Source organism: Nicotiana attenuata, chromosome 6, assembly GCF_001879085.1.
Source record: "Nicotiana attenuata strain UT chromosome 6, NIATTr2, whole genome shotgun sequence".
NCBI classification, from domain to species: Eukaryota; Viridiplantae; Streptophyta; class Magnoliopsida; order Solanales; family Solanaceae; genus Nicotiana; species Nicotiana attenuata.
Window position 1 is genome coordinate 8198191 of NC_031994.1, and position 72089 is coordinate 8270279.

At 37.7% G+C, this 72089-nt stretch overlaps 6 protein-coding genes and 1 pseudogene across 6 annotated transcripts; 4 read left to right on the forward strand and 3 right to left on the reverse strand.

Annotated features, from left to right (window-relative positions):
• LOC109227620 lies at positions 4594-15159 on the forward strand (annotated as a pseudogene).
• On the forward strand, positions 22123-31003 carry LOC109226580. The gene is made up of 13 exons (XM_019391383.1): positions 22123-22813; positions 23937-24089; positions 24179-24391; positions 24477-24566; positions 24711-24830; positions 25376-25645; positions 26321-26483; positions 27112-27189; positions 28066-28166; positions 28354-28524; positions 29295-29369; positions 29501-29605; positions 30358-31003. Exons 1-13 carry the CDS (start codon positions 22418-22420, stop codon positions 30694-30696), a joined length of 2274 nt encoding a protein of 757 aa, XP_019246928.1. The 5' UTR covers positions 22123-22417; the 3' UTR covers positions 30697-31003.
• Positions 35063-37579, forward strand: LOC109228167 (sm-like protein LSM1B). Its single transcript, XM_019393343.1, has 5 exons — positions 35063-35338; positions 35949-36017; positions 36130-36245; positions 36845-36907; positions 37241-37579. Exons 1-5 carry the CDS (start codon positions 35275-35277, stop codon positions 37316-37318), a joined length of 390 nt encoding a protein of 129 aa, XP_019248888.1. The 5' UTR covers positions 35063-35274; the 3' UTR covers positions 37319-37579.
• On the reverse strand, positions 41740-48851 carry LOC109226581. The gene is made up of 3 exons (XM_019391384.1): positions 48628-48851; positions 46751-46872; positions 41740-42250 (listed from the first exon to the last, which is right to left on the reverse strand). The coding sequence occupies exons 1-3, from the start codon at positions 48764-48766 to the stop codon at positions 41927-41929; spliced, it is 585 nt and encodes a 194-aa protein (XP_019246929.1). The 5' UTR covers positions 48767-48851; the 3' UTR covers positions 41740-41926.
• Positions 50198-53348, reverse strand: LOC109226582 (pollen receptor-like kinase 3). Its single transcript, XM_019391385.1, is given in 3 exon segments — positions 50198-51454; positions 51919-53205; positions 53208-53348. Coding segments are annotated over 3 exon segments (1902 nt in total). The 5' UTR covers positions 53251-53348; the 3' UTR covers positions 50198-50882.
• LOC109226583 (photosystem I chlorophyll a/b-binding protein 6, chloroplastic) lies at positions 54236-56972 on the reverse strand. The gene is made up of 5 exons (XM_019391386.1): positions 56833-56972; positions 55995-56159; positions 55835-55872; positions 54713-55227; positions 54236-54423 (listed from the first exon to the last, which is right to left on the reverse strand). The coding sequence occupies exons 1-5, from the start codon at positions 56877-56879 to the stop codon at positions 54406-54408; spliced, it is 783 nt and encodes a 260-aa protein (XP_019246931.1). The 5' UTR covers positions 56880-56972; the 3' UTR covers positions 54236-54405.
• LOC109226584 (probable polygalacturonase) lies at positions 63515-70613 on the forward strand. Its single transcript, XM_019391387.1, has 5 exons — positions 63515-64261; positions 67721-67841; positions 68555-68803; positions 69091-69244; positions 69849-70613. The coding sequence occupies exons 1-5, from the start codon at positions 63833-63835 to the stop codon at positions 70372-70374; spliced, it is 1479 nt and encodes a 492-aa protein (XP_019246932.1). The 5' UTR covers positions 63515-63832; the 3' UTR covers positions 70375-70613.

Sequence of the window (72089 nt, forward strand, 5' to 3'; positions counted from 1 at the left end):
GAGATCTATATCCGGGAGATTGTTCGTTCGCATGGTGTCCCGATTTCCATCATTTCATATATAGGCACTCAGTTTACTTCACAGTTTTGGGGGTCTGTACAGCGAGAGTTGGGTACTCAGGTTGAGCTGAGCACAGCTTTTCACCCTCAGATGGAAGGGCAGTCCGAGCGCACTATTCAAATATTGGAGGACATGTTGTGCGCTTGTGTCATTGATTTTGGGGGGTCATGGGATCAATTTCTACCGCTCGTAGAGTTTGCTTATAATAATAGTTACCAGTCGAGTATTCAGATGGCTCCGTATGAGGCTTTTTATGGGAGGCGGCGTAGATCTCCAGTTGGTTGGTTTGAGCCGGGTGAGGCTAGACTATTGGGTACCGACTTGGTGCAGGATGCTTTAGATAAGGTGAAGATGATTCAGGAGAGGCTTCGTACAGCGCAGTCGAGACAAAAGAGTTATGCTGACAGGGGGATGTGTCCTAAATGGTTGGTGAGAAGGTTCTGTTGAAGGTTTCACCCATGAAGGGTGTTATGAGATTTGGGAAGAAAGGTAAATTGAGTCCTCGGTTCATTGGGCCTTTTGAGGTGCTTCGGAGGATTGGCGAGGTGGCTTATGAGCTTGCACTGCCAACCAGTCTATCGAGTGTGCATCCGGTATTTCATGCTTCTATGCTCCGGAAGTATATTGGGGATCCGTCTCATGTCTTGGACTTCAGCACGGTTCAATTAGATGATGATTTGACTTATGATGTGGAGCCAGTAGCTATTTTGGAGCGGCAGGTTCGAAGTTTGAGGTTAAAGGGTATAGCTTTGGTGAAAGTGCAATGGAAAGGTCAGCCCATGGAGGAGGCTACCTGGGAGACCGAGCGGGAGATGCGGAGCAGATATCCTCACCTATTCAAGGCTTCAGGTATGTTTCTTGACTCGTTCGAGGACGAACGTTTGTTTAAGAGGGGGAGGATGTAACGACCTGGCCGGTCGTTTCATGAGTTACCGCTCCGTTTTCTCCATTTCTGCTTCTTATTGTCTTGTTTAGCTGTATTATGTATTATCGGGTTGGTTGGCTCGGGTTCGGAGAGGTTTTGGTAAGGTTTGAGACACTTAGTCTCTTTTAAGAAAGCTTAAGTTGGAAAAGTCAACCGGATGTTGCCTTATGTGAAATAGGGCTCGCATGTAAATTCCGATGATTTGGATAGCTTCGGGAGGTGATTTAGGACTTAGGAGCGTGATCGGAATGTGTTTTGGAGGTCCGGAGTAGATTTAGGCTTGAATTGGCGAAATTGGAACTTTGGCGTTTTCCGGTTGATAGGTGAGATTTTTATACAGGGGTCGGAATGGAATTCCGGGAGTTGCAGTAGGTCCTTTGTGTCATTTGGGATGTGTGTGCAAAATTTCAGGTCATTCGGACGTGGTTAGATAGACTTTTTGATCGAAAGCGGAATTTGGAAGTTTTTAGAATTCTTAGGCTTGAATCCGATGCAAATTTGGTGTTTTAATGTTGTTTTGAACGTTCCGAAGGTTGTAACAAGTTTGAATGATGTTATGGGATATGTTGGCATGTTTGGTTGAGGTCTCGAGGGCCTCGGATGAGTTTCGGGTGGTTAAACGGATTATTTCAAGTTGAGAAAAATTGTAGAAAATCTGCTGTGAGTGTTGCAGACTTTTGGCCTTCGCGTTTGCGAGAGGGCCCTCGCGTTCGGGAAGGGTTAGGATGTGAGGTTGGAAGATTGGCCTTCGCGTTCACGAAGGAGGTCCCGCGTTCGCGAAGGGCTGGGGTCATTGAGCTACGCGTTCGCGAGAGGGAAGCCGCGTTCGCGAAGAAGGAAAATTGGTCAACTCAAATTCGTGCTTCGCGAACGTGAGGCGTTGACCGCGTTCGCGATGAAGGATTTTTAAGTGCTGGGCAGAATGTTTAAAAGACCCATTTCCGCGATTTTGAACCTAAGTTCCTCCATTTTTGGGCGATTTTGAAGCTTTTGAAGGGGATTGAAGAGGGAATCAAGGGGAACACTTGGAGGTAAGATTTATGGACTTAATACTCAATCCTAATATGATTTTTACCTAATTAATCATGGAATTTGTAGAATTTAAGCCTAAATATTGAAGAACTAGGGCTTGTAATTGGAGACCTAGAATTTGGGGTTTGAGGGCTCATTTGTGGTTGGATTTTGGTGCTTTTGATATGCATGAACTCGTGGGGAGATAAGGAGTCTGTTGATGTAAATTTTATCAAATTCCGAGACGTGGGCCCGGGGGGTCGGGATGGACCAATTTCGGGATTTTTGGTATAATTTGATTATTTTTGCATGGGCTTCGTTCGCTTAGCTTATTCTAATGTTATGATTCTGATTCTGGGTAGATTCGACGCGAGTTGAGGCCGAGGCGAGAGGCAAAGGCGTCACGGAGTAGTATTTCATCCGGTTTGAGGTAAGTAACCATTGTAAATCTGGAACTGAGGGTATAAAACCCCGGTATTTCGTATTGATTTGATAAATAAGGTGACGCACATGCTAGGTGACGAGCATGTGGGTGTGCACTGGTAGGGATTGCGACTCGGTCCGTTCCGTAGCGACTATTAAGCCGCGTACTTGATTTGAAATCTTATGATATCACGTATTTTAGAGATTGATACTATATTATGGGCTATATGCCATGTTTGTAGCCTTGTGCCGACCTGTTGAGACCCTTAGGGGCATTTTAATGTTTTCCTCACTCTATTTGTTTGAAAGCATATCCTCAGCCATGTTTTACTTGTTTATTTTTTAAACCTGGTTTTTATCACTCTGCTTTTTAAAATATGAAAACTGTTTGGGCTGAGTTCCCTTGATTTTCGCTGTTATGCCCGAGTGGCTGTGAGGTTAATGACTGAAAGAGGTTGAGGACCTAATCGTGAGGATTATATATATAATTATGGATCTGGCTGCATGTCGCAGCAATATTATATGTATATATTATGGGTCGGGTTGCACGCCGCAGCGATACTTATATGGATCGGGCTGCACGCTGCAGCGATATATATATTGGATCGGGCTGCACGCTTCAGCGATATGACGCTTGGGCTGTAGGAGCCCCTCCGGAGTTTGTACACCCCCAATGAGCGTAGTCGACTACAAACTATGGATCGGGCTGCACGCCGCAGCGATTATTATTACTATTACTATTATGAGATATTATTGAGCCTGAGTGCTGAGTGTGAGTACTGTGTGACGAGAGCTGAGTCACGAGTGCCCGAGAGGCTTTACTCTTGAGTGATACCTTGCCCGAGGGGCCCATTTATGACACTCTTGCTGATTTCACTCTTCCTTTTATAATGAGCCTCTGTTGAAAAATGCTAAGTAAATAATTTCAAAGTATTTCAATTTAACTTGAAGTTTTACGAAGTAACTGGTAAATTGTTGAGTTTGACATGATATTCTGTTGCATGCTCTTATATATGATTATTAACTGCTCGTCACTACACTCAGACCTTATTTACTTTAGTTACTTACTGAGTTGGCGTACTCACGTTACTCCCTGCACCTTGTGTGCAGATTCAGGTGCCCGAGCGGCAGAGTGAGGGTTCCCAGCATTTTCGGAGCTTATCGGAGACTGCAAGGTAGCTACACGGCGTCCGCAGCCCTGCTTTCCTCCTTCCTATCCTTGTTTTTCCGCATTTTAGACTTATCATGTATTAGACAGTCGGACTGGTTGTATATTTAGAGGCTCTAGACTTGTGACACCAGATGGTTGGGTTGTGTTTGGTTTGTTGATATATTGTCTTTCCGCATATTTCAGTGAATTACATATCACTCTTGCAAATTTGAAGCTTAATTAGTATTAGCAAAATGGCTTATTAAAAAGAACTTTTATGTGGTTAATTGTTTGGGTTGGCTTGCCTAGTATTGTGATAGGCGCCATCACGACCGGGGTTGTGGGGTCGTGACAATGAACTTATACATTACCTGCTTTATCTTCAACGTACTTCCTCTTATTATAAATTAGTTATACTTTCAAGCTGATGTAGTGACTCAAGATTCATTAATCCCTTATTTTTCCTTACATTAACTAAACACTCTTTATTTTCTCTAGAAATTAACTCCTTAAAGAGTTCCATTAACAGGGGTAGGCTAGTAAAGTATTTGCTTTAGGCCCCCTAAGTTTTGGGGCCCCAAAAATATTTTTAATTATGAATTTTCTATCTTATTTTTGCTTAGACAATATTGAAGTTTATACAAACTCTTTATAAAAGTAGAAATAAGGACTGTCTATTTTTTAACAATAGAAATATTTTAGAATTTTGAATTAAGATGCTAAAAGCTTCATATTGGTAAATAATATTTTTTATAATAAGATCCATGGTAACACATTGTAAATACATGGCTAACATCTTAGCAACTTGAATTTTCTTACCAATATAAATACTAGTGCTACGTATTATATTTTGTAAGATAATTAAATTACAGAAAAAAAAAAGAATGGAAAAAACCAAAGTAAATATTAGTATTACATTTTGTAAGGTAACTACAATATAAACAAAACAAAAAAGAAAATAAAAGGCCCCTTATTAAAATTTGGCTTTAGGCCCCGAATTTTATTGAGACGTCCTTGTCCATTAATGGCTTCTTCAGAGCTTCCATTTGATATGGCTTTTGAGATATTAACTCGAACATCCTTGGAAACATTAGATGCTTGCAAAGTAGTTAACAAGACATGGAAAAACTTGACATATAAATTAGGTTTTATGTAAGTATATTTTCACAGAACAAATAATATTTTAGGTTACTTCATTCAAGGTTTAAAAAACAACGAGTACGTTACAAAGTTTGTTTCTATGGGCGATTGCATTGGAAAAGATCCATTGAATCTACCAGTTGAAACCTTGAATAAAGCTGAATATAAAATTTTCAACCATTTTCACAACACAAAGATCGAGGCATCTTCAAAACAAGGGATTTTGTGTTGCGTGATAAGAATAAAGAATCGTATCCGTATGTACTATATTTGTAAACCTAGTACTCGACAATGGAAAGTGTTGCCTAATCCAAAATCGAGGTATCGGACATTCAAGATTGCTCTAGTGGTACTCAAGTCAAGTCCTTTACATTTCAAGATTATTCGTTTGTCACAAGACTCATCACCACCTCGCCGTATGTCACGACCCCAAAACGGAACCGGTCGTGATGGCGCCTCTCATGAAACAAGGCCAGCCGACACAAACCCCCAATACCAATTAACAGTTATAATAATTCATAATCAAGTCATTAATAAGTGATAAAAACCAAAATAGAGTGAAGTAGAACAAATGCGGAAGCAAACACAGCCCGACATCGGGGTGTCACCAGTCATGAGCATCTAAAATCCGTCTAAGAGTATGGAAAGACAACATAGTCTAATACAAAACTAGAACAAATGAAATAAAGGTAGGAAGGAGAAGCACTGGGCTGCGAACGCCGAGCAGCTACCTAATCAAACTCCAAACAAGCCTGCTGGAAGCAAATCAGCCCTCGCTAGCGTGAAACCGAGACTCCTGAATCTGCACACAGGGGTGCAGGGAGTAATGTGAGTATGCCAACTCAGTAAGTAATAAAAGTAAAGGCAGCTGAGCGATAAGAAAACTCGAAAATACACAGCAAAATGCTACAACGAGGTAGTGTAAAACCAGCACAATACAGTAAAGCAGCAAAAGCTCATGAAAACTTCTTAGTTCAGAAAAAAAATCACTTTAAAACATCTTTCAGCAATTCAAACAAGTGAATGAAAACAAGTAGAAAAGATAGAACCACAACTCAGCCCCTCGGGCAAAATACCAATAGAACCAGCCCCTCGGGCTATCTCACAATCACTCATACCAGCCCCTCGGGCAATAACATGGAACAACATCAGCCCCTAGGGCTATATCACATCACAAACTGGGTACCCGCGCTCACTGGGGGTGTACAGACTCCAGGAGGGGCCCCTTACGGCCCAAGCGCAATAACAAGCCATCTCGTGGAATAATCAACAGGTTCTTGCCCTTATATCAATCACAAGCCACCTCGTGGCATAATAAATCTGGCCCTCGGCCTCTCATATATCACAATCAGAACCACATGTTGCGGCGCACTGCCCGACCCCATAGTATCCTCACAACACAGGCCCTCGGCCTTACTCGGTCAGAATCTCACAAGCCACACGGGCAACAGTAAAATATGATGCTCAGCCCAAAATATAATTTGAAATATCAAAAAAGAGTAAAGATGGCTGAGTTATTAAAAATATTAGGATATAGCATGACTGAATACAAATACTAAGGCAAAATAGTGAGGAATAGTAGTAAAAATCCTGGCACGAGGCCCAAATATGGCGTTCATCCCAAAACATGATGATAGCAAATAGTTTTCAATCAAATACGCAGATAAACAGTCATGCGGGACGGACTAAGTCACAATCCCCAATGGTGCACGGCCCCACGCTCGTCATCTAGCGTGTACGTTACCTCAAAATAGCACAACGATGTGAAATCCGGCGTTTCATACCCTCAGGACAACATTTACAATCATTACTTACCTCAATCCGGTCCAATCTCTAGCCCGCGATTCCTTCGCCTCACGTCTCGGCCTCAACTCGCGTCGAATCTAACCAAAAATCAGAATCATGGCGTCAAAATATTCTAAGGGAATGAATCCCATGCAAAGATAATCAAAAATTATGACACGAATCCCGAAATTAACCAAACCCGACCCCCGGGCCCACATCTCGGAATCTGACAAAATTAACATCAATGGAATCCTTATCTTCCCACGAGTTCATGCATATCAAATTTACCAAAATCCAACCACAAATGACCCCTCAAATCCCAAATTCTAGGTCTCCAATATAAAGCCCTAGGTCCTTCAATTTTACCCACAATTTTCCATGAATTTCAAGCCCAAATCAATGAAATAACACCATATGAACGAGTTTTATGATCAAAATTCTTACCTCAACGAAGTTCCCTCTGATTCTCCCTTCAAAATCCCCCAAAAGCTCCAAAAATGAATTTGAAATGGTGAAGAAAAGGCTGAAAATCATGAAGGAGGGTTTATATACTTTCAGGCCCAGTGTTTTCGCACCTGCGGCCTAAATTCCGCTTCTGCGCCACCGCTTCTGCGGTCAGGAGCACCGCATCTGCGGTTTTCACTTAACGCCTCAATTCCGAACCTGCGATCGAACAGGCGCACCTGCAATACCGCAGGTGCGCTCAAACTGCCGCTTCTGCGGTTCCAGCCCCACATGGCCAATTCCGCATCTGCGACCATCTGGGCACTTTTGCGGGCCCGCACCTGCGGTCCGCTAGCCGCAGGTGCGTTTATGACAGCAATGGGACATCTTCAGCTGCCAAAACCAAACTCAAATCTTCCGTCAACCATTCAAAATCACCCTGAGGCCCCCAGGACCTCACCCAAACGCACAAAGAAGTCATATACCACTATTCATACTTATTCCAATCTTCAAAACACCTCAAACAACATCGAATCAACCAAAACGCATCGGATTCAAGCCTAAGGTTCCAAAAATCTTCCGAATTACGCTTTTGATCAAAAAGTCTATCAAACTACGTCTGAATGACCTGAAATTTTGCACACACATCCCAAATGACACAATAAACCTTCTGCAACTTCTGGTATTCCATTCCGACCCCTATATCAAAATCTCACCTATCAACCAAAAAATACCAAAATTCCAATTTCGCCAATTCAAGCCTAAATCTACTACGGACCTCCAAAACACGTTCCGATAACACTCCTAAGTCCCAAATCATTTCCCGAAGCTATCTGAACCATCGGAATTCACATCCGAGCCCTTTTTCACATAAGTCAACACCCGGTTGACTTTCCCAACTTAAGCTTATTCAAAAGAGACTAAGTGTCTCAAACCTTACCAAAACCATTCTGGATTCGAACCGACTAACCCGATACCACATAATACGGATAAACAAGGCATAATAAAGCAGAAATGGGAAAACGGAGCGGTAACACATGAAACAACCGGCCGGGTCGTTACATCCTCCACCTCTTAAACAAATGTTCGTCCTCAAAAGGGTCAAGAAACGTACTTGAAGCCTCAAATAGGTGAGGATATCTGCTCCGCATCTCCCGCTCAGTCTCCCGGGTAGCCTCCTCTACGGGACGACCTCTCCACTGCACTTTCACTGAAGTTATATCCTTTGACCTCAACTTTTGAACCTGACGCTCCAAAATAGCCACTGGCTCCACATCATAAGTCAAATCTCCCTCTAGCTGAACCGAGCTGAAATCCAGTACATGAGACGGATCGCCAATATACTTCCAAAGCATAGAAACATGAAATACCGGATGCACACTCGACAAGCTGGGTGGCAAGGCAAGCTCATAAGCCACCTCCCCAATCCTCCGAAGTACCTCAAAAGGCCCAATGAACCGAGGACTCAATTTACCTTTCTTCCCAAACCTCATAACACCCTTCATGGGTGAAACCTTCAACAGAACCTTCGCACCAACCATGTAGGACATATCCCGAACCTTCCTATCAGCATAACTCTTTTGTCTCGACTGCGCTGTACGAAGCCTCTCCTGAATCACCTTCACCTTGTCTAAAGCATCCTGCACTAAGTTTGTACCCAATTGCCTAGCCTCGCCCGGCTCAAACCAACCAACCGGAGATCTACACCGTCTCCCATACAAAGCCTCATATGGAGCCATCTGAATACTCGACTGGGAACTGTTCTTATAAGCAAATTCCGCAAGCGGCAAAAACTGATCCCATGACCCTCCAAAGTCAATGACACACGCATGCAACATTTCCTCCAATATCTGAATAGTGTGCTCGGACTGCCCGTCCGTCTGAGGGTGAAAAGCTATGCTCAACTCAACCTGAGTACCCAACTCTCACAGTACCGACCTCCAAAACTGTTAAGTAAACTGAGTACCTCTATCAGAAATGATGGAAAGTGGGACACCATGCAAATGAACAATCTCCCGGATATATATCTCTACCAACCGCTCTGAAAAGTAGGTAGTACTCACAGGAATGAAGTGCACGGACTTGGTCAGCCGATCCACAATCACCCAAATAGCATCGAACTTCTTCAGAGTCTGTGGGAGCCCAACTACGAAGTCCATGGTGATCTGCTCCCACTTCCACTCTGGAATATCCATCCGCTGAAGCAAGCCACCCGGTCTCTGATGCTCGTATTTCACCTGCTGACAATTGAGACACCGAGCTACAAATCCTACAATGTCCTTCTTCATTCTCCTCCACCAATAATGTTGTCTCAGATCCTCATACATCTTCGCGGCACCCGGATGAATAGAATACCGCGAGCTATGAGCCTCATCTAGAATCAACTCTCGAAGACCATCCACATTGGGCACGCATTCCGGCCCTGCATCCTCAATACCCCATCATCACCCATGGTCACATCTCTGGCATCGTCGTGCTGAACCCTGTCCTTAAGGACAAGCCAATGAGGATCCTCATACTATCGCTCTCTGATGCGATCAAATAAGGAAGATAGAGAAATCACACAAGCCAATACCCGACTAGGCTCCGAAATATCCAACCTCACGAACCGATTGGCCAAGGCCTGAACATCAACTGCAAGAGGTCTCTCCCCAACAGGAATATATGCCAAACTCCCCATAGTCACAACACACGACCGGTACACATGGTCTACCACAACAGTATCGCCCACCGTATTAGAGACATGAACAGAAGAAACGAGAGACTCGCAGGGCGTATCCAAATAATGGGAAAAATAAGATGACACATAAAAGAATGTAGAGCCAGGATCAAATAACACAGAGGCATCTCTACGGCAGACTGAGATAATACCTGTAATCACCGCATCTGAAGCAACAGCATCAGGTCTAGCTGGAGGTGCATAGAAACGGGCCTGACCACCACCGGATCAACCTCCCCCTCTTGGGCGACCCCTAGATGACTGTCCTCCACCCCTAGCTGGCTAGGTGGATGGTGAAGTAACTAGTGCCGAAGTCGAGGGCTGACCCCTCTGCTGCGATGAACCCCCAAGTCGACGAGGACACTGCCTCCACATATGTCCCAACTCTCTGCACTCATAAAAACTCCCTGGTGCCGGAGACGGGGACTGAAAAGGACCCCTAGCACCAGAATGACTAGCAGACGCACCTGGCGTAGAAGAGTCCTGAACTGATGGAGCACGGGACGAACCCTGGGCTGGAAGGGCACTGAGTGAGGAATGACCCTGCTGAGAACCGTGAGAACCATGGCCCGATGGTGCCCCACGATAACCTGGGCGAGCTGACTGAGCATGCCTGAATGGGCGGCCTCTACCGTGCTGAAACTGACCCCTCGAAGGAGCACCCCCAAAACTACCAGATCCTCGAGGCCTCTTGGCCTCCCTCTCTTCTCGCTCCTGGCGACGAACCGACTCAATCTCACGAGCGATATCAACAACCTCCTCAAATGTAGCACCTGACACCCTCTCCCTGGTCATGAGAATCCGAAGCTGATATGTGAGGCCATCAATGAACCTCCTGATCCCCTCTCCCCCCATAGCAACCAACCAAATAGCATGACGAGCTAACTCGGAGAACCTCATCTCGTACTGTGTCACAGTCATATCCCCCTATCGCAACTGCTCGAACTGCCTATGTAGCTCCTCCCTGCGGGACTATGGCACATACTTCTCCAAAAAGAGAGCGGAGAACTGCTGCCAAGTAAGAAGCACTGCACCAGCAGGCCTACGCCCCTCATATGCCTCTCACCAAGTGAAGGCAGCTCCCGTAAACTGAAAAGTCATGAATGCGACCCCGCTGGTCTCTAGAATACCCGCGGTGCGAAGACTCCTCTGACATCTATCCAAGAAAACATAGGCATCCTCGCCCTCTACACCACTGAAAGTTGGAGGCTGGAGTCTGCCAAACCTCTCCATTCTGCGCTGCTCGTCCTCTGGCATAACTGGAGCTACATAACCCTGAGCAACTGCCACCGGTTGGGCTAATGATGCCTCCGGTGTCTGCAATCCCTGAACAACCTGATCGGGTGTGCGGGCGGCGGGAGTCTGAGTGCCTCCCCCAGCTTGAGAAGTGGCTGCGGCAGTAGAAACTGCGACCGCCTGAGCAAGACTCGTACACACGGTCAAGATCTAGGCCAAGGTCTCCTGAAGACCTGGAATCACAATGGGCATAGCTCGTGCCTGAGCTGGTGCTGCTGGAGCGTCCACAACTGGGACCTGATCCTGTATTGGGGCGTCTGGTGGATCTGTAGGTGCTGCCCTAGCTGCTGTGCGGGCTACACCTCTGCCCCTACCACGGCCTCGACCGCATCCTCAGCCTCTAGTGGCCCCAGCTGGTGGTACTGGTGGTCGTCCATCCTGACTGGTCGCTCGTGTCCTCACCATTTGTGAGAGAATAGAATAACAGAAGTTTAGTACTCGGATCAACAGATTCGCACGACAAGAATTTCAAGAATATGAAGTTTCCTAAAGGTTCTACAGCCTCCCGAGGATAAATACAGACGTCTTCGTATCGATCCGCGAGACTCTACTAAACCTACTCATGACTCGTGAGACCTATGTAACCTAGGCTTTGATACCAACTTGTCACGACCCCAAACCGGAACTGGTCGTGATGGCGCCACTCGTGAAACAAGGCCAGCCGACACAAACCCCCAATACCAATTAACAGTTATAATAATTCATAATCAAGTCAATAATAAATGATAAAACCCAAAATAGACTGAAGTAGAACAAATGCGGAAGCAAACACAGCCCGACATCGGGGTGTCACCAGTCATGAGCATCTAAAATTCGTCTAAGAATATGGAAAGACAACATAGTCTAATACAAAACTAGAAAAAACAAAATAAAGGTAGGAAGGAGAAGCACTGGGTTGCGAACGCCGAGCAGCAACCTAGTTAACTCCAAACAAGCCTGCTGGAACCAAATCAGTCCTCGCTAGCGTGACCCGAGACTCCTGAATCTGCACACAGGGGTGCAGGGAGTAATGTGAGTACGCCAACTCAGTAAGTAATAAAAGTAAAGGCAGCTGAGCGATAAAAAAACACGTAAATACACAGCAAAATGCTACAACGAGGCAGTGTAAAACCAGCACAATACAGTAAAATAGTAAAAGCTCATGAAAACTTCTTAGTTTAGAAAAAAAAAATTGCTTTAAAACATCTTTCAGCAGTTCAAACGAGTGAATGAAAACAAGTAGAAAAGATAGAACCACAACTCAGCCCCTCGGGCAAAATACCAACAGAACCAGCCCCCCGGACTATCTCACAATCACTCGTACCAGCCCCTCGGGCAATAACATGGAACAACATCAGCCCCTAGGGCTATATCACATCACAAACTGGGTACCCGCGCTCACTGGGGGTGTACAGACTCCGGGAGGGGCCCCTTACGGCCCAAGCGCAATAACAAGCCATCTCGTGGCATAATCAACAGGTTCTTTGCCTCATATCAATCACAAGCCACCTCGTGGCATAATAAATCTGGCCCTCGGCCTCTCATATATCACAATCAGTACCACATGCTGCGGCGCACAGCCCGACCCCATAGTATCCTCACAACACAGTCCCTCGGCCTTACTCAGTCAGAATCTCACAAGCCACACGGGCAACAGTAAAATATGATGCTCAACCCAAAATATCATTTCAAATATAAAAAACGAGTAAAGATGGCTGAGTTATGAAAAACAGTAGGATATAGCATGACTGAATACAAATACTAAGGCAAAACAATGAGGAATGGTAGTAAAAATCCTGGCACAAGGCCCAAATATGGCGTTCAGCCCAAAACATGATGATGGCAAACAGTTTTCAATCAAATACGCAGATAAATAGTCATGCGGGACGGACTAAGTCACAATCCCCAATGGTGCACGGCCCCACGCTTGTCATCTAGCGTGTACATCACCTCAAAATAGCACAACGATGTGAAATCTGGGGTTTCATACCCTCCGGACAACATTTACAATCATTACTTACCTCTATCCTGTCCAATCTCTAGCCCGCGATGCCTTTGCCTCTCGTCTCGGCCTCAACTCCGTCGAGTCTAACCAAAAATCAGAATCATGGCATCAAAATATGCTAAGGGAACGAAGCCCATGCGAAGATAATCAAATTACGACACGAATCCCGAAATTAACCAAACCCGACCCCCGGGCCCACGTCTCGGAATCCGGCAAAATTAACATCAATGGAATCCTTATCTTCCCACGAGTTCATGCATATCAAATTTACCAAAATCCAACCACAAATAGCCCCTCAAATCCTTAATTCTAGGTCTCCAATTTCAAGCCCTAGTTCCTTCAATTTTACCCACAATTTTCCGTGAATTTCAAGCCCGAATCAATGAAATAACACCATAGGAACGAGTTTTATGATCAAAATTCTTACCTCAACGAAGTTCCCTCTGATTCTCCCTTCAAAATCCCCCAAAAGCTCCAAAAATCGATTTGAAATGGTGAAGAAAAGGCTGAAAATCGCGAAGGAGGGTTTATATACTTTTTTGCCCAGGGTTTTTGCACCTGCGGCCCAAATTCCGCTTCTGCGCCACCACTTCTGCGGTCAGGAGCACCGCATCTGCGGTTTTCACTTAACGCCTCAATTTCGCACCTGCGATCGAACAGCCGCACCTGTGATACCGCAGGTGCGCTCAAACTGCCGCTTCTGCGGTTCCAGACCCACATGGCCAATTCCGCATCTACGACCATCTGGGCACTCCTACGGGCCCGCACTTGCGTTCCCCTAGCCGCAGGTGCGGCTATGACAGCAATGGGACATCTTCAGCTGCCAAAACCAAACTCAAATCTTCCGTCAACCATCCGAAATCACCCCGAGGCCCCCGGGACCTCCCCCAAAAGCACAAACAAGTCATATACCACTATTCAAACTTATTCAAATCTTCAAAACACCTCAAATAACATCGAATCAACCAAAACACATCGGATTCAAGCCTAAGGTTCCAAAAATCTTCCGAATTACGCTTTCAATCAAAAAGTCTATCAAACCACGTCCGAATGACCTGAAATTTTGCACAAACATCCCAAATGACACAACAGACCTACTGCAACTTCCGGAATTCCATTCCGACCCCAATATCAAAATCTCACCTATCAACCGGAAAACGCCAAAATTCCAATTTCGCCAATTCAAGCCTAAATCTACTACGGACCTCCGAAACACGTTCCGATCACACTCCTAAGTCCCAAATCATCTCCCGAAGCTATCCGAACCATCGGAATTCACATCCGAGCCCTTTTTCACATAAGTCAACATCTGGTTGACTTTCCCAACTTAAGCTTATTCAAAAGAGACTAAGTGTCTCAAACCTTACCAAAACCATTTCGGATTCGAACCGACTAACCTGATACCAAATAATACGGATAAACAAGGCATAATAAAGCAAAAATGGAGAAAACGGAGCAGTAACACATAAAACGACCGGTCGGATCGTTACACCGTAGGTATGTAAAATTTGCATCTTAATTTTCTTATGTTCCAAATCATATATCTATTGTTCATTGATTGGTTTTTGCTTTTGCTCAAATTAGGTTTTGATATATGTATTTCCTTCTTTTGAATCTTTTTTTGCAGGCGATTGGGACTTGGCAATTATTGTTGCGAAATCTTCGACTCAGAGACTTTTGCCTGGAGACGAACAAATATAATCTCACTTCCTTACGACGTGTTTTTCGAACCCTTTTGTCTCCCCGTTAATGTAAGTGGTTTAGTCTATTTTCTCACAGATGATGGTCACGTATTAGTCTTAAACTATAATGGCAAAGAAGCTCGTCCAAGATTCTTACTTCCAGAGCCAGTAATCGAAAACAAAGATTATACAGACAAGAAACTGGTGGAGTACGAAGGGAAGTTGGAATTTATTTGCCTATCGCCGAATAAAATGTTAAAGCTTTGGTGTATTGACAATACAAGAAACCATATGTGGAATAAGGAGAAAGAAGTGGGCATTGAAACCGTTAAAAGTATGATAAAATATCCAAGTCCAGTTCATTTCTACGATAGTGATATTGCTCTAATGATGGGTTTGGATAAATTAATGTTTTACAACCAACAAAATTCAAGTTTTGATGTGTTAAAATTGGACAGGTCAAATTATAGTGAAATATTTCCTTTTCGTTCGGATAGAGAACCAATTGGTTTGAAAGCTATAGGTAAAATTAGTGGCTAAAAAGTGTTATAAGAATGTAACGACCCAAAGGGTCATCACCTGTTTTCTCGTTCATTCCGTGCTTCCGAGGCCTCGAAAACCTCATTCAGGATTGCCTCGATTTACGTGCGTAGTGCCGGAAAGCTTAAATATGAATTCTGTGTGAAAAATGCTAAATTTTGATATTAATATGAATATATTTGTCTTCGGTCAACATTTTGGGTAAACGGACCCGGACCCGTGATTTGACGGTCCCGGAGGGTCCGTAGGAAAATATGGGACTTGGGCGTATGCCCGGAATCGAATTCCGAGGTCCCAAGCGCGAGAAATGAATTTTTGTGTGAAATTGTTTTCTGGGATTGATTAAGGAAAATAAAAATGAAATTTGATTAAAAGATCGTGGTATCGGGCCCGTATTTTGGTTCCGATGCCCGGTACAAGTCTTATATATGGTTTAAGCGCTTTCTGTAAAGTTTGGTTGAAATCGGACGTCGTTTGACGTGTTTCGGACTTAAAATGGAAAAATTGATGTTTTATGAAAATTTGGAAGAAATCATGAGTTTTGAGGCTTGATCCGTTGTTTTTGATGTTATTTTGGCGATTTGATCGCATGAGTAAGTCCGTAGGATGTTTTTGACGTTGTGTGTATATTTGGTTTGGAGCCCCGAGGGCTCGAGTGAGTTTTGGATAGGCCACGCATTGAATTTTTGAACTGGTAAAGATCTGGTATTTTGGTTTCTGTGATTTTCGCAAATGCGAAGAGGAGACTCGCAATTGCGAGCTCGCAAATGCGAGCTTTGAGTCGCAATTGCGAAGTCTGGGGACTGGGCATAGGATCGCAAATGCGATTCATTTGCTCGCAAATGCGAACATGGGAATTCCGGGCACTGGTCGCAAATGCGATCATGGTGCTCGCAAATGCGGAGGGTGTTTGATCGCAAATGCGATCATCTTTTCGCAAATGCGAAGTCCGGCATTGTGCACAGTGTTCGCAAATGCGAACTTGACTTTGCAATTCCCAAGTTAGCAGGTCGGGGTTCGCAATTGCGAACCCCAGTTCGCAATTCCCATATCCGAGGCCCAGCAAATTTTATACTTAGTCGAATTTTCATCACTTTTCACCATTCTTTCAAAACCCAAACACCATAGGCGATTTTTCAAGAACAAACTTCATCCCGAATCGTTTGTAAGTCGATTTTTACTCAATTCATTCAATCTTTAACATTATTTAACATGTTTTCCACTTAAAATCAAGGATTTTCATGGGTGAAATTGGGGTTTTTGGGTAGAACCTAGGTTTTCTAAAAATTGGGGATTTGGACCTCGATTTGAGGTCCGATTTCAAGACAAATTACATATTTGAGTTCGTGGGGGAATGGGTAACCGGGTTTTGGTTCGAACCTCGGGTTTTGACCACGTGGGCCCGGAGGTGATTTTGAAATTTTTGGGAAAAACTTGGGAAATTCATTTTTATACATTCAAATTGATTCATTTAGTGTTTATTAAAGTAATTGAGCAATTTTTGACTAGATTCGAGCAAATTGGAGGTAGAATCGCGGGGTAAAGCGATTGTTGAGGATTGAGTGGAATTCAAGGCTTTGAGGTAAGTGTTTCGTTTAACCCTAGCTTGAGGGAATAGGAGTTAAGTTTTATTTGTAACTTGCTAATTGTCGAGTACGATGTATAGGCATGGTGACGAGTATCTATACATTGGTGTCAAGCATGACCGTGAGTCCTTATTTGCGAATAGTTTGGTTGTTGTTATGCCTTCCATGCTTAAATGACGACTTCTATATGTTGTAAAGACCTTGTAAAAGAAATTGTGATCTTGAAACTTAGTGGAGTATTGGCTCGGGTTGAAATACAAATTGTGAAGGTATATGAGATAAGTAACTCTTTAGAGCATTGGCTCAAGTGATAATGTGAATTATGAGATGAAAGTGAAAGAAAGAAAAGAGTTAATGATTCATTCCCTTGCCGGGACATTGTTGGTTATTGATAGTGTACCCTTGCCGGGTTTTTAATTGTTGTTTGTGTTCCCTTGCCGGGATTTTCATTATTGTTTATTTATTTCCCTTGCCCTTGTTTGTGATTGTTGATTGTGTGAGGAAGAGTGTTAAAGCACGAAGGGTGATGTCGTGCACTGTTTGTTTATGGTTAGGAAAGAGTGTAAAGCACGAAGGGTGATGCCGTGCATTGTTGCTTATTATGAGAAAGAGTGTTAAAGCACGAAGGGTGATGCCATGCCGCACGATGTACTATTCCGTACCGATTCTATTGATATATGTGAGGAATGAAAGTAAAAGCACGAAGGGTGATGCCGTGCACATGTTATTGCTTGGTGAGGACGAGAGTAAAAGCACGAAGGGTGATGCCGTGCACTGGTTGAATTCTGTTTCATTACGTACTATTGAGTTGTGTTGTACTCCTTTATTACTGGACGACTCTTATTTGGAATTTATTATACTCCCCACAGCATGTTCCCCTCCCATATTGTTTATCTGTTTTGTATTTCGATGTATATATATATATATATATATATATATATATATATATATGAAATTGCACAGGTTTATGTGGTAGTCTGGTCTAGCCTCGTCACTACTTCGCCGGGGTTAGGCTAGACACTTACCAGCACATGGGGTCGGTTGTGCTGATGCTACACTCTGTGCATTTTTTCGCACAGGCCCAGGTTTCGAGCAGCAGCAGCAGCATTAGCACGGGAGCAGGCTTTCAGTATCGTGAGACCCGAGGAAGCCTTGCAGGCGTCCGCAGGCCCGGCGTCTCTCTCTTATTCTCCCTTTTAGACTGTTGCCTCTTTGTATTCGAGACAAACAGCTTATGTGTTCTTTCAAACCCTTGTATTTAGAAATTCTTAGCAGTTCGTGAGTATTGTGACACTAGTCTTGGGTAGAGGCTTATATTGACTACTCCGTGTTTTATTCAGTTTCTATAATTAAGACTTCCGCTATTAATTAGTTTTGTTGTTTTATATTGTTGTCATAAATTGTTAAAAAGAATTGTTTATTAATGGAAAAGTAATCAAAATGGCTTGCCTAGCTACTACGAGTTGGCGCCATCACGACCCCCGAGGGTGGAGAATCCGGATCGTGAGAAAGAAAGAATTAGTTGTAAGTCGATGTTCTTTTTTTCTACCTTTGTCTTTCTCTTTTGTGTTGCTTTTTATTATTGTATTGTCTGATTATTGAGATTTTAATTGTTTAACAGCTTGTTTGGATGGTTATTACGTATCGTTTCATAATGTATCGTATCGTATTGTATTGTATCGAACTGTATCGTTTGGTAAATACAATATTTGGATAGATTGTTTCGTTTGTCATCGTTTCATGATAGCACGCACCAGCAATATGAAGAATAAACTTGCAATATTATAAAGAAAAATTATGATACAGGGTAAAATTATTATATAAAAAGGTAGGGAAAATGATAAAATAAAATTATTTAATAATAATGAAGGGTGAGATTGAGAGAAAAAAGACAAGGTAACGACGCGACCACACCAAATCGGTCGTTACATAAAGTGACACATTTCGTCGTTATGTAACGACGGATTTAACGATGCGATACAATAAAATTTAAGTAACAATCAAAACAAATATCATATTTAAAGTAACAATACGATACAATACAATGAGTAACAACCATCCAAACAAGCTGTAAAGGAAATTTCACTCAGATTTCTATCATAGGAACGTGCATATTTACCACTAGTTACGTATTTTAGGTAGAAGTTAAATATCAATGCAATTTTAGTTTTCAAGTCATCTTGATCTCCCACCTTTTTGATTTTCCACTCATTCTTTTGATGTGATACATTATACAAACGATTATTTTGCATTAATATCTATCAAGTAGTAATAACTAGATGGAAGTTTTTACAATGTGTACAAGCATAAAATTATGATTTTGAGTACAAAGTTTTTAGTAATTCACATGAGACACACATGCAATATTAGATCTTGGCATTAATTCTATTGAAGGTTAAAGTAGTTAATTTACAACAATATTACAACAAGTTAAAAAGAGGAGGTAATTTGCATATATATTATGGCAGAATGTGTAGAGTGATTTTGTAGGTGAAATAATAAGAATAAAGTGATTTTTCTGTTACAAAATAATAAAATTGAATTTTCTTACACAATTATCATTAGTTAAGTAACCGTCTTATTCTGAGCAATTAGCTTTGTCTACCATATTATACAATTATCATTAGTTAAGTAACCGTCTGAGCAATCAGCTCTATGTAATAAGGATCTTCATACTGTAGAGTAAGTACGCGTCGTGCCATTTAGGAATGGCAGGCGGGGCGGGGCGGGGCGGGGGCGGGGCGGGTTCTGTCTGAACCCGCAAAATTTAAATCCGCCCCGCACCGCACCGTATAGAATTTAAACCCGCATTCACCCGCCCCGCACTCCATCCGCGTTCACCCGCCCCGCCCCGCACCCGCAATTTTTTTTTATTTATAAAAATTCTTTCTTTTTTAGAAAGCTAGACTTAAATCTAATTTTTTTTAACAAAACAATTAATTACATCCAAAATGTTCTTAAATTCCCATATTTTGCCTCTAAATCTAGTGATTTTGCCTTTAATTTGCTTTAAAAAATAGCACCATTAAAAATAATAAAGTTACTAAAATGCATTTTTGTAAATGCATAATTTTATGAACGAAAAATTCTATTACATGAACTACATATAATTCAAATAGAAGAAAAGACTTTATAAAGATCTCTCTATTAGTTTAAAATATTAAATTCCCACCCGCACCCGCACCCGCACCCGCACCGCATTTTTTTTAAATTTAAAAATTGAACCCGCCCCGCNCGCACCCGCCCCGCATTTTTTTAAATTTAAAAATTGAACCCGCCCCGCAACCGCAAAATCTCAAACCCGCCCCGCCCCGCCCCCGCACCGCCTATTGCCATCCCTACGTGCCAAGATTATTTTATTAAGTATTATGAGAGTAGGAGTAATACATTCTAACATGATAAATAGTGTTGAATAAGTATTTCTTTAACAAAAAGTTGTCATATCACCTATATTTATTGAGAAAAAGAATCTTCGAATAATGATTGGACAGGATGCAAATATAATCAGGTATTCAAATTAAATTGTTTACACAAAAAGTATTAGGGGTGTGCATTCGATTTATCGGTTCGACTTTGACCCTTATCGATAATTACTTATCGATTATCGATTTGTACATATGCTTATCGTTATCGTTTCAATAAGGTTTCGATTTTTTCGATTTCGATTTATCGATTTTGGGGGCTTATCGATTCGGTTATCGATTACACCAATAAGAAAATTTGCGGGATTCCATGGAAAGTATATCGCTATAAACGCGCCTAACTAATATGGACAAAAAGAAGCTAAAATAAGACGAACACCATTTATAATATAAAAATTGTGTCAACAAGCACATGCAACAAAACTAAAGTAAGGTATCAAATGTATGCCACCAACGCTCCAAGGGTATAAAAAAAACAAAACAAAACAAAACACATCATCACGGCTAATTCTGTTTTCCATTAATTTGAACTTCATTCCCTTGATCTTTAAATATGATCATTCCTTAAATGTGGTAGAGGAAATAATAGGGTAAGGGACTTAGGGTAAATGAAAGGGTATAGATTAGGGAAAATAATATTGTATAGCCGCTTTCAAAATAGTAACGGATTATATATACATTCAGTATGTTATATTAATCTACATAAATAGGTAATTACTCATTTAACAAGTGTCTACAGTCTAGGGGTGTGCATTCGACTTATCGATAATTACTTATCGATTATCGATTTGTATATATGCTTATCGTTATCGTTTCAATAAGGTTTCGATTTTTTCGATTTCGATAACAAATAATCGATTCGATTTATCGATAAACCGATTCGAATGTACGCCCCTAGAAATAAATAAACACATTTCTACTTATAATTGAACAACACTAAAAACAGTGTCGTAGGATTAGGATAAGTAATAAGATCAAAATATCAGAAAACAAAAATACGAGTCTGTTTCATCAATACGCCAAAAGTTTATTCTGAGACGAGCAAATGGTAACCTAGTGGAGTAGAAATTATACCCTCTTCTTGTTTGGATGGTTGTACCTGTTGTATCGTATTGTTATTTTAAATATAATATTTATTTTGATTGTTACTTAAATTTTATTATATTGTATCGTTAAATCCGTCGCTATGTAATAACAAAAAATCCACTTTATGGAACGGCCGATTTGGTGCAGTCGCTTCGTCACTTTATTTTTTCTGTCATCTTGCCTTTCGTTATTATTAAATAATCATATTTTATCCTTTACCCTATTTTTTCAGTAGAATGATAGAGACTTCATTTAACTTAGGTTGATCTAGGCAAGAGACAGACCTACGTCAAGATAACCCCACCTTTGAAACACTTTGGTAATGCTCTCAAATAATGAATCAGAGCACTCTTTTTATACAATAGTTCTACTTCGCGCCATATTTTTTTAATAATATTGCAAGTTTATTCTTCATCTTGTTGAAGCATGACATCACGAAATGACGGTAAATAATACTCCCTCCCTTTCAAATTAGACGGGGTACTTTTCTGTTTAGTCTGTTCCAAAATAAATGACACACTTTTAAATTTGAAAATAATTCAACTTTAAGCTCTTCATTTTACTCTTAATGAGAAGCTTTTATAACCACAAAAATATCATGGTCCCACAAAACTTTTACCACTTAAGCTTTTAAGAATACAAGTTTCAAAAGCCTTTTTTTTTCTTAAACTCCGTGCTGGATCAAACTAACTCATCTAAATTGAAATTGAAACGGAGGGCATTACGTACAATTTATCCAAACATATTATATTTCAGAACGATATTAATACAATAAAATATGATATGATTCTTTATATAACAATCTTCCAAACAAGCTGTAATTTTTGAGTCCGAGTGTCAAACCAAATTACAAGTGAGAAACTATACCTGATTTTTTTTAATGAAAAAAAAAAAGAAAAAAAGAATGGGTGGCAGCCATTGGAACCGTGGCAAGAACGTGTTCGCTTCCGACACTTCCTCCGTGACACAGTTTATATGCAAAATATTACACCATAAACGTCGGTCGGCGTCGGGAAGTTAGCTTGATCCAGAGAAGAAGAGGCACATTTTCCAAATCCTCTTCTTCTCCATTATCTTTACCATAGTTTTTCTATATACTTATTACCTCTTTCTCCTCCTTCTAAGAAATTAGGCGACCAATTTTATTGAGCCGCGAATTATAACATGGCGGATCAAGAGGAATTTGTGAAATGCGTAGAAGACGGAATAAGGCTATCAAAACGAATATATTTCGGCAAAGACCGTGCGGTTGCGCCGCCTAAGCCAATGACGGCAATGGATAAGGCGACGCAATCGTATTTGCCGACGTCACCTATGATGTATGCTGTGGTTGAGAATCCTGCCATTGTTGATAACCCGGATATTCCGAGTTATCAACCTCACGTGCATGGCAGGTGCGATCCACCTGCTTTGATTCCGCTTCAGATGAACGGCGTTTCGGTTGCGGCTGATTGTTATTTTGATACGGCGGTTATTACCGTTACGGGTTCGTGGCGTCTGCATTGCGTCATGACTAGCCGTAGCTGTGACTGTCGTATTGCTGTTCCTATGGGCGAACAGGTAATTACGGAAATTTATTATTATCTCCTTTATTGTAAGAGTTTAAAGTTGTATGCAGTGACAACTCAATTAAAATGTAATTATAGATAAATCCCTATGATTAACATTAATCCTTAACAATGGTAGCTAATTTGCACAATAGTATAGAATTTGCTCCTTTTAGTGATACAATAGACCCTTGTGATCCAGCCCTTCCCCGGACATAGCGCGAGCTTAGAGCACCAGACTATCCTTCTACCTGTTTGAACGCTTGAAACAAAACAACAACAACAACAACAAACCCAGTATATACCCACAAGTGGGGTCTGGAGAGGGTAGTGCGTATGCAGATCTTACCCCTACCTAGTGAAAGTAGAGAGGGTTTGAACGCTTGAAACAAAACAACAACAACAACAACAAACCCAGTATATACCCACAAGTGGGGTCTGGAGAGGGTAGTGCGTATGCAGATCTTACCCCTACCTAGTGAAAGTAGAGAGGGTTTGAACGCTTGAAACAAAACAACAACAACAACAACAAACCCAGTATATACCCACAAGTGGGGTCTGGAGAGGGTAGTGCGTATGCAGATCTTACCCCTACCTAGTGAAAGTAGAGAGGCTGTTTGAGGCTTGAAACGACTCTTATTATATTATGAATGTATTTTAACATGTTATCACATATAAGTACTATTTAGGTTACCAATTAATGCTAATTATAAAGCGTTAGCTGCAAATTTCTTAACATGACTTGATTGTGTAAATATCTTTTAGCTGTTACTGCAAAAAAATATAAAAACTTGCTAAAAATGCATGGAAGTGGCTTTTAATACACTGGGTTTCATAGGTTTCATTGATTTTGGTTAAGTTCTTGCACAAATTTGCCTACAAGTCAAAAGCTTTTGGAAGTTAAAGGAATATATAACTTGAAAGCAATGAGCTTGGTATTCTTTTTTGGTTTAAGCCTTAATAGTTAATGTAGAACTTCTCTGAATGGAGAAATTCTCTGTTTCAACTCGCGTAGATTTTGGGAAATGCTTGTTGAATTCTTACTAATTTTGTGAATCCTTACCATTCTCTTGTTTCACAGAAGTGAAACATTGCTGATTGTTTGTTCCTCAAGTGATGCATTATTTGGCTAACAGGGTTCAATTCTAGGTGTCGACGTTGAGTTACCAAGGAAATCTTACAGCACTAAACTAGTCGCCGAAGATGATGAAAGGGAAAATGTAAAGTTAGCCAAAGTTGAAGATGGATGCTTTCTCAAGCCCCATATATTTACCCTTACAATACCAGAGGTGAACTTCTAATTGTATCCGATCCTATATAATTTGCTTCCTTGTTTCATATATGATTGTTCATTTTACTAATGGAATTACCTTTCCAGATTGATGGTGGAACCTGTATCTCAGTCACAATTAGATGGTCTCAAAAGTTATTGTATCGCGATGGCCAATTTAACTTGAACATACCCTATAGTTTCCCGGAATACGTGACTCCAGTTGGAAAGAAGATGTCTAAGAAAGAAAAGATACAGTTAAATGTTAATTGTGGTCCGGGGACTAATGTTTCGTGTAAGACTATCAGTCACCCTCTTAAGGTGAAGCTTTTCTTGCATTCTACTGATTTATAATTTGTGATAGATGAAACAACTTTGACAGTGCTGTCAATATTGGTTTTTTTAGGAGCAAGAACACAAAGCTGGAAAGTTGCGCTTGTTCTATGAAACTGATGTCCTTAACTGGTCAAGTAGCGACGTTGTGTTTACTTACAAGGTATGCCCTAGATTAATATGTTGCAATAGTTTATTTATCAAATATGTTGAAATCTCTTGTAGCAACATTAAAGCGATATTATTAAGCTTTTCCAAAGATTTGGGTTGTGTGGAACTCTCTCATTAGTCGTCACTGTTTTTTCAGATTTGTTCAACTCCTACTTACCATGGCAATGTACTTCTGCAATCGCCGCCACAACATGATACTGACCAGAGAGAGATGTTCTGCTGCTATCTCTTTCCAGGTGTCCAGGAGGGTAGAACGGTATGATAACTCTTCTTTTCCATTGCCTACTTTTGCATTTATGATTGCTCCAGAAGTTTAATTCTTAACAGAGTTGTAGTTATTCTTCTAAAGTTGGCATCTATTGAATCCAGAAATTGTCTTTCGGTTATAGAAATGATTTTATGTACTATTTTTTTGTTACTTGCTCTTTCAGGGCAAAAGATGAGGTTAACTTGCTAAAACATGTTTAACTGCAAGCTACAAAATATTTGCAGATTTTGATCATCCTTGTCGATGCATAACTCACTAATACATCAAGAAGATGATTTGACGCGCATTTATGTTATCTAAGTTATAAAAAGTAAAACAATTATTTTCCTTTGTTTGTTCAATTTTAAAATGTGCTTTTGGAACGAGAAAGATTCTCATATATTTGATTAATATGACGACTTGCTTTCCTTCTTGGTTCTTAAGGTTCCTCTTTTTCTTTTCTTTTAATTGGTTGGCAATGAGAATGTTATTGCTCTCTTTAGGAAAAAAATGAAACTTTATATATTTTTCATTTCCTTCGAATTTTGTGATAGGTCTTCAGAAAGGAAGTGATATTTGTTGTTGATATAAGTGGGAGCATGAAAGGAAAACCAATCGACGATACCAAACAAGCTCTCTCTGCAGCGTTATCAAAACTTGATCCCCAAGATTTGTTTAATATAATCGCTTTCAACAGTGAAGAGTACCTATTTTCATCATCACTAGAGGTTGCAACCAAAGAGGCTATTGACAATGCAACTCAGTGGATTGACATGAACTTTATTGCTGGTGGCGGTACAAATATCTTGAATCCATTGAAACAGGTTATCTTATCTTCTCATTGACTTTTCAGTTGTATGCTACCATTTATCAGTGTTCCTATTCTTAGTTTCAAGTTGGAGCAGATGAAACCTGGGATAATATCAATCTTTTACTTAAAGATAATGAAAAGAAAAGTGATAGTGTTCCGCCTTGTGTTGATGAAGCTGCTGAACTCGTAAATCTGACGATTAGTTTATGTTTATGAACAGCAGCTCTGAGGAAATGCATTTATTACATTTATCATTAATTGTAAACAACTATGTAAATTAGTACGGTTCTTTGCTTTTAAATTTTACATGAACTAAGATGCTGGTCTAGTGGTCTGTCATGATATAACACCTATTCCTGTATTATCTCAGATAAATGCATTTATTACATTTACATAATCTCTGTTAACAACTTCGTTAACCCTTGATCTCGCAAGAAAAGGCGAGAGTTCGAGAACTTGCGGCTTTAGAGAATCCTAATTTTCCTTAAAAGACAAATCATTTAGCATTGGATTGGAATGGACTTAAATAGAGCTGAATGGATATGAGCATTTGTATCGCTAATCCAACTAGTTTGGGATTGAGGTGTAGTTGATTGATCGAGATCTCGAACTTTTACTTAAATCAAAAAAGTAGATATCTATCCTTTTCTGTGACAAATCTGACAGCAGTGCCTTGTTCCTTTATCAGGCTATAGGGATGTTATCTAAATCTAATGCTGGAGAGTCCATGCCTATCATTTTCCTCATCACGGACGGAGCTGTTGAAGATGAAAGACAGATCTGTGAATTCATGAAGAGTCATCTAACACAGAACAGAACAATGCGCCCACGACTTTACACGTTTGGCATAGGTATGCATTATGTGCAGCATCATCAGCCCCATGATCTCCTCTATGCTTTGTTTTAAAACCAAGTGACATCAGGGAGAGACGGATCCAGGATTTAAATTCTATGGATTCAACTTTTAAGGTTTTTAGCATTGAACCCATTATATTTTTGAAGTTATGGGTTCATATCTATTATTTTTGTAACAATAAGAATTTTTACACAAATTTTTACTCCGTGTCGAAAGTTATGGGTTCAATTGAACCCGTCACTAACACACTACATCCGCCCCTGAGTGACATTGTCTCAAAACTTCCCAGTCCATGTTCGAATAGCTTGCAATTGTCATCATTTTAAAGCCACGTAACGTTATCTCAAAACTCTTCTCAATCCATGTAACATTAGTTTTGCATTTGTTATTGCTCTACTATATATTTACAAACTTAGTAAGCAGTTGGTCTTCAGGTTTGTTTTTAGGCTGTTACTAGCTCATTGCCATATCATTGCTGCTCATTGTAGACACCTAAATCTGAATGGTCGCATGCTGCTTCGTAACTTTGTGCCTTGATTCTCTTTCTGCAATAAGTAATTTTTCCTTAGTGCAGTAGATATATGCTCTTTCAACATCTGATTCTAATTTGAGATATTTTTCAGGATTGTTCTGCAACCACTATTTTCTGCGCACACTAGCATTGATGAGTCGGGGACATTATGATGCTGCTTTAGACGTTGGTGAGTTTTTTACTTGTACAAAGTTTTTCTTTTGAGAACTGTTGCCCAAATGCTATTGTCACATGATTGAATCTCTTGATTTCATTAAATTGATTTGCTATAAGGTTATTACCTTTTGATTTCTGCATAATTAATTGCACATTTACTATCAAGTACAAGATCTTACTAGTAGATTCCTACATATACTCCAATTAATGTCCGCCAAATTGTATCGATAATGCTCCAAAATTAAACAAAGATTTTCTATTGTTGTGATGGAGGTTAATATTGTCCTATCGTGAGCACATGGATGTCATTATATTGTTGTCTAGAAATTTTACATATCTGGCCCCTCAATATCTGGTAGCTGAAAAATAGCACAATTTACTTTGGGTAATCATGAGGAAAATATATGACGGTCGTGCTCGTCTTGGACTTGGCCGTGCCCTTTGGGCCAGCCATGCTCATGCAACGCCGACGTCAGTGAGGCCATATTACATTGTTGTTACTATTGTTTGTTGCTTGGTTGCTTTATTTTCACTGTTCCTCGAGCCGAGGGTCTATCAGAAACAACCTCTCTATCTTTATAAGGTAGGGTAGGTAAGGTAGGGTAGGTATGTGTACATACTACCCTTCCCAGACCCCACCTATGGGATTACACTGGATTTGTTGTTGTTGTTGTTGTTGTAATCACGAGGAAAATGCTTTTTTATCATGTAGATGTAGTTTCCAAGTGTCTCCCAAAAATATTGTTTCTAAGGCTGGTGTTTTGAAGCAGTGCGTTTGGTCCTATTTTGCTAGAGATACTTAGACATAGCTTGCCTGCTTTTGTTATGCAAATTCATAGCAGTTGTGACCTGAAACTGAATGCCATTTCTCGTGTTGGTGATTGTTCAGAATCACTCGAAGATCGTTTGGAGAGGCTGTTCTCCAGGGCATCATCCGTCATCCTTGCGAATATTGCCTTTGAGAACGTTGATGGTCTTGAAGAATTTGAGGTGCGCATATGAATATATATTTTCTTACAAACATTTCTTGGATTGTTTAAACATAGTATAATAGTAATATTTTATTACGAGTTTTATCTGTTGTTTCAACAGACAGACGCAATTACAAATAGCTCAAGAATGGAATGGAAGCTCTAATTTCATATTTTTAATAATGACATTTAAATTTTCATGACAGGTATTTCCCTCTCAAATTCCAGACCTGTCTTCTGAGGAACCAATAGTCTTATCGGGCAGATACCGAGGAGTATTTCCTGAGATGATCAAAGCTAAAGGAATCCTAGCAGACATGAGTAATTTCTCTGTGGAGTTAAAAGAGATTGAGTCCAAAGACATACCTCTTGACAAGGTAAGGAAGCAAACTCAGTTATATATGCATTATCAACAGAAATGACATGTTTTATAGCTTTTTAATTCTGCATATTTCGTCCCAAGAGTAAAAACGAAATCACAAGAAATGCATGATCTAGCGACATCCCAGTATTCATATTGTCCCTATTTGCCTGATGGCCATTCATATACATGCGAACCATAGAATTGTTCCATGGTTAGAGACTGTTTCGTATGCATCTTATTGAAGGTTTTCCTGCACTCCGTTTCACTGTGCAAAGTTATATGCTCGCATTTTTAGGCTGGAATTGATAAGTGGAAGTCATGAAAAAGGGGATCCTTCTTTTCGCACTTTAGATCAAGAGGAAGGGTTGCCCTTCCAATATGGACTATATATACATATTTATAGCAATAATAGTTAGTATGTTCAATCTTATTGCTATGCTATTGGTAAGACAAAAAAGGAAAGGTTCACTTTCCTTAACAGGCTCTTCTTATGTCAACTGAAAATTTCCGGTGTTAGTACTATCAGCAAAGGGTCGGTTAAACTTTTAAGTATGAGTCAGGTACAGAACTACATGGATACCATATTAAGGTAAACTTGAATGTTTGTTCCTTAACTTTTAAGTGAACAGTTTATCTGTCCGGATTCTTGATTGAACTGATGAGAACATTTTATGGCTTTCGGCTGAAATACATATTACTCTATTGATTTCCAGTTTCCAAATTAGTGCACTTGGTTTAAGATGCTCATGTTTTATATTTATTTATGTTATATTGAATATGCAGATAATGGTAAAGCAGCAGGTTGAAATACTCACGGCTCAGGCCTGGTTTACGGAAAATAAGGATCTCGCACAGAAGGTTATTGAACTCTACTTTTTATGTTTGAATATATGAATCGTTTATCCTGATCCTATTATTTCACCCTTTATATTCTTGGCTTAGTTCTCATGCAGTTTTCACATTACTGAGCCCTTCTCCTTTGTTGACAGATAGCAAAAATGAGTGCACAAAATGCAGTAGTCTCTGAATATGCACGCATGGCATTGGTATCGACAGAAAGAGTAAGAGTCGTTAAGCCAACCACGAAGAGGAAGGTACGCATGGAATTTGTTGAGCTTCAATTTCAGTACATTCTGACATATTTAGATCAACAATTCTGAGTAGACAATTTGGTAACCTCAGGTTCCACAAATGACTAAACTTTTTCATTTAGTCTATTCTATTGTAACTCATTCTAAGTTGTTGTCATGTGACTAGGAGGTCACGGGTTCAAGCCGTGGAAATACAACCTCTTGCAAAAATGCAGGGTAAGGCTGCGTACAATAGACCCTTGTGGTCCGGCCCTTCCGTACCGCGCATAGCGGGAGCTTAGTGCACAAGGCTGCCCTTTATTGTAGCTCATTCATTTACATGGTACATGAGTAGTCGCCATCTCTAGAAGCTCACTTTCGCGTCACTCTTGACAATCTTCATAAAGAGTCAAGCAACCATAGTCTAGTATTTACTTCATTGTCAGGGTACTTTTAAATATTTATGGCATTGAAACTGTAGCGGAGTCAGAATTTTCACTAAGGGGTGTCAAAATAAAAAGAAGTAGACACACGAAAAAGTCAAGGGGAGTATATATATATATATACATAGTGTAAGTTTTTGGACCTTGGGATAAGGTGGCTCTGCCACTGCATTGAAATCCAACAAGGGAAACCTCATACCAGACTAATAAGAAAACAAGTCTGAGTTTGTCAAGAAACATGTGTTCTCGTAATGGAGTAATAGACACAAGACTCAGAATTAACTATCATTTGCTAAAATAGTTCATTTCATTATTATACTCGTTGTCTTTCAGGTTCATTCTGATGCTGAGAAGATAGGGGAGCGTATAGTAGAGAAGACGATACTGCTACACTACCTCGGCATTGGTTTTGGTAACCTCACAGCGACGATTGAGAATATTCCTCCTGGAGCCATCGAGTCAGAGGACGAAGCAGCAGAGATTATCGCAAAAGCAACGTCTAATTGTTGCGTAAAATTGTGTGGTATATGCTGCTGTTGCGGTTGCTGTATTAGGACATGTTCTAAGATGAATCATCAGTGTGCAATTGCACTCTCACAATTGCTAGGTGCATTGGGATGTTTAGGTTGCTTTGCTTGCTGTCAATACTGCTGCTGTGGAAATGATAAGTGAGAACAAATTATAAGCCTTAAATTCCACAAGATTTTGTTGTATGTTGTGTCAAAAATGAGAGAGTATACAATTAGATGATAGTGAACATTTTTCATGAGTTTTTTTTTCTCCCCGTGTTTGGTATCAATTGTATTACAACATTTTGTCAATAGGTACATATTTTATTCTACTAAGCAATTGTCAAGAATGTTGCCAATTGCTACCAACTTATTGTAAATAACCTTTTGAATTGGTTTTGGATATTTGTAATCGGGGAGAAGAAAATACCAAGTCAAGACAGATTACAGCTTTCGGCTTATTTTGGCTATTCATTACATATTCATAATTCATGCGTTTTTACTCAAACGTTACAAGTGATATGCATGTGCATGGATCTTGTATATCATTCTCTTTGTTCCACGTTCCCTTTATTTTACTGTGAAATATTGATCGTTATTTTTCTACTTTAAGGGAAACCATATTCATTTGAATTTTGAATTCCGTTTTATATAGGTGTTAAAACTTTACTCATCTATTCTTTCACAAATCAATTTTTCCAAAAATTTAACTCCTCAATTACCCTTTAACTAATTAAGATCAAATGCTAGTTTATTTGCATATTCTGGCTAAACTCCATAAAAAGATACTAAAGATATGATAGACCCCTTCAATAGGTACAGTTTCGAGAACTCGTTGCTAAAGGTAAGAATTTCGTTAAGGATATTTAACATAAATATATATAGGGTAATATCTGACTTATATAGACAATATAATTATTCGGCGAATGGTGTTCAATTGACCACCTTGATCATACGAGGCATCACCACACTCTGGAACCGATGAATTCATCAATCATTAATATCCATCTTATATATATATATATATATATATATATATATATATATATATTGGCCAAAGCATTTGGGATATTTAGATTCTTTGGTTTCTTGATTTGTTCTAGCACAACCCTTCTTTTTCTTTATTTAATTTTTTAGTTATACATAGGGTAGGGGTAGGGATTACAAGGTGGTCGGAAATCGAGCCATCACTAACGAGATGAAAGTTCAGGTAGTNCTTAAACAAGATTCAACCCTTGAAGCTAAGCGTTACACTCTAGTGTCTACTGTGTTCAGGTGTAAAAACGCTAAGGGTTCTTAGCTCGTAGCCCATTAATCCTAATCTAAAACTAAAAAGAACAAAAACAAAACTACCTATACCCGGTTCAAGTCAAACCCTTGGAAAAGAACCGTGGCCCAAAGAGAAACCAAGGGGGAGTTGCTACACTACCTACAAATAAAAAAAATGAAAAAAATCTTTTTGGTCTTTTCTCTAGACTAACTTCCCTCAAGAAAATTGTCTAAAGGATCCGTCATCAGGAAGAGTCTCCATATTCTATACATAGGGTAGGGGTAGGGATTACAAGGTGGTCGGAAATCGAGCCATCACTAACGAGATGAAAGTTCAGGTAGTCAACCAAATAACGTAATGCTCAATCTGCTAGCTCAAAATACAAGAAATGTAGATAATTAAAGCTGAAGGAAAGTTGATCTACCATACAATAATATGGAGAATCAAATTATCGACAATCGAAAGAGTTGTGGGACAAACCAAACGTCACTTTTGCTGGGCGGTATTTTATGAGATGTCCTTTTTATCAACTTAATCATAATCATTAAAGCAACGCACGTTGATTAAATCAAAGATAACTTAGATTTTGAAAGCATAAACGTACACGCTTTGGGGCCTGATTAATCCAAATTCATGTTAGTAAATCTCATTTTGAAAATGCTCGCTAATAAAGGCGCCTTCAATTTTCACCTCCCTAGTTTTTTTTTTGTTAATTTCATGATCGACAAAGGGTGATGCTTTTGTCTAATTATTTCATGATAGATATAAAAATCAGCTGTGATGCAAGTAAGACATGTAAAGTTGCTATTTGGTGAGCATAGAAGTAGAGAGCTTAACTTTTCATGAGCAAAAGTGAAGCAAGTTAAAAGAATATAAGTTATAATGTTATATATGTAGTCACAGTGAATTTTTTTTTTTTTTTTTTACACATCAGTTTGGCTTAACCTATTATAACGTAAGTATCATTTTTATCATGTTTTCAATTAATGTATATCAAAAAAATTTACCTATTATGTAACTTATAAATATTCTTACACTACCAACACATACAACTTAAAACTCGTTATACAGTATGAAATAAATAAATATTTTGTGTTTGACCAAAAAGTGTTAAGCTCTTTGTTAAACTAATTAATGAGGAAATAATGGATAAATCTTAGCCACGGATAATTAACTCTAGATCAATGCATGCTAAAGACGAGAACAGAATATAATCATGCTTATAACTCTTTTAAAGGTCAATAAGATATCAAACATAAACAACAAGCTTACATTCTTGATGCATTGTTCCGTAATGTAAGAGCAAAGAAGAAAAAGAGAGAATGCTATTGATGGCTAAGGGATCTATCTTTATTGATTCAGCCATGCTGATTACCAAGATTTGCAACCAAGATCTAGACTTTCACTTTGTTGTTGTCAGAGGTTCTCTCCTGTTCTTCTATTTCTCTCTCTTGAAGGAGAGAGAGCCCCCTTTCTTGTCTTCTTACCTCCTATATATATTATCAGTATTCCCTTTTGTCTATCGGTCCTTAATCAGAATGCCCTCATCCCTTGACTGTCCTTCACGTCGCCTCCCTCAAATATCACGATATTTACTTCACCATGCAGGCTTTTGGATGGCTCGATCTCGACAGTGGCCGAGGTCTTCGTTGTTATTATACCCTGTGGGTACGACCACGGCTTACTATTCCTATTAGCGCTAATCCACGCGTGGTCTGATTTTGACCCACACATTTTGTCCATGCCACTGGCTGCATTAATACTGAGAGCGATTAGCACTAATTCTTAGATGAGCCGATAAATTAATTAATGGAAAAATTGTATTTTGTGGATAAAAATGATGTATTTGGTTGTGGATAATTGAAGAAGTTTCTCGTACTTTCAATTTGTTCAACCACCAAAATAATATTTCAATACTGAAATAAATCATATATATATATCTTATCCCTTTCTTTCTCATTCTCTCTATCTGCACATTGTGAAAGTGTCTTGAACCTTCAATATAATATACAGTGCTAACAATTATTGGAAGAAGAAAGTCAACTAAACTAAATTGACTAAAATCTATGTCTTGATTTTACTTTGTCTATAAGTAAAGTGTCATTTTTTGTGCAGTAATAGTGTATAACTTTTTTACAACCTCAGTTATAATTAACCTACAATAATAAATAACTCATCATATCAAGCATGATATGGTTAACTTATAAAATATAGGATTAAATATGTTACATCAATAAAATACACTGGTGATATAAAAAATTATTTACACGGTTAATATATATATATATATATATATATATATATATATATATATATAATATATATATATATATATATATATATATATATATATATATATATATATATAACTCAAATTCATAAGTAAAATACTAGTGCTCTATGTAATGTAGCATCCTACAAGGATTTAGGGTGTGTTTGGTATAACGGAAAATGTTTTTCGTGGAAAATATTTTCCAAGAAAATATTTTTTTGGAAAATAAGTAGTAATCTTATTCATTTTTCGATGTTTGGTATGCAAATTAAGGAAAATGACTTCTCAAGAGTATTCATAAATAATTTAGATATAATAAACATGAAGCCATAAACTTTCAAACCAACAACCTTCCGAATCCACAAATTTCATAAACTTTCGAACCGCTAAACTTTCGAAATCGGGAAATTTCGAACCCGTAAACTTCCAAACACATAAACCTCCGAACTCATAACTTTGGTACTTGTAAAATTTTGAACCTTTAAACCGATAAAAAATAACTAAAACTGAAAAATATTTTTTTTTTTTTGGGGGGGGGGGGGGGGAGGGTAAGGAGTGTGGGTGGTAACAGAAAAACTGAAATTTTAAAAAAGTCTTTTTTGGAGAGGGGGGTGGGTTGGTGAGGGTTGGGAATGTTGAGAAGGAGTTTTGGAAAATGTTTTCCCTTCTCTTGATAAGAAAAATATTTTCCTCCAATAAAAAAAAAATGAGTTGATAAGGAAAATATTTTCCAAAACATTTAAGCCAACCAAACATAGCACACCCTTAGTGTTAGGAAAATGTCAAGGAGAGAATCATGGAAAATTGGGAATGAGGAGAAAAAGATGGTATCCCTTTTTCTGCAAAGCCACCGTCCAAAAAGGTTCACCAAACACTTACACCACTTGAAAAAAAAACCCAACTATATCTTATCTTAAAGTAAATGACTTTTTTCTCTAATAAATATATAGTATATATATAGTTTATAATAATGTCATTTCCAGGTACTCCACACTACTCCTTATCTTACATTCCTGATGCCATTTTTTCATCTTATAAACATCTTGTCTTAATTCTATATTGATCGTCGTGGCATGAACTAATTTTTTTATTTTGCGCTGCAAAAAAAAACAGCGCTAACAAGCAAGGAAACACTTAGTTTGAATGGTTTTTAAGGTTGAAGTGAAGATTGCTTCAGACAATATATAAACTGAGTATCCATGTCTTCGTCAGACTCATCAGAATACAACTTATTCTCTTCTAGCCTTGCAAGTTATCTTGATAGTATGAAACCTTTTCTTTCTCCCTCTCATCCTTTTCTCCTTAATTTCTGTAATTTATCATGTGTCTGTTAATACTGTTCGATTATTGATGAATTAATTTCAACAAATGAAATAATGCAGCATAATTCATCCTGGTTTGCCATGCACAGTGGGCGGAGCCAAGAATTTTTAACAAGGGAATTCAAAGAAAGACAAAAGTACTCCATCTAGAAGTTTTCTTTTATGTTGACGACTTAAAGGATTACAATCAAACCACTTTAATTATCACAGCCTCGTCTGTTTCGATATTTTTTGGTTGTTATAGTGAAGTACATATTTCCTAACATAACATGAAAAATGGTTGGCAGTTATAGTGAAATGTTGTTATAGAGAGATCTGACTGTTTATATATCTAAAAAAGTTATTTTTACCCTTATGTTACTGGGTTGATATGTCGTTCAACTGAATTTATTGCTTTCGGAATATGTATATGTATGCAAAAAGATTTGCATACATATATACAATATATAGCATTCTTGTGAACCGACTGACTCTAGATTTTAAATTCGTCTCTGGTCATGCATACTGATTTTCCATGGTCTTTATACGACTGAATGACGTGTTTTTTATAGGAAAGATTCTAATATTACTGCGAGATGGCAGAAAACTCTTGGGAATGTTCCATTCTTTCGATCAATATGGTAAATTCTATTTTATTAAGCTTCAGTATTTCTAGCTATTTCTTTCTATTGTATTTATCTTTTTACATGCTTAGTCTTTTTGATGTTTTCCTCTTTACTGTTTTTTGAATAGCAAATATAGTATTGGAAGGTACCTCTGAACGAGTAATGGTTGGAAATCTCTATTGCGACATACCTTTGGGTCTCTACGTTATTCGTGGGGAGAATGTTGTGCTCATCGGAGAACGGGTAATAGTTTATACACTGACAGTGTCAAGAATTTTTACGCGACTCATCATGTAAAAACCATCATATACTAAATATGATTCGCTAATTTGTAAATTATGTGTGGTCTTTTACACCATCAATATATATAATTAGTGTTGTTGTGTCTTGAGACGGAATACTCTCTTCATGCAGCCTCTTATATTGAGTTAGGGTCGGAGACTGAACCCAGTAGCTTTTGTTCAAACAGTATATTTGCGTTCAAATATTAAATTTAGAACCCAATTATTAATTAGCACTTGAAGTTAGTCATTCTAAAGTTCAGAATACATAAGGTTAAAGTCATGACTTCACCTCTGTATCGAGCACCATAACAAAGGTAGATTAACACAACGAGTGCAATCATACCTACTAGTTTTTGACTTGATATATATTGATTTTTAAAGAAAAAACATACATCTATATTAAATCTGCTCTAACTGGAGAAAGTAGTAGTGAGTGCAGTGACACTCATGCATGCATTCACTAATTATTTAATACCCTAAATCTTCGTTTGAGCTATATAATAATATCTCATACTACATGTTTTTACATCTTGTTAATGGTTAAGAGTGATGGTGTAGGAGTCTACCGAGGAGGAGCTTTTGCCACACATGACTTGTGTGTCCGTTGCAGAAATCAAAAGGGTAATGACGTATTTTAACACATAGATAAACTATAACAAGCAGCATGCATGTATTTTTGCTTGCATGCCTAGTTGCCTAATCAGGTGATTTTTATGTGTTACTCCCTTCTTTTGCGGCCATAAAAGTAATATGTCATTAAAGGTAAACCTGAAAGTTTCAGTTCAATTATTTCTATATATAGAGCGGTTAATTATAATATTCTTTTTGAAATAGATTTAAAACAGAAAAGAGTGCCAAATAAATTAGAATATATATTGGCTCCTCTTATGAACTTAATTTCATAGCAATTTGTAGTCTTTACCTTCTATTAAAAAAAAAATTTGTCACATGCAGGCTCAAAAGGCAGACAAGGATGCAGCAGAACTTAAGGGTTCCATGAGAAAGAGAATGGAATTTGTTGACTTTGACTAGTACGTATTGTACAGTCCGGAATCAATTTTTATGTTATGTTATAATATATGTTCTATATAACAACACTCTAACATCCAAAAATATTCGGAACAAACGAGACTGTTATAAAGAGGTTTGACTATATTATTAATGGTTGTTTCCCTCTCATCTTAGCCTTTGATGAAGATGAACTGATATACTGGCGTTCTCTTCCAACTGTGTATTCTAACTCCGGGAAAACTATCTCTAGATGGCAACGTGAAAAGTAGGATATATTGATATGCACATCACTACTCCCTTGGTATATAATTTGATGCTTGTCGTGGAAAGTTCGCCCACGGTGGCAGCTTATAAATAATTGGTTTTATTTATCAATTTAGACATTAAAATTTTTCGGAGTATTTGTTATTAACGCATTGTCATTTGTCAATAGTCAGATGAATTTGATTATGAGAAATTCGATTCCGGTATATACATTTTGCTTGGGGGGTATTGGATATATGTAGTTATATAAGGATATGAATCCAATAATTTTGGCTCGGATCCTATATATATATATATATATATATAAATACAGTATATCAAATGAATTGTAGTAGTCCAAATCAAACTCATAATATTTAAATCCTGAAACAATCTCTTGATTTTGCAAGAGCAGACCTCTAAAGTTTAATGAGGATGCAACGTACGTTGGAGAGGAGAATAGGCGTGCCTAAAGGCTAAAGAGGACAGAAAAAAGAGGCAGATAGATCTAGTGGAGCAAAAATAGGTGGAGTGGGACTAGGGGGGATGTAGAGTTGTGGATTGGGTTCATATGAACTCATAATATAATTCTCGACGCGAAGCATAAATTTATGTGTAAAATTTATTAAAAGCGCAACAAATGATAGATCTGAATTTATAAATTTAAAAATATAATATATTCAATGCTAAGATGATTAAAGATTGAAACCATAAATTTTAAATCATGGATCCGCCTCTTAGTGAGACTTATTGGTTGGTCGAGAACATAGGGGAGGATTCAAAATTTTAAATTAATGTATATTGTATCATTGCACCAACTATTCTTTTTATGAGGGTAAATTTCGTATAAATAGATACATTTTTATAAAAATATTAATTTCAACATATACAATTTGGTTGCTTAATAGAGTTTAACCTATATATAAATTCTAAGGTAAATGTTTCCGATTTTCTGTCACTGATTAACAGTAAACTAGCAGAGAGTAAAATGACATAGCTGGTATATTAGCTTAAGAGTACTTCCATCTTAAAAATGTCGTTTAATTAAGACAACTAGTGGGGGAAGTGTACGGTTAGCCACTAATAATACATGTATTTACTTTTAAGCCACTGTTTAAAATGTCTTTAGTCTTTACCCACTGCTTTAATAAACTTTAACTGCCCGGACGAAAATACCCTTCTGCTCATGTCCTTAACTTTTGAACTTAACTTCAGGACTACGGGTGTGCTTGGTATGAAGGAAAATGTTTTCCATGAAATCATGAAAAATGAGTGGTTTTATCACTTATTTTTCCTTGTTTGGCTGGTGAGCGGAAAACATTTTCCGGAAAATATTTTTTATTGTTTGGTTAGAGCGTAGAAAATATTTTTTTTAGGAAAATATTTTTTATGCAACTCTCCTCAACCCTCCCCCTCCCCCCACCCCTTCCCCAAGTCTCTAAAAATTGACACAACCCGAAGGAACTAATGTGCTACTTTACTTTTTTATGCAAAAATCGTGAACTTTCGACCCCGTAAACTTTCAAGCACATAAACCTCCGAACTCATAACTTTGTAACTTGTAAAATTTCGAACCTGTAAACCGAAAGATGAAAAAACTAAAACTTTTTCGGGGGAGAGGGGGGGTGCAGAAAAAAGAAATTTAAAATTACAAAAAAACAAAGTAAAAAAAAATTTGGGGGGGAGGGGGGAGGGTTTGGGGTGTAGAAAAACGAAAAAACAGAAATTTAAAATTACAAAAAAAAAAGTAAAAAAGAATTTTTGTGGGGAGGGGGTGTGGGGGGGTGGGAGGGCGCAGAAAAACGAAAAAATAGAAAATTTGAAAATTACAAAAAAAAAAAAAAAAAACTTTTTTTAGTTGGGGGACTGGGAGTGGGGTGGTGGGGGTGGGGGTGCAGGAAAAACAAAAAAAAATAGAAAATTTTTGAAATTACAAAAAAAGTTTAAAAAAATTTTTCGGGGGGGGGGGGGTGGGGGAGGGGAGGGATAGCAGGGTGGGTGGTCAAAAAAAAACTGAAATTTGAAAAAGAAAATCCGTTTTGGAGAGAGGGGGTGAGGTGGGGTTGGGTGGGTGGGTGTGGGTTGGGGGAATAGGGTGGGGAAGATTGAGAAGGAGTTTTGGAAAATGTTTTCCCTTCTCTTAATAAGGAAAACATTTTCCTCCAATTGGAGGAAAATGAGTTGATAAGGAAAATATTTTTCAAAACATTTAAGCCAACCAAACATGGAAAAATTGGAAAATATTTTCCGGAAAATGTTTTCCTTCATACCAAACACACCCTACATGTCCTTAACTTTTGAACTTAACTTCAGGACTTCAAGACTACATGTCCTTAACTTTTGAACTTAACTTCAGGACTTCAGGAGTACATGTCCTTAACTTTTTAACTTGTAACTGTAAGTTCAGGACCAAGTGTCCTTAACTTTTGAGCTTGTTAGTCTAAGTTCAGGACCTATTGTCCTTAACTTTTGAGCTTCTTAGCCTAAGTTCAGGACCTATTGTCCTTAACTTTTGAACTTGTAACTGTAAGTTCAGAACCTATTGTCCTTAACTTTTGAGCTTGTTAGTCTAAGTTTAGGACTTCAGGACCTATTATCCTTAACTTTGAGCTTGCTAGTCTAAGTTCAGGACATATTGTCCTTAGCTTTTGGGCTTCTTAGCCTAAGTTTAGGACGTATTGTCCTTAACTTTTGAACTTGTAACTGTAAGTTCAGGACCTATTGTCCTTAACTTTTGAGCTTGTTAGTCTAAGTTAAGGACCAAGTGCCCTTAACTTTTGAACTTGTAATTCTAAGTTCGTGTCCTTAACCTTTGAACTTGGAACTCGAAGTTCAGGACCAAGTGTCCTTAACTTTTGAACTTGTAACTGTAAGTTCAGGATTCATAACGTAGCAGAAAACCAAACGTTATTTGTATCTTTTCACAAAAAAAAAAAATAATAATAATAATTGCAATTTACATATAAGATTGATGTCAAATTACACAACAGAAAGCTAATAACAAAAAGAATCAACTAAAAAGATAAAAGACTACAGAACCTTCATTTTCTCTTTCATGAAATATCTTCTAAAAGGCATTCGTGGTGTTTTTTCGAGACACAAACACATGAATTAAAAGACACTTTATACAGAAGGAACTAATAAGTTATAATGCATTTAAGGATGTAAACTTAGAATAACTTGGCTGAAGGGCGAGTTTAAGATCAGAGACATAGCCATGTGTTACTGAGAGAAAAAATGCACAGAAGAGATTGAGAGAGAAGCACACATAGCCAGCCACTTCTGTACAGAGAGAAGCGAGGGTTTGGGAAGAAAAGAAATGGAAGAAAGGGTAAAATTATCTTTTCAAAATAATTTTAATAGAGTAGTTGCTATTTTTGCTCAGCGTTAGAATTGGTGGATAAAAAATAAACACCACCTTATTTAGTGGCTACCACACGCCATTTTTTTACACAACTAATTGGTTAGATGCATGTCGAATTAGTTCTAGTATTTAAAATTTACTCTTTGCTTCTCTTCGTTAATAAATACAATACAAAGGAGAATCTAGTGGTTGATTAAAGGCAAAAGGTTGAATTTCCACTCTCTGATCTTAGCTACTAGCTACTAACAATTTGTTTAAAGAGATTAACAAAACTATTTCGGAACTTGAATAGGAAACCCTTTATAAATTCGATAATATAATGTTTCTCAAAATAGTGATAATCCTCAAGGCAACGCGCGTGGAACTAATAGAAAACCATGTTTAGGGCAACGTCAAAATTTCACTGGATATTTATTAAAATAGGAATAAAAAAAAATATATGGGATTTAGAAACAGTTCTTGAGTTCTGAAAAATATCAAGGATAAAGTCTGAAAAAAATAATTGGGTGTCAATTAATTTCGATTTTTATCATGACATGAATTAAAATATGGAAAGGGCCCAAAGTTTGTTCGAAATGGTCTTAGATATGCTATCCGTTAATAGTTGGGGTTCAAGTATGTTTTGCTTGCCCGTATTGATAAATGGAGCATTAATTGGAGCATCTCAACATTTTGATTAGCACCTGGAACTGCCACATGTCTCAACTATTAAATAGAGGACATATATAAACCCTTTCGTTAAGTTTAGTGACAAATTTAGACTTTATTTATCGCTGATTGTCAAAATATGCCTTGCTTCTTCCTACTATTGTGGGGGTGTGCTGAAAAAAGGAAATTATTCAACTAAATAGCTCACTGATCACCTTTTATTGACACTCAGATCAAATTACACACCAATACTTGAATACTAAAGTTAGACAGGAAATGAGCAACTGTTCAGGTTGCCCAAATATGACGGAATTGAAGACAATATTAAGTTTTACAGATCTTTTAAAGAAACAAAAGACTAAGCATGTTCACTCTCACTCGGGGAAGGTGAGCAAAGAGACAAGGGATTCATGAGCAGGAAAACGCGAAACAAGCTCAGAACGTTTCGCCAGTTCAAAATCTTCAAACTGGAATGCTGGAGCACAGGTGCATCCAACTAAAGAGAAGTGCTTCTCACCATCCCTTGCAGGCGCTTTCGTTACTTTCATATCGGCAGAAATGTTGAAGTCCCTTGTAGGAAATGCGCCAAACCATACGTTTGGAGGTACCGTGTACTGCACCAGTTGATCATCTGCAAGCGGGTCGGGTCCGATGCAAGTTAACTTCACCTTGCCATCAGTCTCATTTAGTTCCATTACCTGTAAACACAGAAAATGTCATCATTGTGTAATATTAGTGAATAAGCAATGCATACTCTTAACAGGGAATAAAAAATGCTTCCATTATGAAGATCCAAAATAAGAAACAAGAGTACCGGACCAGATGATAACTAGATGTGGAGGCGGATCCAACCTTTAAACTTGATGGGTTCAACCTTTAAAAATTAAACTCATTGTATCTTTTCACACACACACACATATATATACGTATATGATATATATCCTCTGGGGGCAGGCAGTGGATTCTCCTCCTGTTGGAAGTGCTGATTTTGAAGTCTTAGAGAGCATGTTTAACTGTCACAGCTGATAGATCAAACTTGCATCCGACAGTGGTCAATAGGGACCTAGACATCCTTAAACGTGATCCTACTTTGAGAAGAATTTCAACTTAAAACAAACAGAACAAGAAAACAATTTCATTTTCAATGATATTTATTCTCTCTTGGCTTCGTATAGTATTCACACGCTTTCAACAAAGTGTTTTTCTCATAACAAAATGCAACAAAGGCCAACACTCCTTGCCTTAAAGCCAAAAAGGACAAATATTTAATGATACTAATCCCGGTATAAAATATGAGTTTGTATTTATATGGATAACAAATTTTATACCAAAATAGTGGGAGGAACTATCTCATAGAAGATGGGATAGCTAATCCCTTGTGATATCTTTATTTATCCACATGGTAACCAAACGATATTACTAACACTGTGTTTAATTTTATAGAATAAATTATAAAAGTTACTGTAGCTGGTAAATTCTGCTGAAGCTGCCCAAACGATAAATTAGAAAAAGTGGTTTTCACAATTTTCATGAAAAATCAAAAATTTTACTAAGTGGAATCTGAAAAAAAAGTGATTATAATTGTACCAAGTTGGGTACAGTGATTTCCCTCTTCTGTTTTCATTTCACTTTTCTTGGCTTCTGCAAAGAGAGATCGACATCAATCACTCAATAAATAGACGGAATGATTTTTCGGATGAAAGCTTCGACATCCCCAAAATTAAAAGAAATTAATGAACCAGTCGTTTGGAAATTCTTTTATACATTTCCCATGAAAACATTTTACTCTTTCCAGAATGAATCAGATATTTTTCTCGAAAAACTATTAAAATGAGAGGAAAAAATTTAAGTAATTTATTTATCTAGCCAATTAAGGAGAGTACGAGTTTTATTTCTATACACTGACGTGGTCGTTTAGAAGTGACCACCTGAATAAATCATAAATAGTGGAACTAAATACCTGAAAAATAACAGCTTAAATTACTACACATGTAACCACAATATTAATTTACGAATTGCTATGGTTACTTATTACTACTGCAATTGACGATCTAGGTCATGTTCAATTCAATAAACAATAACTTATGTTCAAGTTTTGAGCTAATAAAATTGTTTCGATTTTGTGTCGAATAATGGTAACTACAACATTAGTTTACGATATAATAGCAGCCTTCAGTAACATATTATTAAAATGGCAAATACTGCAATAAATTTTATAGTGGAGTAACAAAATATCCCCACACGAAAAACTTTTACTCTTCCCATGATAAAATTTTATAGTGGTGCACCAAATTTTACATTTCCTCATCACAAACTTTTACTCTTCCCAGAATGAAAGCAAAAGGGTTGATTTGACACATTTTTCCATGGTAAAATATCTTTTTAGACCACTGTAAATTGTAATGTCTCTTTAAGGCGCCCATAATCTCGGCAGGCAAAGCTACAAGGTAACTGAATTTTCAAATTTTCTCGCACGACCTTAATTACGAATGCTTTGATTGCTGTAATAATCTTAACATTACTCAGAACCACAAATTAGGTAACGCCACCAAAGATTTGAAACTCAGCCATTAGGGTTTACAAAGGCGGTAAAAAAGGTATGGAGCAGCATATTATACTCTTTCCTTTAGATGAAACATCGTTTATTTCATTCAATCCAAGATCCTAGTAATATCTTATGATTACTTACCCCTGTATCTTTTTGAAACTGTCCCTGTGCTCTTCTTGAATGGCCACATTGTTTGCAGCTGGCACAAACTTCTTCTTGGACTTAAAATCTCAAGGATAACAAATTATGTAGTAGCAATTCTCTCTAGTATGACCTTATGTGACGATGATAACATTGCAGTATAGGTCCTCTTTTTAGGTTTCAAATTGCTTCCTTTGGCAGTGTATATTGCCATTGGCAACTCTTAGACTTTGATGTCCTTATTGCGAGTAAGATCTATCTTCCGAGGGCATGGTTGTATGAGTCATTAAGTCCCACGAGGAATTGAAATGGCCTCTGAGACTGAAAATGCTTAAAAAGCCGTGTAGATTTCACCGTTTTCCAAAAAAAAGTGTGTTATGTTAGTCCAGAAAGATGCTATGGACAAGCAATGTTCGGAAAATGGGGCGCATATGTTTAGGCTGGTGTTATCGGTTAAACAAGCGTTGATTTAAAGATATTAGGACGCTTTAAAAGTAGTTGATCCCTAACCTCTCTGATTTTCATGGTATCAACTGTTAAACAAACGTTGATTTAAAGGCATCAGGACGTGTTTAAAGTAGTCGACTCGATCCCCAAACTTTCTGGTTTTGTAGATACCGTGGCTTCATCATCAAACAAACCAGCTAAGACACAGCAAGCTAGAGAAAACATTCCCCTTCCGGCCAGGCAAGTGCCTTCAGAGTGGGAAATGATTATCGAAGAGTTAAAGCATTGGGATAAAGTCGAGGCTGCCTATCGCTCGACTATCAACAACTTAACTGCCCAACGTGATGATGCAAAGACTGCACTGATAGAGAGCATGATGAAAGGAAACTGCGCTATCTACTCTAAAATTCAGGTTTGTCTGCAGCTCGACGAGGCTTTGAAGTGTCAAATGCTAGCTGTAGATCTAGCCTTCCGCCGAGGACATGGCTTGAATAGTGCGGTCCCTATCCACCAAACGTTGTCCTCGACGGTAGGCTAAATCTACGGCCAGCATTTGATACTTCAAAGCCTCGTCGAGCTACAGACGTTCCTGAATTTTAGATTAGATACCACAGTTTCATTTCATTATGCTCTCTATCACTGCAGTCTTTGTATCATCACATTCGGCAGTTAAGTTGTTGATAGTCAAGCGATAGGTAGCCTCGACTTTATCCCAACGCTTTAACTCTTCGATTATCATTTCCTACTTTGAAGGCCCTTGCCTAGCCGGAAGGGGAATATTATCTCTAGCTTGACGTGCCCTAACTGGTTTGTTTGATGATGAAGCCATGGTATCTGCAAAGCAGTTTCATTGATTGGTAAATCGGGCGCTAACTTTCAGTGTTCTTATCTAATTAAGAATATCACAAATATTAGAACAGAAAACAACCAAAAAGGAAGAAAATACTTATCTTCAAATAACTTTACTAATTATCTAACTGAAACCCTGCAAGCAGAATTTTCATAGCAATTATTATGAGAAAAACACTTTGTTGAAAGCGTGTGAGTACTACACCAAGCCAAGAGAGAAAAAATATCATTAACAAGGAAATTGTTTTCTTGCTCCGTTTATTTTAAGTTGAAATTGTTCTCAAAAAATTTCATCACAATATTCTTAATCCAATATGTTTTGAGTCTGCCATCCTCAAGAATTATTAGAAATTACTTGACTCATCAGAAGTGAGACTATTTTTTGCTCAAAACTCAGTTTTAATTAAACTAATTACTATAAAATTCAATCACATTTGCTCAATTAATAGCAGGATAAACCAATCCATGAAAGTAGGACCATGTTTAAGGATGTCTACGGCTCTATTGACCACTGTTGAATGCAAGTTTGATATACTAGCTGTGATGGTTAACATGCTTTGTAAGACTTCAAGATCAAGACTTACAACATGAGAATCCACTGCCTGCCCCCGGAGGATACACACACACACACACACACACACATATATATATATATGTGTGTGTGTGTGTGTGTGTGTGTGTGTGTATATATATATATATATATATATATATATATATATATATATATATATATATTTCATCCATGTTAGGAATATGGGTGCACATGAACCCATAGCCCAAAGGGTATATCAAATCCACCATTGCTGAGATGTGGCCAACTGGTGTTCAATCAAGGTGAGATGATGAGGAATGGAAAGAATAAGCTATGTTTGAATTGCAATGAACTAACTGCAATTAGAATTTGTTTCATGTCATATGGTCCCTTGCTAGCCAGTCATAAATCGAGTGTGTCATTTAATATTCAGAGCAGACAAATGGTAGAAACTACCCGGATAGGAAATATGATGACCCTAACAGTTCTTTAAAGTTTGCTTAACACTTGTGTTTGAGTCATTCCAGCCAAACCATTTCCAGTTCACACATTAACACAAAGCAGGACACTAAATATACAGAACGATGCAGAAAACAGGTCAGATACGCAAAGATAATATGGTGCATAATAATCCATGCGGACCACAGGAAAGATCATTCACTATAGTGTATGAATAGTTACCGTAAGTGGCTCTCCGATATAAAAATGCCATGTTTCTGCACATGGTATCCGGTGAAGGTGAGACGAACTTCCAGAAGGCACCAAGAAGTAAATGCATGTACTGATAGGTCGATCAACCTTATCTGCAAAGGCATAATCAGAAAGATCAGGGAAAAACAAACCAATTTGAGAATGATAATTTCAACCAGTATTCTCTGCTATGAGGTAAATGATACTCATATTACACTTGAGAAACCAGTCAGAACTTAAGAACAGAAAACAGAATTGCATCATCTTGACGAAATATTTTAAGTGCTCAAGACAATGGAATGCCCCAATTAGTGGCAGAACACCACAAGCATTGAAGTTGAATGAATCACCAAAATTCACTCCAGTTCTTAACACGTTTTCGCAAGTTAACTTTTTTCATTCAAGAAAAGGTCAGTGTACCTTCTTTTTTGTAAGTTAACCAACTAATACTTTTTTCAGAAAAGGTCAGTGTACCAGTTAAGTGGACATGATTTGTTATCATCTAGTGGATACGGAACACTTTAATCAAATCTTCATCGATGAGAAAAAGCTGTTGAGTGCTCCCAATAATTTATCAAAAGAAACAGCTGTCATTCATCAAACTTCTGAATGGAGTTGAATTCAGTAATACATCCAGTATGCAGAATGGCCCACCATTCTTCCATACAACTATTTTCAAACTATCTTTCTTGTCCAAGTTATTACACTTAAAAGATCAAGTTGCTATACTTGTTCTCCTAACCAAAATTTCTCCACTATTTGCTTAGTTTAGAAATTCAAGAGGCTTGTCATATCCACAAAAACTATTTGCATTCAATCCCATAGCAATCTCGCAAATGAGAGGGAAACCTTTATAAGGTGTTTCAAGCCTTAATTTTGTGTCCTACATTCATAATTTTTCCAATAGGTTCGAGTCGTGGAAACAACCTCTTGCAGAAATGCAGGGTAAGACTGCGTACAATAGACCTTTGTGGTCCGGCCCATGCACGTACCCCGCACATAACGGGAGCTTAGTGCACCGGGTTGCCCTTAGGTTCGACAATGTATAGATTATCAAGGCAATCCGAAAGTACATTGAGAATGTGGCCTCCACGCATGATTTAACCTCCCTCCCTCTTTTTCCTTTGTGCATTGAGTTCCTTGGAATCGTTATCCTTTGGTGGAGAAAATGGAGAAAGATTTAGATCTAGAGATTATGAGTCTCTAACTTACTTCCATATGATTTTAGTTTACGTCGTCCCCTTTTAACACCTTCACTCGCCATGGCTTCACACCTACGGATCTCAAGCAACCTTCTCTCATTTTAACCTCAATCGTATGCTACTAAAACCATCTTCTCTTTCACTGTACACTTGTAATTAAACTGCATAGTAAAACCCCATAACATCAGAAACAGCCTCTATATTTACAAGGCAGGGGTAAGGTCTGCCTACACACTATCCTCTCCCGACCCTACTTGTTGGACCGCACTAGTTATGTTGTTGTTGTTGTGGTAAAACCTCCTAATATCAGAAACAACATTTCTACCTTCTTCACAAGGTAGGAGTAAGATGTGCCTACACATTGTCCTCCCCAGACCACAAGTGAGACCGCACCGGTTATGTTGGTTTTGTTGTTGTAGTAAAACCCCATAACCTATATATCCCAAAAAGCCACACGTGGAAGAGAAACAGACAAAGATTCAAAAATCCCATGAGCAGCTTAATTGGAAGGATCAAGACAGACGACAGTTAAAAAGATTCATGACCCACAAATCAAAAACTAAAGAAATTTATCCAGAAAGACCCAAAAAATCAAAAAGTAAAGAACTTTATACAGAACGAGCCACAAATCAAAAAAGTAAAGAACTTTATAAACAGAAGACTTACAAGTAGGTGGAAGGTGGGATTTGGAGAGAGTAACAGAGAAGTCTCTGAATGTTTCAGAGTAGAATCCGCCTTCTGGGTGTGGCTTCAAATTTAGCTTCGCAACAATTTTGGAAGCTGTTGGCTCAGAATCTGAAGCCATCTTTTTTCTCTTTTGTTCTTTTCCTTTCTCAGATTTACTGTGTAGTTGGTCTGTGTACCATCAACCATGTCTACTTCCTCTTGCTTGGTTGTTGGAAATTATAAATGCCCTTTTTAATTAAAAATAATAAATTCGATTTACTAAATTGATAAAGCGGAAAAGGTTCAAAAATATCCTTGAACTATTCGAAATAGCTCAAAAATATCCTCCGTTCGTTTTTGGTGCCAAAAATATCCCTGCCGTCTATGTTTTGGCCCAAAAATGTCCCTCAACCGTTAGTTTTGACATTAAAACTGACGTGGCAGTCCACCTCGGTTAGAATTGCTTACATGGTCGTCGTCCACCTAAGCAATCCATATGTGAAAATTATTTTTTCGAAAATTTTATTTTTCCAGAATTTTTTAATAAAATATAAAATCAACATTTATTCTGAAAAACTTTTTTTATTTCAGAATTTACTTTTTTCAGAATAAATGTTGATTTTGTATTTTATTAAAAATTTCTGGAAAAAAAATTCCGAAAAAATAATTTTCACATATGGATTGCTTAGGTGGACGTCCTTGTAAGCAATTCTAACCCAGTTAGACTGCCATGTCAGTTTCAACGGCAAAACTAATAGTTTAGGGGCATTTTTGGGCCAAAACATAGACGGCAGGGATATTTTTGGCACAAAAAACGAACGGAGGATATTTTTGAGCTATTTCGGATAGTTCAAGGATATTTTTGGACCTTTCCGCATGATAAAGAAATAATTGAAAGGTTTGTTAAAAAATTACAAAAAAAGGTCCGTTACTGGAGGTCTAAAATAGTTTTATAACTTCTTTTTTTTGTGGAAAATCTACCCTTCGAGTGCGCACTTGGTAACATGCAATAGCTCACAAACCACACAAGAGATGTAAACCCCATTAGGCAAGCCCGGTGCGGCGGTCTCTGACTGAGGAGGCTGCTGGGAGGGCAATCGATCTCACTTATGTGGAAAACTGCTCACACTACCAACTCAGCCAACCCTTGCGGGCAAGTCTCATAATTATAAACCTAAATTCGCTAAAAATGAATACTTTTCATCTCCATAAAATATTTAACATACTGTCGTTGTCAGATACAACAAAACCAGTGGGAAAAAAATTGATGAAAATTCACTTTTGAAGGTGTAGTTTTTGCAGTTTCTGATATATTTAAGATCATAAAAAAAAATTATAAATTATTTTTTGCTTAAGCTATGTACCAAGTCAAACAGGATCATATAACATAAAACGGAAGGAGTACTATTTAAACTTTTTATGTTGTTTAGGAGTTAAGAAGAACTAGATTATAATTATAAATTATAGAGAGGTCTGACTGTACAAGGAAAACTATTTGTGAAGCCGTGTCAGATGACATCTCTTACTAAAAGATGTCTTCGCCACAAAATGTGAGCTAACATCAACTGAATGCAGGGGAAATCGGAAGGTTATATTCAAAATATATGTCGAAATTGATCAGTGCAGAGATAATCACACTGTTGCTGCAAGTTTGGATAAGATCTTCTTATCTAAGCCTGAGATCTAAGTCTCATTTTTAACTAAAAGAAAACCATACTATACAATAAACCAGAAGATGTACTATTAGAAGAAGAACTTATTACTTAAATGAATAAGCTATTGCTTAATAGATGAACATGCAAAATCAAGGCAATTTCATGCATAAATATAAAGTGAACTCCTTTTGTTTGGCCACATATCTCTGCATTCACCAAAGAAAATGGCAAATGAACCTCAACTCCACTTTATCTGTCTTCTTTTTTCCTCTAAGTTGAAAGAGTAATGTAACATTTGTTTGAAATAAGCCCTTCTCATTCCTCCACCACTTAGTCATTTAGCACTTTTTGACCAATCTTTGAGTGCTCTTCCATTTTTGTACCTTCTCTATATACATATTGTATGTATGTATGATCCTACTACCAAGTAGGTGGCGAAGAATGAATCGATAGATGTGTAGAGTTTGACTGAGATAAAACAGAATCAAAGGGCTAGGAGCTCTGGCCGATAACGAAACTAAGTGTAAGCTTCACAATGTTCTTACTTCTTTTTTTTGGCCTCCTGATCTAACCTATCACCTTTTGGAAATTTCATGTCCATCAAATTAAACTTATCTCTTCTATCCTCCTTGATGCTTCCTTCATGTCAATCCTCTTATCCGGATCGCTTACAGTACAAGCAGCTCCTACATGTAGTAGCTTCACCATTTGTTCAATGGAATCTGTTGCATTTGCTATCTCTTGGTCAATCAATTCTGATTCTCTATTCTCAGCTATTGCCGATTGCACCCATTGAACAACGTCGGTTCCACCCTTTTGATTGTTGAGATACTGTGAAGGGAATTTGCCTGTAAGGATCTCGAGTATTATGATTCCAAGACAATAGACATCACTTTTTGGAGAGATTTGTTCGTTTTGTATGGCTTCTGGGGATTTATAAGCGAAAAGGCATTGAACGGTTTGTGTGTTGTTGATTAGCGGATAAAAGGCGTAATCTGAGAGAAGTGGTTCATATTTTTCAGTTAGTAGAATGTTGCTTGACTTGAGGTTTCCATGAGGCACCACATATGATGCAAATTCAGAATGAAGAAAACTCATTCCACTTGCAACTCCTTGGATGATTTTTAGGCGCGTTGGCCAATTTAGCTCAGCGTGTGATATCCCTCGATCACCTGAAAAGTACATGGGAAAGTTCAAAATTACGATAGTTAACATAAAGAACAAAGTGTATATCCAGGGGCGGATGCAGGTATAGATTATCGAGTTCATCTGAACCCAGTACTTTCGACTCAAAACATAAATTTATGTGTAAAAATCCATTAAAGGGGCAGCCAGGTGCACTAAGCTCCCGCTATGCGCGGGGTCTGAGGAAGGGCTGGACCACAAGGGTCTATTGTACGCAGCCTTACCCTGCATTTATGCAAGAAACTATTTCCACGGCTCGAACCCGTGACCTCCTGATCACATGGCAGTAACTTTACCAGCTACACCAAGGCTTTCCTTCAAATCCACTAAAATTTCAATAAATAATATATATGAACTCATAACGTCAAAATATATATACTCATGCAAATTCAAAAAAGAAGTTGCAAACCTTAAAGATTGAAATGGGAGCTGAAAAATAATATTGTCATACCATGTAATAGATACAATAGGCTGCCTTTAGGAACATATTCAGATACCAACAACTTCTCCTCTTTTCTGTAATGATATGCCAATAACTGCAATATATTCCTATGCCTTAACTTGCTAATTTTCCTGATCTCTGTATCAAAGACATCTCTATTCATTTTATTCATCTCTCTTAACCTCTTCACCACAACAGACAGTCCATTAACCATTTTTGCCTTATAAGCTGATCCTAACACGCCGTTTCCAAGGACTTCAGCAGCTGCCTTCATCAAATCAGGCAATCCGAACGTACCCTTTTCCTCGTTTACCAACACGAGATCGCCCATGGCCTTACCCCTCTGCGATCCAGCTCCCCTTCGCGATGATCCATGCACCGAATCACCTCCCTCACTACGAATGCTCATGCTCTTCCTATTCGAGCTTGAAACGTGCAACCCCTCGTCAAGATTCTCTTTTCCAAGCTTGTCGAAATGATCTTCCTTGCGCTTGGCCTTAAAGAGAATCGTTATCAACAGAAGACCAACTACTAAACCAAGAATTATCCATTTCAGTTTGGACATTGGTGCTTTTTGAAAAGTATTGTTCTCTTTTTCCTTGTTGCATTCTTTCCCTAATTGTTTCCCACATAATTCATTATTCCCTTTAAAGGAATCTGAACCAAATTTTGACATGCTTTGAGGAATTTCACCTTGTAATTTATTGTTTGACAGATCAATAGATGCTAAACTTGCCTGTGAAAATGATGGAATAGGACCTGAAAATTCATTACTTTCAAGATGAAGTTCCATCAAATATTTCAAGTTGGCCAAAGATTCAGGAATTGGCCCTGAAAATTTGTTTCTTGAAAACCAAACTTTTTTAAGAGATCCCATTTTAGAGAAGAAATCTTTAGGAATTTCTCCTGAAAACTGGTTTCCATCTATATAAATAGATTTAAGAGCACCAAGCAAGAAAAATTCAGGAATTGTTCCGGAAAATGAATTATTTGCAAGTTCAAGAACTCTCAGGCCTGGAAGTGCAATCAATGGATCAACATCAATTTCCCCTGAAAGGCCAGCTTCACCTAAAAGAAGGCCTTCGACCGCGTTCCCTTCGCATTGAACACGAGTCCATTTCTTGTTCTTGTCACAAGGATTTGATCCCTTATGCCAAGTTGAATCTAAAGCTGTTGTATTTTTTAAAGATTCTTTGAACTTGATCAATGCCTCATCCTCTGAAATGGAGAAAGAAAATGGTGTATTAGATAGAAAAATGAGGAAGAAAATGGAGATGTAAAAAAAAAGGAGTTTTTGGGAGAGGTTGCTAGAGGAGGAAGGAAGAGGGGAACAGCGGCCATGTTTGTTACTAGACATGACACCTTCCCCTAAAGAAACAATCAGCCGCTGTCCAGAGAGTTTGGATTTCTTTGTTTCTTTTCTTGGAAGGTGTATGCTGATTTTCTTGATTGGTTTGTTTGTTTTTGGACAATGGAATGATGATGTGTCATGGTGTGTGATTTGGGGCGGTGGGGGGTGGTTGACGTGTATGTTGTATTTTTGAAAAATATTAGTCTTAGGGGTGGGGTGGGGTGGGGTGGGGGTGAGTCCAAGATGACACACAATGTTGTTTGAGAGAACAGATTCAGAATTTTGGGTGGAAAGAAAGGTGAATCTTGAATTGACCTTGTCTATGGTAATAGAGCCTTTTCCGCTGAACTAATTAATTAGGCAGATTTCACTACATACCCCCATATGTCTTGAAATGATCTTTCCTTTTAATAACACTTATGTCTCCGCTTGCGCGCATCTTGACTATTTTATCAAGCTTGTGCGCACCTTAACTATTATATAGAGTATATTAGTAGCGGCTTGTGCGCACTTGACTATCTATCGGGTAACTATTACCTCTCACTAGCACATGTATCTAGTAACTTAGCCTAGCGATGCGTTAGCAAATCGAACGAGATTATATAGCATTTTTTGCCTTTCTAGGATTTGAATGCTGGTCTCCGATGCTATTCACCCACTTCATTGACCATTAAGCTGCATTCTTGAGTGCCAAATATCTTGGAATAACTTCTACCATATGTTTCAAAACTTCGGTATTGACTATTGAACTTCAAAGATTCAAATAATTCTCCATAATTATCATTATGTATATAGTAACTCATGCATTATATTAACTTCTTTGTTAGGCATTGCTACATTGGAATCTTTGTTCTTCCTCCCATTAGTTTGAAATATAATGTTAGTTTCAGATTTTGATTCAAGAATCTGTGATTGCATTTCCTTGATTCTTGGATAACCATTCATAGAGTTGTGTGTTCTGGACCAGAACAAAAATCAGTATAAGGCCAGAAAATCTACAGAACTGCAATATTGTCAAGATTGATATTTCATTTACATGAATGCATTAACATATAGGAGAAATTCTTGGTACAATGGAGTCATTTTAACAATGTTGGTGTAAGTGTCATCATCTCTGAATCTCTTCTATCTTGAATATAATACCATCATTGGGATCCAAAAGCCTACAAAGATGAACAAGATGAATGTTAAAAAGATGAAAAAATCACATAAATTTTCTATAACATCTTGAAAATTGTCAAGATTATGGTTAAAGGGAAGCCTCGGAGCAACGGTAAAGTTGTCTCCGTGTGACCTATAGTTCACGGGTTCGAGCCGTGGAAGTAGCCACTAATGCTTGCATTAGGGTAGGCTGTCTGCATCACACCCTTGAGGTGCCGCCTTTCCCCGGACCCTGACAGGATGCCTCGTGCATCGGGCTGCCCTTTGTCAAGATGATGATAATTTATGTACCGCGAATATGTTGTTATGTCCAGGATCAGCAAGATGTGACATTAAATTCTCAATAGGTCCTTGTCCAGTGTACACAGCTTGAAAACAAAATCCAACAAAAGCTAACATAGCGAGTCGACCATTCTTGATCTCCTTAGTTCTCAAAACCATAACAGGTTCAGGAGATCCTCTTCCCCACATAAAAGGATCAAACCATAATCCACCAGGATATCCAACATCTGGTTTTGGTTTCTTCTTGTGAGGTACTTTTAGTTCAATATCAACACAACCTGGATTGATTATATCGGCCCATCTTCGACCCTCGGCCCAGCCCATTAAGACTAGTTGCACCACAAATAAAGTTGTGGAATCTGCAAAGTACTCTCTTTCACCAGCATCATACCATGAAAAGTTGTCAATGAATCCAAGACTTTCTAGCCATTCTGGAATTAGAATTCCAGCTACTGCCAACATTGCCCATCTGCTGTGCATTAGCTCAGCTTGAGCAAACCATTTTAATGTTTCTGGATCTGACCCTGCAAAATAAAACATTGTTTAATTAAACAATCCAACTGTTGATCATTAAAGAAGAAAGATTTTCTAATTTACAAGATACAGTCTATCTGGATCAAAATTGTCAATTCCAAACTGGGCAAAATAGCCCCTTAACTTTGAGAGAACGAGTGCCTCCTCACAAAGAGGGTAGCAATGACCACCCGAGGTGGTTGTTTACCAAAAACACAGGTCTTTGCACAAAGTCCTAAGACAATGTACCAAAAGGTCAAGAAAGTTGAGTGACCTGATGACTATGTTGCTCGGACTTTCGAAAAATATCGTCGGGTGCATGTCACATCTTCCAAAAGTAGTGCACTTTTAGAAAATCCAACATGAGTACAACGGCATTTTTGGAGAGTCCATGCAGCATTGCCTGATGATAAGGGAGCCGGTGACCAAGGCCCCGATGAACGGTAATTGTCACTATAATAGTCCTAAAGTAGTGAAATTCCTTGTCAGATAAGTTCCTACCAGACTAAACTTGAATCTAAACTAAGATCTTCCTCATTTTCTCTAAGAATTAGATTAAATTTTCTCATAATGTGCGCGTAGTGTTAATAAAAAAATAGTGACATTTATGTTATGTACCTAATCCGAGTGGGTCAAAGCCAAAATCTCCAGGAAGACTGCAATTTAAGAACAAGAAAACAAATCATAAATCTTTAAAATCAACCAATTAGAAAAAGGAAAATGCGAAAAAAAAAAAAAAACAACAACAACAATAACAAAAGGACAAACTTAATGTAACCTGCCATCAAGCCATTCTGGAGGTGAACTTCCAGGAAACCATAATGGTCTATCTGGAGGGAGTGGTTCACAGACACTTGAAACCTCTTTTCCAGCATTCAATCTACTTTTTCTAGGTAATAAACAAGTTGTGAATTTCCCTGTAAAAGTCCTTGTGGGTAGCTCCCTGAATCAAAGATAAAACGAGAATTCAGATGAGACAGTCACACAATTCAACATGGTATAATCACCACCCAAAAGGCAAAAAGCATTCCCACGTGATTGATCCATGAAAAAGAATCAAACCTACAGGCAGGGGCGGAGCCAGCCCTACGGGTTCGGCGAACCCAACAACTTTGGTCCAAACTTTGTATTTGTCTAAAAAAATTCATTAAATATGTATAAATTATTAATTTAGAACCTAGTAACTTAAAAATAACTAGAATCCTGAACCCATAAGTTTCAAATCCTGACTCTGCCCACAGGTGAGGCGACTCATTAAGACCAGGGACGGATCCACCTCCCGACCTACGGGTTCACGTGAACCCAGTAGATTTTGTACAAATAGTGTAAATGTGTTCGAAAAATTTACTAAATATCTATAAATGTCTGAATGTGAACCCAGTTACTATTGAAATTTACTCGAGGTCGTTACAGGAACCCATAAGCATTAAATCCTGGATGCGCCTCTGGTTGAGACGACATAATATAATTACGTAATAAAAATTGTGTTCTATGTAATAGTTCATGCTTGTAGACACGATGATCACACAATTTAAAAGAATCTTCAAATTACTGAGTAATAGAATTACAGAATACCATATAGTCAAGAACTAAATTTGTAATTCAGTGTTACTGACCTGATTGGGATGCTAGAAAATGCAGTGGAATGAATGGCTAGAGCCATGAAAAAAGATGGACTAAACAAAGGCACTATGTAATTTGAAAGGAGAAATGTGTAATGTTTTTGGCAATCTGTTTATTAGGACAATAAAGCTTATCTACATAGAATGTGAAATGGATGATGAAGCATACCACAGCAACACAAAAATGGGCCAATCAGAGTTTGACTTTTTTTTTTTTTTTTTTTTTTTTTTTGCAGAGTTAGAAATTTTAGGTTTTGTCTTTGTTAGGATATGCAGCTAGAGATTGGTGATATAATGTTTAAAATATAATTGTTTTGTATTTTTAAAAAATAAATAAATTATATCCAGAAAATATAAGAGAAAACAACAGCTATAGTATTGTTGCTTTTTCTGTAGTACAAACAAATTTTTTAACTATGTGAGGTGGATCTAAGATTTGAACTTTATGGATTCAGATTCGTAATTCTATCACCCCATCTAATTTAATGGATTCAAAATTTATTATTTGTATATATTTAATAATTTTAGGCAAAAATACAGGGTTTGAGAGCCTCAACATTGGATACGCCGGTGTATGTGATAATGAAAAAATAATTTTCTTACCAAAAAATCTAATTTAAACTTTTGAAAAGAAATCACACCAATAGAATTTTCAATTAATTAAATCAAATACTATCAAGAGAATGTAAAAATGACAGTCACTTAATAATAATATTTTATTGCGTGTTTAATATTGGGAAAATTTCACATAAGAATAACTGGGCTCTACTTTTCAATTTTATAGCTCATATTTCAATTTACAACCAACTAGCCCAAAAAGAATAGGCTAATACTCAACATTCAACTCTAATGGGTTCTCGAAATTACTATTTAATTATTAAAAAGGATTGCTCAAGCTTTTAAGTTAACTTTCGAATCAGTAGCCGTGACTCAAATATTAGTTCAATAAACCAAATTCACTTGGTTAGTGAAAATTAGATTTTTAACAAGCTTAAATATGTAGGTTAAATTCCAAATTTTTAATTAAACTTGTTAGAAATAGTATAAGGAGGTTGTATATAAAATTTGAAGTCATTTAATGGAGATTTTACCGAGTCCTCTTTGAGGCCGGGTACGATATGATGATGATGATGCCCACAGAGGCGAATGTTTTTAAAAGTTTATGTATATATATGTATTATGCATTTCATGTCAGTAATCCCCAGTGGCACTCAGATGTTACAGGTTGTAGCTTCTCTATCTCTCTTTACATTGCTGTTCTTATTTATGCTTTCCTGCCTTACATACGCAGTACTTTATTCGTACTGACGTCCCTTTTGCCTGGGGACGCTGCGTTTCATCCCCGCAGGTCCCGATTGATAGGTTGACAGTCCTCCTATTAGGCTATCAGCTCAGAGGTGTTGGTGCGCTCCATTTGCTTCAGAGTTGCTTGTTTGGTTAGTATGATTTAGACGTGTATTTTTTTTGGTATGGCGGGACTCTATCCCGATCTTTATGACATTTATCTATTCTTAGAGGCTTGTAGACATATGTCGTATACGTGAAAGATTGTACGGCCTTGTCGGCCTATGTTTGAGTTTATAAATGATTATGTTGGCCTACTAGGCCCGTATGTCACGTGTATATAATGATGTAATAAGAAAGATACGTTATGTTGGTACTCGGTTGAGTAAGGTACCGGGTGTTAGTAAACTGTATTTGTAAAATAATTCTGGAAATATAAATGAGTATAAACAGAAATGAACATAAACAGAAATGACATAAAACCAATTCGAGCCCACTGAATTCACAGTGTTTCCTTAAGGAATTTAATCCCCTCCTAGTACCCAAGGTTATGGATTATTTCCTCCCAGGATAGAACGAATTACACACTGGTGTAGTGGTACTTCAAACCCCAGTGTTTCAGCGAACACAAAGTTCGGTAGCAAATCACACTTACTTTTTGCTTTGTTTGATGCTAAAAGTATGCAGAAGAAGGAGAAGAAACTCAGAAAATCGTAGTGAAATTCTGAGCAGAATAGTGTTGTATTTATAGCCAAAGTTAGGCTGAAATCTGAAGAGGTGCAACTCTTCAGAATGGCTGTTTATGCAAAACGCCCACAGCATAAATGCCATTACATAAATGGCCATTTACTCAATAATAAAGAGGGAAAATAAAGAGGGAAAATTGAAGAGGGTAGTTACTTTTCTGTTACCAAAACAGAAAGACGGATTGGATTTAATATTAATATTTAATATTAATATTTTGTTATTAAAACAAATATGTAATAACATTTCTGTTAATATTTTACTATTAACAAATAAATTTGGTCCAAAAAGTTAATCAATCAATCGATCATTTGACCAAATCCAAATCCGAATCCGAATCCGAATCCAAATCCGAATCCGAAGCCGAAGCCGAAGCCGAAGCCGTAGCCGTAGCCGTAGCCGAAGCCGAAGCCGAGTCGAGCGAGCGACGACGACGACGGCGCGAGGCTTGCCTTCTTCTCAACTCTTTAAGAGCTAGAAGAAGAGCAATTGCTTATATACCCATAAAAAACCTCTTCCTCTTCCAATATGGGACAATGCCCATTTGCCAAGGGGGGGGAACTTAAAATTTCACTCAAAAATTTTATTTCCCTCCATTTCCCATTCACCCTCTTTTAAGTATTTAATATATTAATTAAACACATCCAAAACCCAACAATCCCCCACATGAATGGGGAATGGCTATATCACGAAAGTATGCATGAAAAACTGTGTGATTCGCAAGTAAGGATTAATTGCATCTGGATAAGTAGGTTTCCCTTTGAACTTTCCGTAGTGAACTTATGTCGGATATACTCGATCAATCGGTAGATTTGACATCTTTGAACCGTCGAACTTTAGTGTATACCTAGACAACCACAAGTCACACAACCAACCCTTAACCGTCTTTGGTTCTCATTGTTGTGTTCTTTTCAGCCATGAACACCGCCTGGTTTCATAAGTGCGTAGAGAACTGGCCTAACAATGTTCTCCTTGAAGCGGCTAACACTTCACACTTACATAGGTGATTCCTAAACGTGTCATCCCGTAGATCAAATTTAGAAATCATTAAAAAGCCTTAATGCTTTATCCTTGGTACTGAACATTGTCTCATCACGAGAATGGACCAAAAGTTTAGTTGACAATGTTGAACCGTAATAAATGACTTTGTTTGATCTCCTTGAACCTAGATCTTGGGATCTCCAGTCTTCTAGGTAGAGTTACCGCCACTATGATTTGTTCTCGGCCACAGTCCCATTCCCCTTGATGACTTCTCAACTACCTCTCTAGTTAGGCCTTTTGTAAGTGGATCCGACACATTATCACTTGACTTTACATAGTCAATCGTGATAATTCCTCTAGAGAGTAATTGNGAAAAGGCCCTCAGTGAGGTAACCTTTTCCTACAAACATTTCATTCTTACTTATTACAACCTTATCGGAAACAAAAACACATTTAAAACCATTCTTAACAAGAAGTCCAGTAGAGACTAAATTCTTCCTAATCTCGGGAACATGAAGGACGTTGTTCAAAGTCACCACTTTGCCGGAAGTCATTTTGAGAAATATCTTCCCACATCCTTCAATTTTCGCCTTTGAAGCATTTCCCATAGAAATCGTCTCATCGGGTCCAACAGGAGCATAAGAAGCAAAAGCTTCTCTAACAGCACAAACATGGCGAGTGGCTCCAGAATCAATCCACCACTCTTTAGGATTGCCCACCAAGTTGCATTCGGAAAGCATGGCACATAAATCATCAACATCATCACGCTTTTCAACCATGTTTGCTTGACCCTTCTTCTTGTCTTTCTTTGGAGCACGACACTCAGTAGATTTGTGTCCAGTTTTTCCACAGTTGTAGCAGTTTCCACTGAACCGCTTCTTGCTTGGGTTGTATTTCGGTCCAGAAGCCTTCTTCCTCTTTTTATTCTCTTCAACAATATTTGCTCCCATTATTGTTGAGTTTCCACGGCCTCTCTTTTCAGCAGCTTTGTTGTCCTCTTCGATTCTCAACCGAACAATGAGATCTTCAAGGGACATCTCCTTGCGTTTGTGTTTCAAGTAGTTTTTGAAGTCCTTCCACAAAGGAGACAACTTCTCAATCATCGCTGCTACTTGAAATGCTTCATTGATAACAAGACCTTCAATGAAATTTCTATTAGTAAAAATACCAAGATTACTACTTTCAACATCAATATTAATTTGAGTTATACCTTCAGCAAGGAGATCGTGAATAATCACTTGCAATTCCTGGAGGGTAGTTACTTTTCTATTACCAAAACAGAAAAACGGATTGGATTTAATATTAATATTTTGTTATTAAAACAAATATTTAATAACATTTCTGTTAATATTTTACAAATAAAGTCGTAGCCGTAGCCGTAGCCGTAGCCGTAGCCGTAGCCGTAGCCGTAGCCGTAGCCGAAGCCGTAGCCGTAGCCGTAGCCGAGCGAGCGACGACGACGACGGCGCGAGGCTTGCCTTCTTCTCAACTCTTTAAGAGCTAGAAGAAGAGTAATTGCTTATATACCCATAAAAAACCTCTTCCTCTTCCAATATGGGACAATGCCCATTTGCCAAGGGGGGGGAACTTAAAATTTCACTCAAAAATTTTATTTCCCTCCATTTCCCATTCACCCTCTTTTAAGTATTTAATATATTAATTAAACACATCCAAAACCCAACACCGGGTGCCCGTCGCGGCCCATCGGTTTGGGTCGTGACATATTTGTCCCACCCTCGGCTCATGTGGTCCACAATTCTCAATAGATATCCTTATGCTATTTTGAGAGCTCTAACCCGTGACCTCTGATTAAGATAGAGGGATCGTATTCATCTCACCACAGCTCTCGATAGGAATTTGCTATCTAGAGCTGGAACCTGTGACCTCTGACTAAGATAGAAGAATCATATTTATTCCGCCACAATCCATTTCTCGAGCTCGAACTCCTGACCTCGAGATTAAGGTAGAGGGATCATATTTATCTCACTACCATCCTCGATAAGAATCCTTCTTCAAGCACATCACTTCAAAGACTATAAGAGGTAATATTTACGGACAAGTCAATTTATAAGGTGGAGAAATTTTTTGAAGAGTCCACTTAATTAAACCTTTAAGGTAACGTTATTTGGTAGTTAAATTGATTATTTACATAAATTTGACTCTTATATTTAATGGAAAGCAAAATTTGCACAATGATGTAGACTCAGTCATTGGGTGTCTACTATTTAAATAATTTATTGAACTTTGTCATTTTAATAAAGTTTCTTTAACTACGAAATTGCTAAGAACAGCTTGTTGACGAAAAATTCACACCATTAGAGTGATGGTATTGTATTGTCTATTTTCCTATGATTGACAAATGCATATCACACTTCACTCATTTTCTTTAACGAAACTATTGTTGTAGTCTAATGGAGTAATTAAGATTTTGACTTGTAACTTTAATTTTCTTGTAATAACAATTTTAGTTTTCTCTTATTTAGTTACTACTATTTAACATATAGTATACATTACATTGTAAGTATTTTCTTTTCCGATATCAAAGTAATTTAACTAGTTGTAGCAAGTTGAGTGGTTTGTTTTTTAGATAAAGATAATCTAGATTAACTTATTACTGGCAGTTACATATTCTTTTTTATTTATTTTCCATTCGGTGTTCGGTATCTACATTTAGTGGCGGAGGCAGGATTTCTGTTAAGGGGGTTCAAAAAAGAAAAAATTAAAAAATTAAAAGAGACTGTGGCCAGTGGAAATTGAACCAGTAACCTCGTAAAGATTTTGAATCCCCTTAACTATTGAGTTATGTTTTGGCGTTATGTTAAGGAGATTCAACATATAATATATAGAGGCGAAAAACGGATTTAATTTTGCTTTATATATACCGTGTAATTTTTCGGTGAAGGGTGAATCCTCTTCCGTCCCCCTATATCCGCCCTTGCCTACATTGGGACCCGACTAGATTCAGATTCGCACCGAGATGTCCCACGTTGAAGGTAAAGCGCTCCCTAACAAAAGCGACTCCATACCCATGGCTCGAAGCCGAGACCTCTGGTTAACAACTTGTTTGGATGGTTGTTACATGTTATATTCTATCGTACTTTAATTATGATGTTTGTTTTTATTGTTGTTTAAATATTAATGTAATATATCTTTACGTAACAACGAAAAATGACACTTCATGGAATGGGCGATTTGATGTGGTTGCGTTGTTCTTTATTTTTTTCTGTCATCTTGCCCTTCTTTATTATTAACTAATCTTATTATATCATTTACCCTACCTTTTTATATACTCCATTCGTTTCAAATTAGATGAGGTATTCCTTTTTAGTCTGTTCCAAAATAAATGATATATATATATATATATATATTGCAATATGCAAGTTTATTTTTTATGTTGTTGGCGCATGACATCACGAAACGACGACAAACAATACAATTTATCTAAACATTGTATATATCAAAATGATACAATATAATATAATATAATACTATACATAAGCTATGTGGGTAAATGAGTACTTACTATTCCACCAAAACCCTTATTCCTTATATAAAGATTTTTATTAGGTAATCATTAGTGTTCGAAATTATAAAATCTTTAAATTAACTTCAATTATTGTTATGTAGATTTATTTATGATAAGCATAGTGAAAAGATTAAGCAAAATCCCAAATGGATCAGGCTAGTGATACCACGTTCAACGTAAAACTTTTGTTTGGGTAAACACCCTCTTAATCAAACTAAATAACCATCAAAATTTCAAAACTATGGCTTCTGCATCTTTCTTCTTCCTTTGAATTTACTCATTCCACTATACCCATCCCCATCTACCCTACCCAAGTACCCAACCATCCGACTGATCCTGACCACTACCCTTCACCTTCCCCATTCTTGAACCCCTTTAATATTTCACTTTGTACATTATTCTTTCTTTAATAAAACAAGATTGAGATCCCAATATAGAACTGGGTCTGTTTTTTTGGACATGGTGGAGACGGTAACGACACCGTTTTGGTGGCGATGTACACAATTCCACCACCCGCGTCGATGGTTACCGGCAGTTTTCATAACTCACAAAGCCATTATCACTGCGCTATGGATCGCCTTTTTAGTAACCCTTTTCTGGTGGCAGATGGATTCTACTACTACTGGAATCTTGATTTTCCGGCGAGTTTTCCCGGCGAGGCAGCTGCCGAGTCTCCGGCATGTGGGGTTTAACTTGACGGACTTTGGTGGGGTTGGTGATGGTGTTACTGTAAATACGGCAGCTTTTGAGAAGGCAGTATTAGCAATTTCTAGAAAAGGTGGAGGGCAGCTAAATGTGCCACCTGGTTATTGGTTAACGGCGCCGTTTAATCTTACTAGTCATATGACTCTGTTCCTTGCTGAAGGTGCTGTTATATTGGGTGTTGATGTAAGTTTTCTTGATCTGTTAGCGTTAAAAGTTTAATTCTTTGCTCAATGAGCTCATAATGTTTCAATTTTTTAAGTTATATATGTTGATAGTGCAATGAATTTTTGCACCATCATTGTAATTTAACTTGTTGTAGCATGTTATCGACCATTAATTTACTATACGTTACCAATCAATGCTATTAAATATAATTACATGCAGTTACTTTTAAGTGACATGATTGTTTAAATATTGTCACACAGTCGGTGCATAGAATTTAAACTCTTATGCTAATTGATATCATTTGCCGTTTGATTGTTTGATTGGCTTTGCTAGGAGTGATGAGGTGCCACATTGTACTTATTGCTTAGTGTTTACTTATGGAAGCCTTATTATAATTGGTGGAGTTGGGAGCTAGTTAGGATTTGTTTGAAACTGATATTCTGGCTAGCTTTGGATGAATTGAGGTTATTGGATTGATGAGAAGTGAGAGATAATGTTGTGTCTGTTATCTGTGTGGATGCATCTCATAATTTGTGTAAGAGGTGAGGGTTAGAGCAGTTTCATGTGATGATGATGATCCACTTCGCACATTTTTTCTACTGCTTCTATGGAAACTAAAAGTTTCTGAGTCAAGGTTTTTGCTTTCACTCGTTAATACATCTTAGATTGATCATGCGATCCAATTTATCCATAAGTTCTCCGGGAGTCAACTTCTAATTTGGGAGAACTGTTTGTCGTCAGCTTTACCTATTTGGTTTCTTTTGATGGTCTTTAAATTGATCCCAGTCTGTTGCTCGATTTGGTAAATTTTGATGCTTGTGGATAGGCTTAGGAGCTATTAGATGTTTTTGTTTTAAGTATTGCCTTTGCAAATACATTTTGGTTGTAATAGAAGATATAAGTGGGAGAGTGAAGGAAGAAAACTTTCTTTAGTTTTGCTCGAAACTTAGATTGACAAGGTAAAGCCTAACATTGTGGCTAAAATAAATCTTGAAGCTCAATGATCTAAATTTTAAATGCCAAGGAAAATTTTCCTAACATAAAATGTTTTCAAGTACAAAGCTGCAAAAACTTATATTTCTAGGAAAAAAAGATTTTTAACTTGTAAACGCCTATCCAATTCCATATGGATTTATTGATTTTGAATGCCAAAGCAAAATTTTGTACTCGTCTTACTCTATGTAGCACTGTTACTATTTGGGGAATCAAACAATTTATTCGTTGATTATGATTTTCTCAATCCCTTTTTAAATATTTTGAATTATTAACTATGTTGTTCAAATATGTAAATTTTATTCCAAAGAACTTGAAGAATCTATGCACAAATTTATGCCGAAATTAGGTGCTCTAACCCTTGTACTCTGTACCCCTTCACATAAAATGGGATAGAGCGAATACTAATTAAAGGTATTTATACAAAGCTGCTAACACCTGAATCAGTCAATAGGCTTCAATCACAAACTGGTGATACCTACAAAGATAAAATAAGAGTCTTACAGCTGTCAGGATTCGGATTAGATGAACTTCCTGAATCCCTTAGGAAGCTTAGTATACGAGAAGTCAGTTTTCGACTAGAGATTCAGTTGTGAAAGTTTATTGCTTTTCTAACCATGTTTCGACCTTATTTCCTGCCATTTTATTTGCATTCTTTATGGTTGTTGTCACAACTTGACATGGCCCTTTGGGTCTCTTTTATTTGGTTACTAGTTATATTCACCTCTTTTAATAGGCATTTAATTCACCGAATTACTACTACAAAGGGTTTGTGATCTAGCTTCTATATGTAATTGCATACCGTTATGCAATTACTTTGCACTTTTCTCCATTAACAATGTGAATGTAAATCACAAATAAGTCAACAGCTACTATTCCACAATCCCAAGTTAGTTGGAATGGCATATGAGTCCTCACTCTTCATGTTGCTTTATTTGGACCTTTTTCATTCCACTAGTACGTAGGTTCTCTAACACTAGAGGTTCTCTACATTTTTTACTGATACAAATCTCTAAACATACTAAAATGACTCCTAGCAGTACTGTACCTAAGCCTTAAGCCCAACTAATAGATATGCTTATATGAATCTTTTGCTTCCAGTGTCCTATTTTTCGCTGAATCTGAATGGATTCTGTGAGCTTGTAGATTTTTTGCAATAACTTGTAATTTTAGGTTTATCTCGTCCTTTATCAATACCTCAAATCATTATGGTATCACACTTATTTGGAAGACTATATAGGACATGACCATAACATCTCAAGCGATCGTATCTTAGTGCTAAGTGCACCTTCTGTCAGATGTGATCATTTTTATGTTGTCTAATCTTGCATGGCTGTAGATCCATCTTAACATCATTTTTGCAACACTCATCTTGTGGATACTTTTCAGCTTAGAGACTCAATATTCACTCTCATATAACAATTTAGTTTTACAATTGTTCTATAGAACTAGCTTCACTTTTCTCGGCATCCTCCTATTGCAGTACATTCCCGTAGCACTCGTCCATTTCGACCATCCTATTTTGAATTATGTGTTACATCTTCATCTATCATACGGGTCTCCTATAACATAGAGCCTAGCCATTTTCTTTTCCCAACTTTTGTCAGCATGGCTTTACAATCTAAAATTCTGAAGCCTTCTAGACTCATAACCTGGAGGTTGTTCTACGCTAAATATCTAAATGCCTGGATGTTATATCATGCACCCTTGATTATTATTCAGATTGAACAACAAAACATTGGTTTGTATTTCCTCTGAACATCTCGTGTAGCATGCAGTCTGCTAGGAGTGAGACCCCTGAGAATCCTCTCCTAAGGTTGTTATGCCGATACGTGATAAAGTTGCATGATGCTTGCAAAATTCTGTAGTTAATTCGTCATCTTTTAAGTAGGTTGACTGTAGCGAATTCATGCAAATATAAGTGATTTCAAGTGCAAATCATTTCAGGGGACAAGCCAAATGGAAAACGGCTGTTTTGTTTTCTGGAAACAAAAGACTGTTTTTCGAAACAATCCTTCTAGTGCACGCTAATCTAATTCTTCCACAACCAAAACCAAACACGCATTGTTAAAAAGCAAAACAATACAGAACCTAAACCAAACAGTTGTCTAGCGAATTGCTGAGTATGTGTGTGTGTGTGTGCCAGTCATGATAAGGAAACAGTGTTGTGTAGGGAACATTTTTGTGCAGAAACAGTTTTGCCTGCAAAGTTCAGTTTGGACTGCTAGTTATAATTTTCAAAAGGGAAGTGAAACGACAATTTTGTCATTTCATTGGCATTTTTCAGCCAACTCATGGAAAATATTTTTCTCTCACAATAAGTGCTATTTTCTTGGCGATCAAAATAACTTGATAACTACTCATCTAAAACATGAGTATACCTCTTCTAATTGATGCCTTTTTTCTCCCTCTCTCTCTCTGTTTATTAGAGAATTCACAGAAGCTATTTTATTTATGTAATTCTATTTGTATTTATGGACACAGGACGAGAAGTACTGGCCTCTCATGCCTCCATTACCTTCATATGGATATGGAAGAGAGCATCGTGGACCACGTTATGGAAGTTTAATCCATGGCCAAAATCTCAAAGATGTAGTAATCACAGGTCAGTTTTCTGACTGACTTCAGTTTGAAAGTCTCCCACCCTGAGCTTCACTGAAACAGCAAGTATTTTAAAATTCAAAGCCCTTGTTTTTTTAAGTGTTTAGAGCTGTCTTACTTCATCAGAAGAAAAACTGTCGTTTTTGCTGGAGATTGAATTTATCTGCTTTTCGGTCTTATATTCTGTTAGTTAGGTGATGCAAATAATTGAGAATGTTCGTGTCGCTAGTCCATGCATGTTTTCATAGTCATAGTTTTTCTATGGGGGCCATTAAGACTGGTGGTTAGTCTACATATGCTCCATATGCACTGCTAAAGAGATTTGTTTTTTTTATATTTGTATTGGGGAACAATCGTCGTTTATATGAAGGGAACTTGGGGGAGAAAGTGATAACCCAAATTATCTTGGTGCATAAAATATAAAGTGCTATTGTCCTATTAACTCCATCTTCCTAAAACTTTCAGAGATATTTGGCAGACAAAACTTAATCACGTTATTCATGGTTGCGTAATTGGCTCTTCCTTCACACGTTCAGCGATATTCTTTATCAGATGTGCTACATGTTTCTAAAAGGTGCATTAATGATAAAAAGACAATTTGTACCTACCCATGCTCTAAATATCATAAGCAGATTTTCTGAAGTATCCTGAATGTTTGTGGAAGTATAAAGGAATAGCCGCTTGATCTGATTATGCATATGTTGTTCCTGTTAACAGGGCATAATGGTACCATTAATGGGCAGGGTCAAGCCTGGTGGAAGAAATTCCGGCAGAAGCTTCTTAACCATACCAGAGGACCGCTCGTGCAGATCATGTGGTCTACTGATATACTAATCTCAAATATAACTTTACAAGACTCTCCCTTTTGGACGCTCCATCCATACGACTGCAAGAATGTAACAATCAGGAATGTTACGATCCTGGCACCCATTGCTGGGGCTCCAAATACCGATGGCATAGATCCAGGTGAGTCTCTGATAGGTTCAGTTTTTCTTAATGTTGAGCTAGTAGTCTTATATTGAATAATTTCTAAAAATTTTGAATTTAACAGTTTTCTTTTTCTTGATCTTGTTAAGTCATCTCTGAGAACAATGGCATTTTAGACTCAAATCACTTTTCATTTCATAGACTTTGGTTCTTTAATCAAATCAATACGGGAGGAAATATATATGCATTCTGTACTTTTTCATTGCTTATTTACTGTTGACAGTCACTCAGTATAAGCTCTTGTTGTGTTTTAATGGAGTGAACAGATTCTTGTGAAGATGTGCTGATAGAGAATTGTTACATCAGTGTCGGCGATGACGGCATTGCAATAAAGAGTGGATGGGATCAGTATGGAATTGCTTATGGACGGCCTTCCAAGAACATACTCATCCGAAACCTTGTTATTCGTTCCAATGTCAGGTGAGATGTCCATATAGGCCATATGCACTTACATTTCTTTTCACGGATTGGTCGTTTCTGACCACAGTTGCACTTCTGGGTGTTATATATGCACGAGAAGTTAAATCTTTATGTTCTCTTGCATCTGAATCGTGATTTGGGGTCAAATGTACGTCGAGTATTGACAGTTGACCTGCTGGTCAGCCACTTGATGGTTTGAAGAGGCACGAGTTTTTCTGATTAATGATCGTTTTAGTAAAGCCCCACAACTAATTTTGGACTGAAGTTTAGTTGATGGATTGATTGACTGATTGATACCATTTTAATATAAAATCTAGCAGCAATTCACAAGAGAAACTAGTTTAGTTTAACACCCTTATGTGACATGCTATGCCTTATATATTAAACTACGGACTAACCCAGTGGCGGAGCCACATGTATTGACACCCCTTCGCCAAAACATTACACTGTGTAGGTAGGGAAAAAAAAAATCCTATTTTATGTATATATACTATTTATAGACTCCCCTTGGCTTCTTCTTGGGTTTACTTCGTTATATTTTGACATCCCTTAATGAAAATTCTGGCTCCGCCACTGGACTAACCGTGCCTGAATTACATGGCAGCGCTGGTGTATCAATAGGGAGTGAGATGTCCGGCGGAGTGTCAAATGTCACTGTGGAAAATGTCCTTATCTGGAACTCGAGACGTGCTGTACGCATCAAAACAGCACCTGGAAGAGGAGGATACGTTCGCGATATAACATACAGGAACTTGACGTTTGAGAATGTTAGGGTGGGAATCGTCATCAAAACAGATTACAATGAGCATGCAGACGAGAGGTTCGATCCCAAAGCTCTCCCTGTACTGAAGGACATAAGCTACACATCAATCCATGGCGAGGGAGTGCGCGTACCTGTTCAAATCCACGGGAGTAAAGAAATCCCGGTGAAGAACGTTACTTTCAGAGATATGTCAGTCGGGCTATCATACAAGAAGAAGCATATATTCCAGTGTGCTTTCGTTCAAGGTCGTGTTATAGGTACTATCTTCCCCGCCCCTTGTGAGAACCTCGATCTATATGACGAGCAAGGACATTTGATCAGACGTTCTGATTCTCAAAACGCGACAGACATAGATTATGACATTTGAAATGGTTCCATATCCATTTTCCAGGGCTAGATTTCTCCCACTGCTCCTCATTTCAGTTAACTACCATTGCCATTTTTTTTTTCTTTTTCTGAATACATATTTGTCCCCTGCATTATACATACATAAAGAAGTCCTTTAATGTATTCAAATCCACAGATCCAATGTAAAGAACAGCTCCTTTGTTACTGTACAGAATCTTAGTTCCATAAAGGTAATGTCTCAGCATCTTTGTTTTTTCTTTTTTGGTTACCCACCCGGTGTGCGGTATTCGAACTGGGGCCCGACTAAATCCAGGTTTGCGCCGGGAAGTCCCACATTGAGGGGTAAAGCGCTCCTAACAAAGGTGACTCCATACCCAGGGCTCGAACCCGAGACCTTCACAACACTTGGTGGTGTTAAGAACCCGAGACCTCCACAACACTTGGTGGTGTTTTAACATCTTTGTGGTAACACTAGTTTGGCTATTATTAAGTCAGTAGAGAGCAATGTTTTTCTTAGGAGTAAGTGACCAAGATTATGAACAAAGTTGAAATTAGAAATTTCTTATTTTCTGGTATTCATACCATTATCAACAGTTTTAAAGCTAAATTGGTTTCTCTATTACCTTTCTTTTCCCACTTTTAGCCCATTGCTAAGTTTTCTTTATGTTTCAAGTTTTCTTGCAAACGTTTTTACATATATTATTGAAGAATCAAAAGGCTGGTCTTTTTACTACATCCCATACGAATTATTTTCTATTTTTATTATATTTTCTTAAAAGAATCGTAAAAATTGTTATTCTAATTTTGAACTTTTGGCAAGTCTGTACATGTAAAAAAAAAAAAATATATAAAAACAGAAAAATATGCATGATTTCTGTTTTTGGCCACATTTGGCCATATATGAGCTGGATCATTGTCTATAAATTATTATTCTTTCAACAACTTTTCCTCCTTTCCCTTTTTCTTGGAAGCTACATTATCGCAAGATTTTTCAGATATAAGACTAATATGCTTATTAAAATATTGTCTCCCATTCCCACAAACAAAATAAATATTAAATATAAAGAAAACACACTATTTATCTTTTTTGTAACATAATGTCATTTTCTTCCAGTCAGATTATAATATCAAGAAAGGATGAGTATCTAACAAATTTTAACTATCATAATTTCCTTTACAAACCCCAGAAATCCTGTCTTCAAATGTTAAACTCAACTTTCATTTTCTATATGCCAGTTTTTTGAACTAGCAAGAAAACTACTCCCTTTACCAAGTAGTTTGATACATTTCACTTATCGAGGGTCAATTTGATCAATTTTCTGAGCTAAATTGGAGTATATTAGTTACATCTTAAATTAAAATTTTAATATTCAAAAATTACATGAAAAGTAAAATAATTTGTGGTTTTTGTCGTATTAAAAATTGTAAAACGATAGATTTAGAAAAAAAATGTAGTTCAATTTAGTTTGGGTCTAAGAAAGTAAAAAATGATTACATGGTTATACAGCAGATATTAAAAAGGGGATTTCTTCCAATTTAAAGAAATAAATTTAATATAATAGCTGATGAATGCCATACAATTAAAAACTTCCACGTAGTTAAGCATGGAGATAAGAAAATTATTTAAAACTGAGAAGGTCACGTAAGGAGTCCGAAACAGAAGCATGGTGGAAGTAGCCTAAAAGGAAAGGCACACAATTTTATAACAATGAAAATTAAAAATAAAATACTTAT

Coding starts and splice junctions, on each gene's coding strand:
- LOC109226580 (XM_019391383.1), top strand. CDS start 22,418: ATGGCGGATCAAGAGGAATTTGTGAAATGCGTAGAAGACGGAATAAGG. Junction 28,525..29,294: donor AAGACATACCTCTTGACAAG/GTAAGGAAGCAA, acceptor TTGAATATGCAG/ATAATGGTAAAGCAGCAGGT. Junction 29,606..30,357: donor AGCCAACCACGAAGAGGAAG/GTACGCATGGAA, acceptor GTTGTCTTTCAG/GTTCATTCTGATGCTGAGAA.
- LOC109228167 (XM_019393343.1), top strand. CDS start 35,275: ATGTCTTCGTCAGACTCATCAGAATACAACTTATTCTCTTCTAGCCTT. Junction 36,018..36,129: donor CCATTCTTTCGATCAATATG/GTAAATTCTATT, acceptor TTTTTTGAATAG/CAAATATAGTATTGGAAGGT. Junction 36,246..36,844: donor TTGTGCTCATCGGAGAACGG/GTAATAGTTTAT, acceptor GTGATGGTGTAG/GAGTCTACCGAGGAGGAGCT.
- LOC109226581 (XM_019391384.1), bottom strand. CDS start 48,766: ATGGCTTCAGATTCTGAGCCAACAGCTTCCAAAATTGTTGCGAAGCTA. Junction 46,873..48,627: donor ATCCCACCTTCCACCTACTT/GTAAGTCTTCTG, acceptor ATGCCTTTGCAG/ATAAGGTTGATCGACCTATC. Junction 42,251..46,750: donor ATATCGGAGAGCCACTTACG/GTAACTATTCAT, acceptor CTGTGTTTACAG/GTAATGGAACTAAATGAGAC.
- LOC109226583 (XM_019391386.1), bottom strand. CDS start 56,879: ATGGCTCTAGCCATTCATTCCACTGCATTTTCTAGCATCCCAATCAG. Junction 55,873..55,994: donor CCAGAATGGCTTGATGGCAG/GTTACATTAAGT, acceptor CTTAAATTGCAG/TCTTCCTGGAGATTTTGGCT. Junction 55,228..55,834: donor CTTTGACCCACTCGGATTAG/GTACATAACATA, acceptor TTTATTTTGCAG/GGTCAGATCCAGAAACATTA.
- LOC109226584 (XM_019391387.1), top strand. CDS start 63,833: ATGGTGGAGACGGTAACGACACCGTTTTGGTGGCGATGTACACAATTC. Junction 64,262..67,720: donor CTGTTATATTGGGTGTTGAT/GTAAGTTTTCTT, acceptor TTATGGACACAG/GACGAGAAGTACTGGCCTCT. Junction 68,804..69,090: donor TACCGATGGCATAGATCCAG/GTGAGTCTCTGA, acceptor TGGAGTGAACAG/ATTCTTGTGAAGATGTGCTG.